We start from the raw sequence: 55666 nt of genomic DNA, 5'->3' as shown, positions 1-55666 counted from the left end.
GTTCTTTTGTATACTTAGCCTGATTGATGAAGATTCCTTCTTCAGTTTGCTTTATTTGAAGTCCAAGGAAGTAGTTTAATTCGCCCATCAAGCTCATTTCAAACTCTTCCTGCATAGCTTTAGCAAATTCTTTACAGAGAGAATCATTAGTAGAACCAAATATTATGTCATCAACATAAATTTGCACAATAAGAATATCTGAATTAAGATTTTTAATAAATAAAGTGGAGTCTACCCGACCAATGAAAAAACCAGATTATTCTAGAAAATTTCATAGTCTTTCATACCACGCTCTTGGTGCTTGTTTGAGTCCATACAAAGCTCTTTTCAATTTGTAGACTTTTTCTGGATATTTCTCATTTTCAAAGCCTGGAGGTTGCTCTACATAAACTTCTTCATTGATGTGTCCATTTAAGAATGCACTCTTAACATCAATTTGATATAACTTGAAGTTCATGTAACTAGCAAAAGCAAGCATCATTCGAATTGACTCTAATCGAGCCACTGGTGCATAAGTTTCATCAAAATTTATGCCTTCTTCTTGATTATAGCCTTGTGCTACTAGCCTTGCTTTGTTACGAATGACTTCTCCATTTTCATCCAGCTTATTTCGGAAGACCCATCTTGTTCCAATTACCGGATGATCCTTTGGTCTATCAACTAGATCTCAAATATCATTCCTAGTGAATTGGTTAAGTTCTTCAGACATGGCTAAAAGCCAAAATTCATCATCACATGCCTCATTGATATTCTTTGGTTCTAATTTAGATATGAAAGCAACATTTACAATATATTTTTCCAACTGCCTTCTAGTTTGGACACCACTCTTTATTTCACCAATAACTTGTTCATGTGGATGATTAGAAACTTTTTTCCAAACCGGTTGAAGAGGAATATTTTCTTGAGAAGTACTCTCTATCAAGGGTTCTTCTTGAAGTATTACTTCTTCTCCTTCGCTTAGAGGTATAACCTGCTCACAATTCTCATCAAATGCAACATGTAAAGATTCTTCAATACAAGATGTTCTTTTATTGAAAATACGATATGCTTTACTTCTAGAAGAATATCCAAGAAATATTGATTCATCTGATTTTGAATCAAACTTATCAAGATTATCTTTGGTATTTAACAAGAAACATTTACTACCAAAAATTTTGAAATATGAGATCTTTGGTATACGATCATAATACAATTCAAAACATGTTTTATGTAAAATTGGTCGAATAAGAACACGGTTTAGAACATAACATGCTGTATTAATTGCTTCAGCCCAAAAGTATTTTGGTAAATTTTTATCTTGAAGCATGGTTCTAGCACATTCTTGCAAAGTTCTATTCTTTCTTTCAACAACTCCATTTTGTGGAGCCGCTCTAGGAAAAGCAAAGTTGTGAGATATACCATGTAAATCACAAAACTTTAGAAAAGATTCATTTTCAAATTCACCACCATGATCACTACGAATTTTAATAATGGATGTAGATTTTTCATTTGTAATTCTTCTACAAAGTTTAGAAAATTCTGAAAAAGCATCATTTTTGCTTTTTAGAAAAATCACCCATGTAAACCGAGAATAATCATCTACTATAACAAAAGCATACTTGCTACCATTCAAACTTTGAATTCTAGATGGTCCAAATAGATCTAAATGTAAAAGTTCAAGAGGACGTTTTGTTGAAACTATATCTTTTGCTTTAAAAGAACTCTTGATTTGTTTACCCCTTTGACAAGCATCACATAAGTGATCCTTTTTATATGGTATTCTAGGTAGGCCTCTTACAAGATCATTCTTGGATAATTTTGAAATAATTTTAAAGTTAACATGTCCAAGTCTCTTGTGCCATAACCATTGAATTTCATTTGAAACAATAAGACATTTTTCATTAAAAGAGGGTAATTCATCTAGATATAGTTCATACACATTGTTTCTTCTTTTATGTTTAAAAATTATCTTTTTAGATTAAAAATCAGAAATTAAGCATAAATCATTTTTAAAAAAAACATGAAAACCTTTATCACATAATTGACTGATAGATATTAAATTATGCATTAAACCATCTACTAAAAGAACATTTTCTATCAAGGGAAATTTTGGATTACCAATATTACCAATACCTATCACTTTTCCCTTGTTATTGTCACCAAAGGTGACGGTTCCTCCATCCTTATTTTGGAGGGTGAAAAATAACTCCGGCCTTCCAGTCATATGTTTGGAACAGCCGCTGTCCAATATCCATTTGCTCCTTATGTTGTGTACCTACAACAAAATCAGAAAACAGAGCATTTGACCCCTTTCTATTTTCGGGTCCATGAGAGTTAGTCTTAGGAACCCATATCCATTTGGATTTTGGTTTCCTTTGATAATAAATATTCTTTCTATAAAAGGATTTAGAATAATCATATCTAGATCCATTTCTATTAGAACTAGAAAGTTTAGTTTTATGAACAAAAGGTTGAGAATAATGTCTTTGATTTTTCACCACATAGTTTGGTCTATTTTGAGTATCAAAGAAGCTATATCCCAATCCGGTTTTATTAACCAAGCATCTTTGAGAACCAAGAAGTTTTTCTAGATTCTCTTGACTATTTGTGAATTTGGTCACTATAGAAAGAAGATCTTTTGACTTTTCTTTAAGACTAAATATTTCATTTTGTAAGAGATTGGTTCTAACTCCAATTTCTTTTATCTCAAGTGCTTGGCAAGAATTTTCCTTCTTGAGATCTTCTATTTCTTGAAGTAACACTTTATTTTGAGAGTCAAGAGTTAAATTTTCAGTTTTTAACTCTTTATTTTTAGAACTAAGACTCTTAAATTTAGCATATAAATCATTAAATGCTTCAAATAACTCATCATAGTCAAATTGACTTACCGAATCTTCTTGTGCTACAAAACACATGTTGGCGACTTCTTCATTTGATTCTTCATTGGAAGAGGAGTCACTATCATCCCAACATGCTTGAAATGCCTTTTTCTTCTTGAATTGGTCCTTGGGCTTGAATTTGAGAAGAGGACAATCTTTCTTGATATGTCCTGCCTTTTTGCAGTTAAAGCACTTTACTTCATTGGGAATGGAAGAATCTGCTTTCTTTACCTTTCTTTGAAATCTTCCCTTTTTGATGAATCTTCTGAATTGCCTTGTGATGAGGGCAATATCTTCATCTTCATCTTCTTCTGAATTTTCTGAGTCAGAAGTAGCCTTAAAAGCAAGAGATTTCTTCTTAGGCTCTTCTTCTTGTCTGTCTTGAAGTTAGACCTCATATGTCATTAGGTTACCAACTAAGTCTTCAAGAGTGAGAGTATTGAGATCATTTGCTTCTTCAATAGCAGTGGTTTTTCTCTCTTATTCAGGAGTTAAACACCTTAGAATCTTTCTGACTAAATCCACTTGTGAATATTCTTTTCCAAAAGATTTCAAAGTGTTAGTTATATCGATCATTCTAATTACCATGTTCGATATAGATTCATTTTGCTTCATTTTGAACAATTCAAATTTCTGAACTAAAGAAGCAATTTTAGATTCCTTTAACTTTGACGTACCTTCGTGAGTTACTAGAAGAGTATGTCAATTTTCATTTGCTGTAGAGCATTAAGAGATGCGATTGAATTCTACCTTGTCAACACCACAATATAATGCATTCATGGCTTTGGCATTCAGTGAAGCAGTCTTCTTTTCATCATCGGTCCATCGGCTGAAATCAGTTGATGGAGTTTGGTACTTTTCTGAAACAACTCTCCAGATATCGAGATCCATGGATTGCAAGAATATTGTCATTCTTACTTTCCAGTATCCATAGTTTGTTCCGTCGAAGAGAGGAGGACGAACAGATGAGCTTCCTTCTTTGTGTTGAGATGTTGTAGTTGCCATGCTAGATGATGGTCAAATCAAAGTAATAGCAAACCTGTGCTCTGATACCAAATGAAAGTGCACTAGGATCGAGGCAACGAGCACTAAAGAGGGGGTGAATAGTGCTTTTAAAAAAATTTCTGCGGAATATAGAATGATTTTGCAAATCGAAAAGCAAACACACAAAGAACACAAGATTTTATCCTGGTTCGGTCTAACCCGACCTACATCCAGTCCCCAAGCAAAACCCGCTTGAGATTTTCCACTATCAAACTTGTAAACTACAAGATCACACAGACCATAACTGGTCCCACTTTCAGTAACAATCCTACTGAAAGCAAACAACTCCTTTACACCAAGGAATCCTTCTTTTTACAGAAAAGAAATAACAACTTACAATACAACCTATGAGCCTTCCTTTTGAATGCAAATGAGATGCAATTGGCTTTTGAGGTTGTTGAAACACTCTACTCACGAATTCACTATCTCTCAAAGTGATTTGAGTGAAAAACTGAAGTGAAAATATCACGTGAGTGAGAAAACAAATACTTGAATGAATAAGAGTGAAAAACAATAAGTAAATGATTCAAATCGATTGAATTCTTGTTGTTTTTGAGTGTACAATGCACTCATATTTATAGTTAAAGTTTTCCATACGTTGAGGGTATGAAAGGGTGTCAAAACAGTCCATTTCGAACGATCAAAACGTTTAAAAAATGAAAAGACACGCCTTTGTGAAGTTTCAGGAAAACGACAAAATTAGTCGACTGAAACATCAGTTAGTCGACTAATAGTTAGTTATTAGTAGACTGACCGTTATCGTCGGTCGACTGATCTGTTAATCGAGCCGTTTGAAAATCTGAACTTTTGAAACTTAGTCGACTTGAGAAAAGTTAGTCGACTGATAATATCATCAGTAGACTGAAAAACCTTTTAGTCGACTGCTGCTAAAATCTTCTAAAAAACAAACATTCTGTTTTGTCGACTGATAAAAAGCATTAGTCGACTGCTGCTAAATTTTCAGAAAACACATGTTCTGTTCAGTCGACTGATAAAACCATTAGTCGACTGCTGCTAATTTTCCAGAAAACAGACATTCTGTCAAGTCGACTGATAAAATCTTCGGTCGACTAATTTGACAAGAATGACTTTTTAGAAAATATGGCGCGAAAGGATTAGTCGACTGATAAGTCTATTGGTCGACTAATAAACATGAAAATTTAAGAAAAGAGTTTTCTAAAAAGATTTTCAAAAGTGTTTCTTTTAGAAAAGTTTTTCTAAAGACTTTTAAGGTGAAATGCAACCTAAATATGCACTCTAAGTAAGGCTCTTACAAGAATCTAAGACTTTTAATGAATTAAACATTTGCACACAAGTCTTCAAAGATTCTTTATCGAATTCTTCAATTTCTTCATAGCCTTAGCTGAAATGCAGTTGATTCCACTTGCTCATCATCAAAACCTTGTACTTGAAGTATCATGTTTGGCTTCATTGTCGTAACAAATCTTTTGTTATTTAACTTCGCAGGAAGCAGAAAAAGGAGGTAGTGTACCATATAAGGATGTGTTTGTTGAAACACATAAACGGAAGACCACGGGAGTCTTCGTATCAGAGAAGGCGAGAACGACAACGGTATGTATTAATTCTATTAATAATCATTGAAATATATATGCAAGTTATCATAATGTTATCATTAATTTTTAATGAATACTTTAAACATTATTTTGTAGGAGGCATATGAGCAACAGATGGTAGAGCGATATGGTGATGACGCTACTCAGCATCCATCATTTGATCCTACAGCATGGGTGACTACAGCAGGTGAACCCAAAAAAGTTCGCGTGTTCGGGTTTGGGAGTAATATGAATACTTCACCAGTTATTGGTTCTTCCAGTTACGACTCACCGACTTCTTGCACCGACATAAGCTCCAAGCAGCCGACTATTCTTTCCGGTGATGATGTACGCCAGATCGTTATTGAATCACTGAATAACTACTTCCAATACACTGTCGCCCCCTTTCTTCGAAATGAGATCAAAGCCGCTGTTCTGGAAAGGGGATCTTCGATTCCAGGTCCCTCTCAGGTATAATCACATATTCAGTTTTTTGTCTGCCTTAGAACACATATGAGCATAATTGAATCACATATATAACTTTTTGCCTGCCTAAGAGCACATATGAGCATGCTATAATAACATATAGAGTTTTTTATTGCCTTAGAGCACATATGAGCATGCTATAATAACATATAGACTTTTTTTATTGCCTTAGAGCACATATGAGCATGCTATAATCACATATAAAGTTTTTTTGCCTGCCTAAGAACAGATATGAGCATGATAGAATCACATATAAAGTTTTTTTGACTGCATTAGAACACATATGAGCATGCTATAATCACATATTCAGTTTTCTGACTGCCTAAGAACACATATGAGCATGTTATAATCACATATTCAGTTTTTTGACTGCCTTAGCACACATATGAGCATGATAGAATCACATATAGAGTTTTTTTATTGCCTTAGAGCACATGAGCATGCTATAATAACATATAGAGTTTTTTTATTGCCTTAGAGCACATATGAGCATGCTATAATAACATATAGACTTTTTTTATTGCCTTAGAGCACATATGAGCATGCTATAATCACATATAAAGTTTTTTTGCCTGCCTAAGAACAGATATGAGCATGATAGAATCACATATAAAGTTTTTTTGACTCCATTAGAACACATATGAGCATGCTATAATCACATATTCAGTTTTTTGACTGCCTAAGAACACATATGAGCATGTTATAATCACATATTCAGTTTTTTGACTGCCTTAGCACACATATGAGCATGATAGAATCACACATAGAGTTTTTTTATTGCCTTAGAGCACATATGAGCATGCTATAATAACATATAGAGTTTTTTTATTGCCTTAGAGCACATATGAGCATGCTATAATCACATATAAAGTTTTTTTGCCTGCCTTAGAGCACATATGAGCATGCTATAATCACATATTCAGTTTTTTAACTGCCTAAGAACACATATGAGCATGTTATAATCACATATTCAGTTTTTTGACTACCTTAAAACACATATGAGCATGCACAAATCACATATAGAATTTTTTTACTGCCTTAGAACATATATCATTTATGATAGAATCACATATAAATTTTTTTGCTTTGCCTGCCTTAGAGCACATATGAGCATGCTATAATCACATATTCATTTTTTTGACTGCCTTAGCACACATACGAGCAAGATCGAATCACATGTATAGTTTTTTGCCTGCCTTAAAGCACATCTGAGCATGGTAGAATCACATATAGAGTTTTTCTAGCTGCCTTAGAACACATATGAATATGCTATAATCACATATTCATTTTTTTGACTGCCTTAGCACACATATGAGCATGATAGAATCATATATATATATATATATATATATATATATATATATATATATATATATATATATATATATATATATATAACTTTTTGTCTGTCTTAGAGCACATATGAGCATGATAGAATCACATATAGAGTTTTTTTATTGCCTTAGATCACACATGAGCACATGATAGAATCACATATAGTGTGTAATTTATTTCATTATATTTTGTTTATCAATACTGACTGTTCTTTTCTTGTGTAGGCTGCTAGCGATAATCAGCGTAGTGGAGCTGAAGGGACAGATAAAGACAATGAACAAGAAGACGCACAAAATCTTGGCGATGATTAGAGAACTGTGTTGAAGAAGTTCTATTTTTTTATGTTTCCTAATTGTAATTTTTGAATTGTAAATAATTAAACTTGTTAATTTTAAGGTGGAACGATTAATTGTTGTAGATTCTTGTTATATGAAATTTTTTGTGTGGTTTGTTTTTTATTTACAGGAAATATAAATTATACAGGAAATATAAATTGTACAGTTCTCGGTATTCAATTTTCAAATAAATTTTTTTAAATTTTTTTCGTGTTTGCGACGAATTAGTGACGGAACCATCCGTCGCTATTCATATTAATCTAGCGACGGCATAGCGACGGAAGTAAATCCGTCGCCAAGCCGTGGTCGCCGTTTAGTACCGGCGGAATATAGCGCTTGTTAGTCCGTCGCAATTAGCGACGGAATAATTCCGTCGCCAGTTAGCGTCGAAATATTCGCGACGTAAGCATACTGTCGCCTCGTTGTCGCTAATCCGTCGCTAACATGTGTAGCGACGGAATGTGGTCGTCGCTAATCTACTGCTTTGTTGTAGTGATCGGCACAGTCATTCAGGAACAAAGTGAGATGGGTCTCATGATCCTCAATTCCATTGTACTTGATAAATTTATGAGGAGTTTCTTCTGGAATGCCATATCCTTGCAGTATAAAGTCTCAGATTATGTAAGACCTTCTGTTACCTTTGACTTAATGAATATGATGATGCACATCAGTGTTGATCCCCAAAATTTGAAAACAAAAAGAGGGTTACTCGAAAAAGAAGTTTGGATTTTGAATATAGATCCAAATTTTAGATGAGAGAGTTATGGAGTCTGCTCTTTAATCTATGTGTCTTTCCTCCTCCACTGAGTAGGGATAAGCTGCACCAGGGACTCAAAATATTCAACATCTGGGCTCTAGCTTGCAAGTAGTCATACCTCAAACACAATTCCTAAGAAAAAAAAAGAACTTGATGGTTTGAGGCACCATCATGGCTCGAAAAGAATACAAAAACACAATAGGTATGCTAATGTTAGGAAAGTCCACACTTATAATAATAAATAAAAGGAATAAATAAAAATAAAAAGAATTGAATCTCACCTCGGGCTTAGGTAGCCCTCTCTTATGACGTAGATGAGTGCAGGGAGACTCCGACAATACTTCGGCTGTGTGTAGGCTCTAAGAGGCTAAGTGAGATAAGGGATCTAGTTCCTAAACTGGGTTGATTGGGTTGGGCTGGACCTACCTAGGCAGAGTTAAGGTATTGATCTCTAGGAAACTAAGGCGGATATTGAGTGCATAAAGGTATCAATGCTCCTAGATCTCAAAATGCCAGATGTTGAACTAGGTAGATCAACTACATATTTCTAGTTTTTTAGATGTATATATATTTTGATTTGGCGTATCCAAGATCTAGAGATCCAAATCTGCCCATGGATGATATGGCAAGATCTGCTGGTTGACGGTTTCTTTTCCATTGGCTGAAGTTTTTTTGGCTTAAGAGCTAAAGTATAGATAGACTAGGAGGGTTATTTGGGATTCTGGAATGATGTTCAAATTAAATAAGCACCCTTTTTGAGGTTTTGAGATGAAGATGAGAAACTTCTGGATGCTTATCTTCATCTTGTGAATGTCCCGTTAATGACAAATTCTACTAACGACACATGGTAAATGTTGACGACAATCCAGGTTCTGGGCCAATGTTAACAACACTTCATGATTGGTAACGACAATTCAAAGATACTAGCGACAATTCTGATGTATCATTAACAACTGAACTAAGACAAGTTTAACATGTTGATTTATTTTTGCGACAACTTTCTATCTAAATGTTAGATTGTGATGCATTTTGATGTGTTAGAAAGACAATATCCTCAATTTTAATCTATATTTTGAGTAAAAACCAAAATTTCATATTTTTAGAGGTCTAAATTGTACTCAAAATGAGCCCTACCTGAAAAAAAGATTTTTACTGATCAAATCACATTATTTTAGTCATAAGTTTTGGCTGAAATATCGAATTGACCCGTTCTTTGACTTGTTTGAAAGTTGAAATCCTCTTGTCTGACTCATCTTTTGGATAGAAACCTTGAAGATGTCATTTTGAAGGCCTAAAATATACTTTAAGTTTGAAAAACTTTGAAGTTAACCGAGAACACTAAGCTTTGGCATATGATTTTGACATGAAAATGACTATCAAAATTGAGGTGTCTATAATCACAAAGCTCATTTTTTAATCATGAAGCTTATTTTCCAATCTCTGTACCAGATCTTCTTATTCATAATTCCAGACTTCCTAGAAACGGGTTCGAAGAGGTGATAATATTTGATGTTGACTGATCCGAACAAGCAAGGTAGAAAGTGCCTCCTTGGATTGACTTTGTTGTTGGTACTGGAGAACTTTGAGCTAGAGCTCAGCATCGACCATTTTTTGTTGAATCTCTTTCAACATCAATTTTAAGACAACATTTTCATTCTCTAAGTCTAGATGAAGTTGTTTGTCATTATCGTATTTATAGGTGACTTGCTTTCCCTTTCTGAAAGTTTCTACCATAAAATGCCTCTAATTGGTCTACCTCTTGTAATTTGCAATGGCATAAATTAACTAAAGCTTGTCTGTTTTTCTTTTTCAATTGACTAAATCTCTTCTTCTTCTTCATCGGTCCCTTCTCATTCAACCTCGTGACCATCCTTATGTTCTTTTTAACTTATAGTTCTTGGTATTTTAAATATCTCTTGGTCATTCAAGTCTTCCACCATGTCTTGGTTTTTGGGATCCTGGTTAGACTTAGAGAATCTAGTGTTCCTCTTGCCCTTACCAGCGGTACCATGTACTACTTTGGATATCAGATCATATCCCTGTGGATCTTGGTCCATGCTTGGGAGAATCAGGACCTCATGAGAGTCTGTACTTTGATTTTTCTTTGAGTTTCGCTTACTCATAGGCTTAGGTTTCTATGCATACAAGAGTCCACACAAAAACACCTTGCACACATATCCAATTTTCGAAAATGATAAGGCTTCCTAGATCTTCTCGAATGATCCATAGATATATAAGGTCACTTCACTAGGTTCTAAATGGGTAAGACTTACTTCTTGCCTAACCTTTCGCTATATACCAGAGCTATGGCTTCAGTATGTGTGAGCGGGTACTCGGCCTCCTTTGACCACCACTGATATCTTGAGTTGATGGCTCTTGTTATGAGTAGGGAGATCCGAAGATTCAAAAAGTAGGATAGGAGAAAAACATACTCAAGTACCTATTCTAACAGATCTAGACTATTTTTTATGCACCAACACTGAAAATCTAAAAAAATAGGAAAAATAACAGAGAAAGGTTGGGAAACCAACTTTCTAATGGTACCAAGATCACCCTAATTTAATGTACAATTGGAGAGATATGGTTCCCAAAAAATAGGGTGTCAAGTGACCACAAATTACAAGCCAGAAATATACTCTGTTTTATGGACCCAGAAATGATGACCTTAGAAAGATTTTTAGTTCTGATTCAAAACAAAACATGTTTAGATAAAGATTCAAATTTTCAACAACTATAAAATGATTGGTTTTTGAAATTGGAATGTTGATATATGATCTAAAAAGTGAGGACATGTCGATAGAAAACAATAGAGAAATCGATTGTTTTCTTGTTTCTCATGCATTTTCGAAGGTCGAAAAGGCATAATCCAAGCTCGCCCCGAAAAGAGAAATGTAGCCATGAACGTCTACCTAACGACTCTTAGTACAGTATGATACGTCTTACAGACATAGAGATATGGCCTTGCCAATAGGGCAAGGTCAAGATAGAAAAATAAATCATAAATGGATTTTGGATCCAGGGTGGACCCAATATCCAAAAATACTAAAAAATAACAAAACTAACCTTATTTTATTGGCCGAAAGTTTTGAAGTCTCTTTCTGATTGGTTTTTACAATTAGGTTGAATCTTATTTGTTGGAGTTACCTAGTTTAGCGGCTAAGCAACTTATTCAATGAATCTAAGATGAGGGTAATTCCTAAGATTCATTGAATGTAGACTTGGATATTGGATTTTGGATAAAGTCAAATGGTCTGGATGATACTTGGATCTGGATAAGGTCAAAAGATTTGAATAATGATTGGATTTAGATCAAGTCCAAAAGTCCAAACGATAATTGAATTTGAATAAGATCCAATAACCATTAAGTTTGGATCTGGATATGGATCAAATCCATCTTGACAACAAAACTTGTTTTGGTCATAACTTTTGATATGGGTTTTTGTTTGTTGTGATTTTTGGCTCGTTAAAAATCTTATGAACTCTATTTTAACTCTTCTTTTCAATGCAAAGCTTGATAAATTTTTTAGCCAAAAATTCAATTGAAATTAATCCAAGCATTTTGACTTAAAACATTGGTATTTGAAGGACACAATCCTTTGGACAAAAATCACAAGAATATAATCAGTCAAAATTGAGGTGTCTACATTGGCAGATGTAGTTGACAACAAAAGACAAGCTTGGCTGTGTTAGAGTCACGTACTTAAGTGCCCCCAACAATGCTTGGGTAAAGAGTCAGATCATGTAAAGGTGATCCTAAGTTGACAGTGAGGTGAGTGGTGTTGAACATGGAAAGTATTGGCAGGTTAGGCACCAAGCATAGAGGTCCATTGGAGAATGTCCAATATGCATTTCCTTTGAGAGAGGAGGAGACCTTGTCTTGTATGAACAACCTCAACGCCAAGGAAGTGATGTATCATACCCGTACTTTTCAAAGCTAGAGTAATACTGTGTCCAGTGATAAGACCTTGTATATAAGCTGTGGAATTCTCTATAACAATTATATCATCAACGTAGACCAAAATGTAGGCAACAAGCTGGCCCCACTCGATGAACCCATAGGATAAAAGGGTGTTGCTAGCTAAGATATTGGCACCAAGCTCTTGGTGTTTGTTTCAACATGTTGAGAGCTTTGTCTAGACAACCCACTTAATTGGAAAATCTAGGCTCCTGAAAGGCCAGAGGTTGTTTCATGTACACCGCCTTATCAATTGATGAGTGGAGGAAAGCATTGTGTATGTAAAGTTGACGAACCTTCAAGTGGTTACTTAAGACAATGGAGAGGATTGTAAGAATAGTTGATGGCTTAACAACTGGGCTGAAGGTCTCAAAGTAGTCTACAACTTCTTCATGGTATCCTTTAGCAATAAGGTGGGCTTTGTAAGTGTGACATCCACTTGATCCAGTAGGTCCATTTACAATCAATTAGGTTTTGGGGTCTCAATAATAGGGACAAGAGTCCAAGTTTTGTTTGGAAGGAGGGCAGCATGCTCTTTTTGCATTGCAGCACACCAGTGAGAGGCTTTTTGGGCTAGTTTAAAGGTTTTGGGTTCGCCATCAGAGGTAAGTTTGGTGAGCAAGGCAGTGGGAAGGGGATATTTGGTGGCACAAAAGATACGGGTTTTTAGTGTGCCGTCCTGGGCACGAGTGACCATGGTGTGGGTCCTTTGCGAGGGAGGAGGAGGAGGAGAGGAGGCGGGTGTAGTAGGTGAAGGTGAGGGTGAGAATGGGCCAAGATCAGAGTCGGACCTGTCAAGAGGCCAATGAGACTTGGGCCTCAGGGCCCCTAGGCCAAAAAATTGGAGTCGCTCGAACTCCTATTATTAATAGGGAGCTCAAAAAATTTCGAGGCGCTGCCCCCGAACTCTTACTATTAATAGGGAGCTTATTTTTAAGGAACCCATTTTTAACAGGGGCTCAAAAAATTTGAAAGCCCTGCCCCCGAACTCATACTATTAATAGGGGGGCCATTTTTTCCCTCTGCCTCAGGCCCCATAAAACACAGGTACGGCCCTGGCCAAGATCAATGACAAGGTTGATTCCTGAGGTTGAGTTTGATTGAGATGGTTGTGGTGTGGGACTCAAATCATCACTAGGAGTGTGATACGGGTTTGGTAGAGGGTGGTTTTCATTTAATGTAGGTAAGGGTGAAGAAGAAGTAGGAATTTGAATGGGAATGGTAACTTGGTTGGGAGTTGGTATGTCTTGTTTAGAGTCATGTGTGAGACATTATTGAAATCGGAATTCACCTTCATTGAAGACCACATGGAGACACTATAACTTTTTTGAGTGGTCAAGTTTGTGTTTGTGATAGGATCCAGGCCCAACCAAACAAAGGAATTTGTATTTTGGTTTTCTTTTGAGAAGGGTTTCTATAGGAGATTTGTGATGAAGGTTAGGTGTTGGTAGTTGGTTAATGAGGTACACGGCTGTGTGGAAGGCATAGGGCCAAAACTTGGTGGGTATGTGAGCATGTGCCATAAGGGATAGGCCGGTTTCAACTATTTGTCAGTGTTTTCTCTGGGCACACGAGATTCTGTGCTCAATACCAAATGTTTTTTTAGTAAACCATCCCCCGACCTTGAACTCGCCTCCACCATTGGTTTGTAGAAATTTTATCATTTTCTCGATAAATTTCTCAATAAGCGACTTGAACTTTTGGAAAATACTTAGAACATCATATTTGTGATTTATCATGAAAATTCATGTAAATTTGAAAGAAAAAAAAAACATTAATGAAATTAATGTAATATTTAAAACCATTGTTACCAGTCACCGGGGCATGACCCCAAACATCAACAAAAATCAACTCAAGAGTTGAATGCATCAAAGAATGATAACTTGTGATGCTTACACATTTGGCATGCATCACACACATGCTGATCCTATTTATTTGAGCAAGGTAACTGATTATTTTGATGATTTGCTGCACTATTCTAAGTGCAGGGTTCCCTAGGAGACTATGCCATTGTTCAAATTTGATGCACGTTGGGCCGTTTATTTTCTAAATAAAAATGTAAATCATATTTATGAGGTTAGATACATGAAAAAAATAAAAATAATAAAATAATAAAAAAGCAAAATTAACGTAGATGGCCTAAGCTTTTGGGCACAACAATGAGATTGGTCGCAAACTAGAAAATATGAAAAAGCTGGCCAATTGTTGTTGTTTTTTTATTGATGGTTTTGATCTTTTCACTTGAAAATTTAGGCACACTCGTCAAAACCACTTTTCTAAATTTCTCCTCTGAAAAATCAGACACCTTTATCGAAAATATTGGCCTCCACGATAGAGCCACTACTATGCACATGGTTTTGACTAAGAAGCCTGATTTTCAGGCGACAAAGGGGAAAAACTATCAAGAAAAAAGTTAATTGGCTAGACGTGTCATATTTTTCTAGGCATTAGTAGTACCTCATGATGACATGAGCATATATAATTGGGTTAATATTTGTTGATATTGAAGGCACATAATTATATGAAACTATTGAGATTAAAATTATGGGTTTAGATTTCTTACAATTAGTGGAAAATGAGTTTTGAATCATGTGAATGCCACACACATAAGCAGTTTTTTTAAGGGCTTCAAAAACTCTCTAAAATTTAGTTACTCAAAAAATCATATTTTTGAATGAAAATAACACAATCCAAAGTTTGATCCTTATCAAACAAACCATCTGAACACACCTAATTGAGTTGATAAAAGCTTAAACCTATGATTTTGAGCTCAATAGTTCTATATAATTATGTGTCTTGACACAATATAATCTTATATATATGGCTTAGTAAGCCAAATGACCCTCTTTGCAGTCCCTTGCAATAAACTTAAACTATGGTTGGCTACCCTAGCTGGAAAGAAACGATTGTTCAGAAAAGTCTAGTGGAAACTAAAAATCTACTTGAATTGCACTGCTTAACTTAATTGACAAGGGAACAAGGAATTCCTGTGGAACTTAATTGACTTTTTTTTTTATCGAATAGAAGATTGAGAGATCTCCCTCTTATTGAAAATAGACTATGTATAGAGTAATGTGCTCTGTCCAGTTAGGCCCATTAAAAAATCACAGTTTTTGATATTTTTTTCACATCTAACACCATAGTTGTGATCTATAGGTTTTGTTTAGTGAGAACTGACTTTTGGATCACCTAATCTAACCTGTATACAGGTTTTTCCAGTGATCCAAAATCAATGGCTATGAAGGCATCCATTTTTCCCAGATCATAAAAATACATTTTTTTGTCGAAAAAACATGATCCAAGAGTTGATTCCCACTAAATTGAGCATGCTAAACACATCTAACGGTTCAGATCTATCATAAAACTCCAAACTATAGGGCCTAGCAGGGCAGAACGGGAAAAGAAGGACTAATATGTTCAGTTCTCTCTCTCTCTCTCTATCTATCTATCTATATATATATATATATATATATATATATATATAGAGAGAGAGAGAGAGAGAGAGAGAGAGAGAGAGAGAGAGAAGGTCGTACCATCAAATACTTAAAAAATATGACTCTAGATCGGATGTTTTTGTGCCGCCTGGAAAAAAATTGCGTTTTTTACAGTTTTTAAGCAGTCTTGACCGCTGCTAAATCGTGTGTTTTCTGAAATTTTTTTGAGCTCGTCCCTTCATTCGTTCGATGATATAGGTTTTCAACATATATATATATATATATATATATATATATATATATATATATATATATATATATATATATATATATATATAATCTTCATTCTCCTTTCTCAAGGTACATGCCACCCGAGAACCCCCCACCCATGTAGCAATGTGAACATACCAAGCATCTCCTTGTTGGGCTTCCCGTCTGGTAGGAAAATCAATCCTAGCACAACTACATACCATAACAAACAAGTCTTTATTCTAATTGAGCTTCTTAAAGTTCTTCACACAAGCAGACCAAACTAACTGCTTAATATATGGCATGTAAGAAAAATGATTAATCATCATGGCTAATACAATTGCCAATATACCACAATTCCCAGAAGGTAACTTGAAAAGTCTATTGCCAGCAAGGAGTTAAACCAGTTTTCCTTAGAAACCTTTTTAAACCACCATTTTATGTCTTTCTCAATACTTAGTCAAGGTACTGCTACTAGACAATCAATAAAAATATGTTGATTTGATTCCAAACTTTTTTTTGACATAAAACACCGATTAACCCAAAATGTTGGATGCGATCCAAGGTAAGTAGTCTATTGTCACAAGTGAGATAGATCACCCATTTGGATCTTGGAAAACAAAGTGATGACCAAATAAAACTCCAACTTTCTTCATCATATATCTACATGATTTTCTCCCAAATGAATTTTTTGGACACTATTTTAGAGATATTCTCACTCCAGATCAGTATATCATCCTCTGAACTGAGCTTTACCCTTTAAAAATGAACCATGATGGTATAGCTCTAAGATTGGCATTTGAATCAGACAACTGCATAGCCTGAGCCATCAAATCAAGTACACACACACTTCATTGATCAGCAAATCCTGCCCCAATGTCTTTCTTCAAAAACTAACAGATTGCACATTACCCACATCCCACCTTACCTGACCTCTAATACTACACCACCAGTCCAAAAGAAACCCTTCCCACCCCCCTTGAGTTAGGGGTGTCAACCGGTCGGGTTTGGTTCGGACTCAAGTGGAACCAGACCTGGCCCTGATTTTTGGGTATGGTATTGGGTTTGGAACCATGTCTAATCAGACCCACCATAAGAGAAACCATACTCGGACCCGATAAAAACTACATGAAACAGACCCAGTAAAATAATATTTTTCTATCATTTTTACATTGAAAAATTGCGGGTCTTAATCGGGTCGGCCCCAGGTCAGGTATAAAATTTCACAAACTATACCCAGCTCCATGTATTAATCGGACCTTCGGGTCTGGACCCGGGTTATAATTAGGTCTTCTTATTTATCATCATACCCCCACCCTATAGGGTTTGGTACGGGTCGGGTCCCGACCCGTTGACACCCCTACCTTGAGCCATAAGAAAGAAAAGGAAAAGTCCAGAAATTAAAATATTTAACCGGGACAAATTCAGCCCATAAAGATGAGGAGCTGCTTAAAGTCCATCCCAAGTATGCCATATTGGGCCATTGGCCTTGTTTAACTCAGACTGCAGACTTCTAATTCCCACTCTCCCTTCAGTGTAAATTCGACAAGTTTGAACCAATTCACCAAATGGATGCTGTTTCCAACATCTACCCCATTCAAGAGAAAATTAGCAATCAGATTTTCAAGTTTCCTAATGATCGGATTAGGAATCTTATGATAACAGCCAATGCAGTGGGATTTTAGCTAAAATATGTCTGATAAGGTATCACCGACCAGTATATGATGGAAATCTGGTTTTCCAAACAGCTATTCTGCCCAAAATCCGGGTAATTATACAATGAAAGTATTCAGTGAAAAGGTGCTCAGTATATAGAGGTATACCCGAGTAGGGAATAGGAAGCAATCCCCTAGATCATCCCAACGGTAAGCATAAATGTCTAGCAACCGACTCATAGACTCATGGGAATAAAAGTGGGCTTAGTTGGATTAATTGCACATATCTGCATAATTCTCAAACTCTTGTAAAATTGCTTTCAGATTGGACATTGATTCATCTTTGCTTTTCAAAACATGATTGCATCAGCATAAAGCAGTGAAGATATTTTCACATCACATTGAAGAAACTTCGAAATTAGCACTTTATAATGGGAAGCATGCAAAAGCTCTCTAGATAGCATGTCCAAGAGCAGCAGAAACAAGTATGCCGACAAATGATCGCCTTGCCTCACACTTGTCATACTTCAAAAAGGGCAAGCCAGGATCAGGTGCCATCACATGGCACACCTTGAGTGAGCCCCTGCACCTGGCTGCCCTCCATCTACTTTTGGGCCCAACTGACAAACTGTCAGCCAAAGATGGAGGGCATCAGGTGCAGCGGCACACTTCAAAGTGTGCCATGTGATGGCACATGATCCTGGCTCAAAAAGGGCAGCCAGGTGAGACACTACCTGTCATAGAGAATGAAATAGTTGACACACATAACATTACCTTCTCTACCCCTAAATTGAGTAAGGCATTGTGAAAGAATAACCATTCTAGCTTTTGTGATATCCAACTTAAGACATGTAGGAGTGTGCCACTTTGTTATTGAATCCAACACTTCCAGAGCCACTAAAATACTTTCATAAATAGAACTATCTTGCAAAAAAAGCGCCTTGATTTTTGGAAAAGATAAGGGCCAAACTAGGTCTCATCCTTAATAATTTTTGAGAAAACATCTGACAACTTTTTTAAATGGAAAATGATCGTACTGGACGGGTAACTTGATTCGATTTCCTAAAAACCTTATAATTTTTCGATATTCTCTTGATGTCTAAAATCATAAATATCCAGCATCGTTAGAACACTTTTACTCTTTGCAACTATGAATTTAGGCATTTTTGCGATAAAATTGTATCGTTCATCAAATATGTCCAACAACCACTTAAATCCAGAATCACAGAGTTTTTTATGCGAATTTAGACCTCACAAACTCGCATAAATTTATTTGCAAAACCTTGGTGAAACTAAAACCACAAAAATCACAAATATCTTACTCTTTCACATATATTTCATATTTCACATAAATATATTTGTGATATCACTAATTTTGCAAATAGCTTACTTTTATTGAACGCTATCGCATGAAGTTATTTGTGAATCTCTAGATATTGTACTTATATATTTGTAAAATTATGACAAATATGATTTTTTTTTACAATTTTTTTGAAACATATATAAACCCACTATGGATTTTCTCATATAACAAATCAAATAATAGTGAATGTAAGCAAATGGACATTCAAATAATTTAAAAAAAAATAAACATGTAAACAATGAAGTTATATACAAATCATTCAGTAGTGCTTTCAGTTTGGACATTCAAATTCTTTAAACATTCAACATTGGTTTCAGTTTTACATTCAAACCATTTAAACATTCAACAATGGTTTTAATTTTACATTCAAATCATTTAAACATGCAAACAATGACATTATATACAAATGAATGACAAACAAACAACTTTATATAAAAATTCATTCATATAAATATTCAAAAGACATTATACATAAATCAATGACAAACAAACAACTTTATAGAAAAATTCAAATGACATTATATACAAATAAATGAGTAAGTCAATGAATTACAATGTTGATATTTGAATATATACAAAAAAATAAAAAATAATTAAATAAATTTCTATGGTTGAGGATGTTGTGATTGCCGTGATAATAGCTCCTCGATGACCTTATTTGCGTTCTCCAGAAGGCTAGCTTGAGTACGTATCATATCATCTTGAGTACGTACCATATTCTTTAGCATGCGAATTTCTTCAAGTGCAAGAGCCAACTCTCCCTTTGTTCCACTTACGGTCTTTCTCTGATTCTCTCCAACTTTCTTCTCTCCTTGAAAGACTCTCTTTGTTGTTGAAGAACATGCAACATGCTAGATGGTTACAAAATCATCATTGGTGGCATGTTCCATCGATAATAAGTCGATGTCTTCATTGCCCTCACAGCAGTCTTGAAGTTCAAAGATGAATACCGTGGGGTAATCTTTTGTCCGATAATTCATGACATGCGATAAAAATTTGTTAACTGCGTAAGGGTGACTAGTTGGTTTCTGAATAAATCAAAACTATCGAACGACTCAACTGGCCATTTGACGCTCAACTCCATTCATGTTATGCATTTACATGTCCTTCCTGATGATGTCCTTCGCCACCACAACCACATCGACATTCTCCCTTTCCTCCTATACGCCTTTATAGGGGTACCTATTTACCTACATTGTCTTTTATGGTTAGGCCAACAAACATGTATTTTTTTTTAAATATATACAAAATATTAACAATAATACTTACGTTTTCCCGAGTCAATCTGTGAAGCGCTGCATCACAGTCGTCACGTGAAATATAACCCATCAATCTTCGATCATAGCTCTCTTTGTTGCATGAATGACTCCATATTGCGGCATGTAGAAATTCATGGGCAACATCACACATTTGGGGCCTTTTAATGAATATGTACTCTCATATTCAAACCTGCATAACAATGATTAATAAAGATGAATACATAGTATGTATCAAAACATAGTATGAAATTATAAGAATAACAATAAATCAAAAGTTTAGATACAATGAAAGAATAAATACCTCTAACACCAACATCCTGAAAAGGTTTTTTCTTCCGCTTCTCGTGCTACTCAAACTTGTATACATATGTGCAAGTGCGGCTGCTCCCCATGCGTATTGATAGACGCAATCTATGTCTTCCAACAGTTTGATGTACAATGCATGTACTAACTTTCCACCAGTGTCGATGAATAAAAATGAGTTAAAGAAGTATAACAAAAATACTCTCACCATCTTGTCCACCCTACTACCGCCATTTCCTCCAATACACGATAGTTTTGCCTTCATCCTTCTCACCTTATTGGGGTCATAATTGCTCCTAAGTCATGAAAACTTGATTTTATCTGCTTCAAATGCATTATCATCTGCTTGCAAATAAATATCACATAACAACTTAAAAATTTTCCACTACTATTCACTAACTAGCTCCCCATGACACTTCAGTTCGGTTATTTGTGTCACATCCTCCAATGTGATTGTCATCTCAAGATCTTCGAATTGGAATGTGTTGGTTGCCGAATTTCAAAATTGCACAACTACCTCTAAGAGATGACTGACGTACTATGGTGTGATCTCAAAGAATTAGTAAAAATGCATTTGATCCAACAAGTCCTTTGCTTCCTCTGTTAGTGTTAAAAACCATTGGTGTGCTTGTTTTCAGCAGAACTGGTGCATGCAGGATATTAGCTCTTCTGAATTTGGTTGATAATCATGCAATCTAAATTAATTTTACTCAAATAAGTCAATTTCAATGAATTTTTATATTTTACACACATACATGACAAACTAATCAATTGCATTCATGTATAGTAGCAATATATATATATATATATATATATATATATTTAATCAATGAAATCATTCAATTGAAATAAATTTTTACGTATCCACGAGCACTAAACCTTCTTTCCCGCTGCGACCTCTTTGCCGGAGCATGCACTTTCTCCTCAACATGGAGAGCAACATCGGACTCCTGAGCGATGTTCACATCCGACCTGGCCACATGACCCTCACTTCTACTTTCTGAGAAGAGTCTAAATTAACCTCAGCCCCTTGGTAAGGTACTTTCTTCACTGGCTCACCACTGTCGCTATAGGTGGCCGCATTTCTAGCATTTTTTTTTCGGCTATTGAGGCTAGCAACAACCTCATAGCCAGCCAATGGGTCACCCTCTCCTTCCTTAGATGCTTTCGGGATAGAAGACAAGATTGTGCCTACAAACTGCTTAACTTTTTCTGCGCATTCTACCTTAGATACATGCCACTTTCTGTACGATAATTCAGGGTTTTTTTCCAGCTCATTGCTTGAACACAACTATATGTGATTATTGATGGTACATTTTTTGCAAAAAACGTCGACCACCCATATTTTTGGCAATGGTTGTGGCTCCCTTTCTACCCATTTATACACATTAAGTCATGCTTCCAAATTTTCAGGATGACCCAGTTCATAGTTCTTCGTTGGTTTTTGTTATTGTGCTTGAGAAATTTCAGATGATATGAATGTGGTCGCCTTCGACATAGTCTTCTTCTTATTGGCCATATTGTATTAATAAACATATTAAAATTTTCCTACAATAATAATACAAAGAATAATGAACAAGCATTGCAAAAAAACCAACAACATATTTCTGTTTCAAAAAATATTAAAAAAAGAAAAGTGGATATTATTTCATTTAGTTGTTAAACAAAATGTAACAATGTTTGATTCATCCGTTAAACAAAATGTAACAATATTTGATTCAACCGTTAAACAAAAGAGCACACTGTGCTTACCAAAAAAATACACCATTGATGGTTCAACTATGAAATGCCTCTGATGAATAGTTGCCAAAACTATTTGACGAAAATAGTTGTCGGAAGGAAAGCAGGTTGAAGATCACTGGTTGGGGACAAAAAACAAAAAAAACCTAGATTATGCAAACATAATCAAGTTGGGGACCACAGTGGGTTTACATGTGATTCAAGAAAATACTTGGCAATAGAAAAGCAATATCACATATGTGTCATGCTTTCGTAAATAGTTATGTAAGATATTTGTGATATAAGATGATTCACAAATTACATTATGTTTGAACGTGTAGTATATGCGAATAAGTAAGATATTTGTGAATTTAGTGAGGTTTCGCAAAATAGATCAATGTTATAAATTTATGCGATATTGTGTCATATATGCGAATAAGTAAGATATTTGTGAATTTGGTGGTAAGTGCAATTTCACACATAAATTTATGCGATTTTGGAAATTATATGTGAAAAGTAAGCTATTTGCAAAATTAGTGGTAGGTGGAGTTTCACAAATATATTTATGTGAAATATGAAATATGAAATATATGCAAAAAAATAGGATATTTGTGATTTTGGTGGTTTTAGTTTCATCAAGATTTTGCAAATAAATTTATGTGAGTTCGCGAGGTCTAAATTCGCATAAAAAAAACCTACGCTTCTAGATTTATGTGGGTGTTGGACATATTTGATGGGCAGTATAATTTTATCTCAAAAATACCTAAATTCGCAGCTGGGAAGGGTAAAAGTGTCCTAACTATGTCGAACATTTATGATTTTGGACATCGAACGAATATAAAAAATTATGTTTTTTAGGGAATCGCGTCAAACTACCAATAAAGTACGGTCATTTTCCGTTTCTTAAATCTCATCATACCGTTGAACCAATACTACAATACTCATTAAAGACAATATTATTATGGTGTTGTCATCCTCTAACAATTGCGTGATAGTATACCATGTTTGAATCCTCATCTCTCAACTGGTTTACTTGAGACTTTTAATGCCAATATATCATCAACTAGTGCCTTTTTTTTTATAGGCAAGCTAGTTGCATAAAAACCATATTTTGCCCTAAGTCATGCACAACAGTTAGGGTTGCCAATACCCGGACATGACCCATACCAAAACCCTATAGGGTCTGGGTATGGTGATAAATAAGAAGACCCGATTAAGACCTGAGTTAAAGGTCCAATTAATACATGCAGCCAGGTATAGTTTGTGAAATTTTATACCAGACTCAAGCCCGACCCGAGTTCCGATTAAGACCTACAAATTTTCAATGTGAAAATGATAAAAAGTATTATTTTACCGGTCATGGCCAGGGTCCGGTCCATGTAGTTCTTATCAAGTCCATGTATGGTTTCTCTTATGGTGGGTCTGATTAGACATGGGTTCAGACCCGATACCATATTCAAAAATTGGGGCCAGGTCTGGTTCTACCTCTGTGCAAATCAAACTCGACCCATTAACACCCCTAATACCAGTACCTGGTATTGGTACGAAAGTGGTTTCAAAAACACCAAAAAACTCATCCCTAAGAATATAGGAGACCAATTTCTTATATAATTGAAACTAGTACCAAACTTGGATTAATCTATAAATGGATATGAAATTGGTCTCTAAGAATATATGAAACCAGTTTCTTATATAAGTGAAACTAGTACCAAACTTGGTTTCATTTATGGTGATAACAATAATTATATCCCACTCAAACAAATAAAGATATGGGATAACATGTTGTCACCGACCTCTTACACCTTTCTTATATGTATGGATCTAGCTTAGTTTCATTGAAGCCATCAGGCTTCTCTCACTTTCATTGAGCTGCCAAAAGAGGTTTTTTTTTTTTGTTTAATCTAAATATGATTTTGGTACCTTTTATATTAATTTCATGATTGAGATTTGAGAAGACATGAAAGAGAACATTCTCATATTTGCATATACTTTTCATAAATTCTTGCAAGAGGCAGCCCTTACATCATTAGCTTGAGATTGTTCTACATTTTTCTTTATTTAGTTATTGTTTTAAAATATATTAATTTCAATATTTTGCTTTTACATATTGCTCGAGACATTGGCCCATTGCTAAAACTATACATAGTAAAATTAGGTAATATTTTGATTTTTAGTGCTGCTTTTCTTGGCATTTGGTTTGACACAATATATATATATATATATGATGGTATTAATGAGATGTAATTTTCAGAAACTTGTACCATCATCAAACAAACTACGTACCAAAATCTTGTATCAAATGTCCATTAAAAACTAGTACCAAAATTTTTAGATACATGTTTCAATAAAAGTATAGCAAAAGCTTTTGAGGGCCTTGGGTACCCAAAACAGTACCGGTACCTGTCTCTATCAACCATAAGACAGACCCCCTACCATATATACAACATACCATTGGGTTTTGAACTTGCAACGCCCCAACTCAAGGTGACGTTCACTGAGCTCCTACCAAACAAGCGTAGCCCCCGTTATTAATGTTTTCTCTAAGAGTTTTCTCTCTATATCATCAACACATCCCTCTTCTATCCCCTTCTGGATTTCTTCAAGTTGATGTCTTAATAAAGTGACCTCCTATACATTCCTAAATATCTGTTTATTCTAAGTTTGCCAGTTAAAATGCATCTCCTTAAGTTTTCTTTAAACGATCAACGTAGGACACCCCACCGCTCTGCATATCATTATAACACGACAGTAAAACCATACTCGGATCCTATAAGGATTACATGAACCAGGCCCAATTCATGCCCGGTAAACTAATATATAATTATATATACTCTTTTTTACATTGAGAAAACAAGGGTCGTAATGGGAACTCAGGCCAGACCCGAGTCTAGTATGAAATTTTAAAAGCCATACCTCCATGTACGGGAGGATCTGGATTCTGATTGGACCTCCTTATTTATCACCAATCTATAGGGTTTGGTACAGATCGGATTCAGGTCAAATCCAACCCATTTACACCCTTAATTTGTACCATAAAAGAACAGTTTTCTTATTGCTTTACTTGGAGTTGGTGTTCTCTCATCAAGTGCGTTGCTCGAAGGAGCTCATACCTTGTCTAGTTTATGGAATTTCCTTCATATTTCACAGAACTGTTGGCTTCTCTCCCCAGACGAGTGCCTAAGAAAACCATTCAATCCTCACAAGAATCAACAAAATTTCTCAAGAAAAGAGAAAGATATCAAAATTCTTGAAACTAAATGAGAAAAAACAATTGAATTACTTGTTTGCAACTTTAGCTATAAAAATACAGAAATGACCATACTGTCCTTGCAAAATGGTGCATTTTCCGAAATACCTAGCAGTTTGACAAAATCTCATGCATATTTAAAATTTTGATTCTTATTTTTTTTTAGAAAATTTTTACCCCTCTACAAATGCAGACTTTCACAACTCTTACTTGCTAATGTCTCTGAAATGTATGAACCTCCTTATTAAAAAAAAATGGTACAATCACGAGGACATTTGCAAATTCAGTACAACTTTTACAACTATGAGTTGTAAATGTTATACTATATTTGCGAATGTTCCCCTGCCTGTGCTGTTTTGTTTTACGAAGACATTCACAAATATGCAAGGACATTCACAAATGTGAGTATTTAGTTAAAGGAGGTTCACATGTAGGTCCCCAAAATATGTGAACCTCCTAAATACTTTTACATTTGCAAAAGTGCTTTAAAATGCAAAAAGGGTAGGTCCCCTTTCCATTAAAACCTTTAGCAGTGCTTTAAAACAATGCTAAAAGCCCTGTGAAGACACCCATCATTGTTTCAATTGAGTTTAGCACGCTAAAGGCCGAATGTCCTAACATTCACACGCAAATGTCCTCACACATTTGCGAACGTCGTCCATAAAAAAAAGACTCAGGCAGGGGTCATTCACAAATACAGACATTCACAGTTAATAGTTGTGAAGGTTATATTGTAGTTGCGAATATCCTCCGGTCTAATGCCATATTTTTTTTACGAGCACATTTTTGAGACATTCAGAAGAGTTGCCAATCGTGTTGTAGTTGCATAGAGGTAAAAATGTCCTAAAATTTTGAGAATCAGAATTTTGAATATGCAGAAGATTTTTTGAAATTGCTACAATTTTGCAAGGATAGTAATACGATCATTTTACGATAAAAATAAGCCTACAAAAATATCTTACTTTTCTTATAAAAGGAATTTTATGTTTGACAAGCGGTTGAATAACGTGGAATCAAGGACGTAATACAAGTTTTTGTTTGACATTGAAAAGTAAACTTTCCTATTAAAGAAGAAAGCCTTTGCGCCATACCAAATAAGAGGCTGGTTGGCAGCATAGTGACAAATCTTGCAAGATTTATGAAAATCTATTAAAAATATTGCGAGGAAAGTTAAAAACTAATTTCTCACTATATTTTCAATTTCTCGTAAATTTTTCATCAAAAACATAAATATCACATTTTAAAAATGATATTTATGTTTTTATCAGCTGTTTATCATGAAAAAACCTGTGTTTTTTAAAATACTTTAATGTATATTTCCTTATAAAAAATAATTTTATATTTTTAATTTATTTTTATTGACAAGATTTTGCCCAAAAAAAAATCAAATTTTCGTGAGTTTTTGGGTGCCGATTTTTTTCCGTTTTTAACTTTTGTCACTATGGCTGGGGAGCACAGCACACCAAAGTAGAGAGGATGGAAACGTGTCAAAAATAGTGAAAAGGTCTTTCATGTGCTTCATCTTTACCTAGTTGCTAAAGCGCTATGGAGAAACAACCATAAATTAAATTAGTGGTACTTGTACAACAATCACAACTTTTAGACTGTTTTTACTGGCCATAAACAAGATAAATTTTGTTACAAGAAAAAAATTACGGTAATTGATGGATGCAGGAAACGTTTTTAAAAGATATTTTCGAGAATGTGATGTATCAGATCAGACTCTTCAGTTTTCCCCCATTTAAGCATGCACGGCTAATCAAGCTTGAGCTTTTAATCTCGTGCAACTGGACGAGACAAAAAATCCATCTCTAAAGCAGGACAACTGAAAAACCTCATTCACTGACATAATCGCTTGGGGGAAGGGGGGTTTGCATGTAAGAGTAGCCAAATGAAGGGGACTAAAAAAAGAGCTACCTCAAGCAACGCACACTCACATTCGACTCTCATGATATTTTCAGATTGAATTTCCATCCCTTCAAGATTCAACTGCAAAAGAATCAACAGATTTAATCACACTTCAAAATTCATCAATCATGCTACACTGATCGAGAGTCGATTTTCCTTGTTTCCCCCCAAAGGGCAAGAGTATTTATTCTATAATGCAATTGGAGAATAAAACACTGTACAACATTGGCTGTCGGAAATGAAGAACCACCACTTTCCCAAAAAAGAAAATAAACCGGAAGTACAAAACATGATACCTGTGAAGGCTGAAGATCACCCCCTTGCTCTGCTGAGAGTGGTGCCGTTACCAGCTCTTCCACCCATCCAACGAGAAATCTTTAACAGCATAGGACAACCTACAACTGTCAGCTGAATAGCGATGCTACCACCTGGTTGATGGTGCTGTGCCACACACCGTGCATGAATTCCAAAAACTCCAAAATTACAATTTTAATTGATGAATCACACTTTGATAGGTTCATACTTCTCTCCCACTGCACCACCCTTCTGTTTCTGGAATTGAATATAGCGCAGAGTGCTAGCAAAGAAAGCATCAGCAGATCGATCTGGGGCTGTGTTGTCACTTTGCATCTCATTCGTTATCAATTCAATCAAACCCTGGATCACTGTGCTCGTGATTTGGGGATTCCCCTTCTCAAAGAAATACAGATACCTGACATTATCCATTTCCAGATGATAATGAGAAATGAAAATCTAACAATGAGAAATCCCTAACATGCATCAAGGACAAAGATTAAAAGGAAAAAAAAGGATATCCTTGGAAAGAAAAGAATTATACTTGTTCAGAATCTCAACAAACAGTGTGACTGGCCCACTGCTTCCACGTTTCACACTTGCCATCTGCTGAGCAGCATTTGCAATCCTTATTGCACGCTTCAAACATAGCAGAACCCTGAAAACAAAAAGCAGTTAGTTTTGGCATGATATATATATATATATATATATATATTTACCTATATCGCTGGTATTTTGAAAATATAGCGATATTATTGGGTTTTCAAGGTCAGCCGATATTTTCCCAAGATTTTCAAAATATCGCCAAAACCTAAAATATCAAGATATTATATTCTCAAATTTTTCCAAAAAAATCTTTTTTATATATTTTAGGTATCTTTTTTGTTTCTTTTATATTTTAAAAACTTTTCTACTTGTTTCTTTATATTTTTGCAAGAAAAATACTATAAAACCTATTATTTCTTATTTTTTTTACTATTCATTTTTTTCTCAAGAAAAATCACTTTTTTAAAATATCTCTGAGAAATTACCTTGAACGATACAAGTGACTATGATATATATATCATAAAAATATTAGTACATATTACTTATGATATATTAGTAATACAATACATAAACAAAACATCTTATATACGCAGCAGGGAGGGAGGGAGGGAGGTGAATCCTGCACAGGGTTTAATAGTTTTCTGTTAATACGCTTCCAGTCCCAGTCTAAGATGGGTAATGTTTCAAGTTTATCTGAGATCACAGGGTCCATACCACCACCAGTCTAAGTAAATGTGAACTTTTTTCAGTCCAACCAATATTGCACACCACAAGACTAAAAGCAACTCCTATTGAACCCCATGTGGCTCACCTGCAGGGGTTGGATCTCGCAAAGACTCAATCGGATCAACCTTGACATAGCCTGAAATAACAAATATCTTACCACCTAGCCTTAGCCTTATTTGCATATACACTATTGTTTATCACATATTAGAAATTTTCACAATAAATTACTTATAAATTTTATCTTATTCACAGGAATTTGACTGTTCATGTTAAGGCCTCCACAAATCCTTTTACAAGATACAAAAGTTCTAGGTTTTGTAGGACAGGACATACTAGGAGAAGCTATAAACCTGCCAATGTCAGGTTTTACGCAAACCAAACAGTTCAAGAAAAAGGACTTATTACTGTTATTAAATTATAAAAGATTAATAAAATTGTTTGATACAATGATATGGACACTTGTTTTCGAAAAAAGACCAACCCATCTAACCCACTAAAAATTTTGTAAACCTTTTACTTTCTTACATAAATAGCTTAAATATTTGAGAACATCATTGCATCCGATAATATGATTAGTAAGATTATTTGTCTCAAAAATCCTTATGCACTAATTTAAAATTCTGGCATTATAACTATACTTTATATGTGATGTTGAAGTCTTCATTTTAATTCATTTTGGGTAAACTAGTAGCATATTATCCTTTTTGTTCAAGTTGCGGTTTTCACGGAATCACCTATTACGCTTGATAGCAAACATCTCACTTTGAAAAGGAAATTGTAACACATCCTAGGGAAAATATCCTACAGTCCAGGATTCACAGGCACTTCTACTTACATTAGCTTATCCTCTACCCTCCTCTGGTGAACATCCCTTCTAGGCTATGGGTTTGTAGCCTTAAATTAGTTGATATTTATAAATATACCAACATTAGTAGGCCGCCAGATGTCCATTTATTATGTATTTCCACTAATAGCCTATCCTAATAAATAGGGGGAAATGGATAGGTGATCAAGACCAATCGATAAGCCATTTTGGAAGTGTATGTACGTTCTAAAATATTTTCCTGTGCTTTTAGATATTTACCTCATTGTGCAAGAAAAGAACATGGGATTATACTTTGACATCACAATAGTCTATGTTTACAAAGTACAAACAAGACAAACGTGGGTTGGATAGATCCAATCTGAAATTCCAACAAGAAATAGACTAAAAAAGTTTTAAAACTGTTACATATTCAAAAAGAACATTATGTATAAAGTAGAATCTAATTCACTTCACCCAAATTTATTAGCACAGGCTTTTGTTGTGATAAAAACAGGCTGGATCCAGCTTCATTCACAACCCACTAATTTGGAAAAATGGTCCCAGTTCTGAATTTGAATCTAATTAATGTACGAATAAAGATCTGAATCCAGATCCAATCAGAAGTCTTTGTAAGACTAGAACTGGTAAAACAGGTTGTCCTATTGTTTTATACACGCGAAGGCAAACAGGTCATTATGATGTGATTCAAGCCTGGATCAAGTTTACTCATCTGTTCTGGATCTGGGGAAGATAAGACCTAACCATATTATGTACATGATCCAACCAGATTCATAGGTAGACTACTGATATCTTATAAGATGAGTTATATCCTATTCAAACAACGTTGGATCTTTGACAGACTTTCATCCCAAGCTCATGGTGGCAAGATGCAAAACAAATCATCTAAGGGCGGATAGATGTTGGTACAGTTGAAAACTGATAGAAAAGACCAACAATAAGCAATAGCCAGAGAAGGAACAGAAGATAAGCTAAAAGTTTGGACTTGTGGCAAGTATGCATATTAATCCTGGTGTAGCATATTTTCCACATATCCTAATCTAATAATAACAAATATTACCCAATACTTTTCAATTTCCAACAGATGAAGCTTTTAAAGATTCCATTTTTCCTTTTACATTTTTGTCTTTCTTCTAAACCAATACTGATTTGGCAAAGCAAAATCGGCTAACACGCTTGTGAAATTTCAATGTAGACTGATACAGTGGAGTAAAATTAAGCTGAGCACTCCAAAATAAAAGTCCATGCAATAAATTAAGAGATGTCATGGAGACAAATCATCTTAAGCAATTCATATTTTATCCCTTTCAGAAAAACTACATAATTTGACATTTTCATGGTCTAGTTTCTTTCAAGAAAGTGCGAACTGGTATTTTTGCATAAAAGAATAGGTCTAGACAGTTGCTTTGTTGTTTAACAATTTCAAGTATTAAAACCTTTTCTAAAATGAAAAGGTATGAAAATTAAACCAGTTCTGTTTATACAAAATTATTAAAGTGATTAAGGCCTTCTTATCAGAGGAAAATGTTTTATGTAAAGAATGAGGATAGTAAGGTCACAAGTGGAAATGGTAAATAACTTATTCTAGAAAACTTCAAAAAATTGACATGAATTTCCACTGCAGCCTTAATTATATTAAGGTCTCATCTATTTCAAAGGAAACAAACAACCTTTGAGGTCAGTATTTGTATTGTGTATGTTCAAGAAAGAAATCCTTATGACCCCACATTCAAAAAAAGAACTAGCATTTTTTATAAGGTGATCAATCACATCCTGGGAGAGTGCATCCTAAGGTGCAACAGACCACCTCTCTCTCTCTCTCTCTCTCTCTCTCTCTCTCTCTCTCTCCATATATACAAGCACGCGCGTGAACACACAGAGAAACACACGTTCAAGTGAAAAAAACAAACCTTTCTCCATCCTTGACACCATCCTGGTCATCAACCCAGAAGAGATGTGAACAGGCATAAACTGCACGACATTGATCGGGCTTCTTTAACAGTTTAGCTGAATACTGCACCAAAGACGCAAACATTAATACCTGCCAGTCAGCTGAAAAGCCAGAAGATTTCTCAAAACCACAGAAGTTATGAGCATTACACCAGTCGCTTTGTGAGTTAGAGTATCCCTATTCTCCACTCCAAATACATTCATTCTCTGAAGAGTCCCTATAATTAGATGTATTGCTGTCACCTGAGCCTTGGAATCCTGTTTAAAAAAGAAGAAAAATGGTCATCAAATCAAGCCACAGAACAGAACCATGTTATGGGGGCAAGTCTTCAGATTGCCTTCAAATAATGCAATTTAACGATAATTTAATGTCTGAAAAGACTCATCAATTTAAGATTACCGCAACTTCTTCTTCATACAAAATAAATGCTAGGGTGAAAAATTCATAAGCAACAGGTTCAAGATCACAATCATTTGCAGCCTGTTACAGTGAAATCAAGTCACCGCGTAAATAAATGAAGCTTTTAACAAAAGGTATAGAAAAATTAGTAGAAATGATGATTTTGCATACTTCTGCACATTGCAAGTATAGCCTTAAGGCCAGTTCTGGACATGGCACTAATGACAGAGCCTCTATAATCTGCAAACAATAAAGATTAAGTGAGCAAACTATGAATGAGAAACAATCCACATCAAAGAATGGCTTCAAGAATAAAGGGATGCAACCTTGTATTTTCCCATGAACAATGTCGTAGAGGATACACAATGATAGCAAAAGCCAAAGCTTGGAATCACTCCACAATCAAAATCTAGATAGCTTATGAACAAAGGAGACTCACTTGCAGGCTAAACATCATTTTCAAAATTATAACTATAAAAGGTGTATAATTAGCTATGCAAGAAAATTATAGATGTCATTGACATAAAGAGAAGTGCATGTATAATACATGCATTTTTTCTTGGTTCTTCATATGTTAATATAATTTGGGCTTTCAGCCATGACAGCATGTGACAATATATGATTAACAGATAGGACATCAATGTTCAGGAACCTTTCGAGCTCATAATTGTTAAGTTGTATGTACATGTACATACAACTTAACAGTAATAACACAAGATCTCAGGGATTTATGATATTTCCCATGCTGACATGAATACACACACACATATCTCTATCTATCTATCTATCTATCTATATATATATATATATATATAGTTAACATGACCTGACAGAGTCAACAACTTGACCAGCTGAGCCACAACTCAATCACACCCTAGTCGAGGCTAGAGCATGACTATGGAAACCCTTTTCTTGTACAAGTGAATGAGTTTTCAGCATTACTCCAACAATTCCCCAATCTCCTTTCTCTTCTCCTCTATTATCATCCCATTTTCTTGCTTATCTCATCCACCAAAGCCTTCAAAACAAAGAATCAAGTATTGGACACATAGTACCTGATTCAGTAACTGAAAAATTTTCTTTGGTGTCACATCCCCTTCTTCACTTGCTCCCTGTCCTTCCTGACCTTGTAATGCTCTGACCAACTGCAGAAAAATCATGTAGAGTCAGTGAATCCACATAAACAGCAGAGAATTTAAAAAGACGCCCAAGGAATCTTAAAGAAGATCCAAATGTGTATTCAGGTAGGATTCAGAATTACATGATTGGACTTTTTGCAGATTATATCAGTATTTATTGTTGGATCCATTTTCATATTCTATTTAAGATCCTTGTTTAAAACCCATAATACCATATAAAAATCGGTTTTGGATTCAACTCTACATTGAAGCTAGTTTGGACCTGACCTCAGATTTGGAAACCTGTTACAATTTGAATTCTTATCCAAGTCTACCATGACCCACCCCATACCAGCTGAAGCGGTTGGGGAATAGAAGGAGATTGTTCTTTCGTTTTTTTATAACTTTTTCAGATCACCAATTTGGTTGTTTACTTGTTCCTATGAATTAGGCAATAAGATTGATACAATTCATGCTATGCCAGTTTCTAGAAGTAGGAAAGGCATGGTGTCTACTGTAGGATCTTTTACATCTTATGACAAGGAATGGACAACTACTTGGGCTCTTAGACACATGAGCGTGCACACACACACACACACACACACACCGAATAAAGCTTAAAGCTAATCCAAATTGTGATGCAGCCACACATGCAATGTCAAGGATACACATTAAGAATTAAGATGACATACAAATTATATAATCAGCCATACATTTACATGTTAAAGCAGAAAACTGTGAGACCATTTTTCCCAACATGACTCTATGTGTTTGTGTGTATTAATTACTGAACCAGATGAAATTTTATCCAATCCCAAACACACAGATATATATAAATCGAATGTATGGACAGAGGGAGGAAGAAAGAATTTTGTGCAACAATTCAAGCAACAGATGCAAACATACATGACTCAATAAAACACTCATGGAAACAAGTCGAATTCTGCCACCGATACCATAGCTATTGAATCTCATTAGAAAATCGAAAAAGATTAGTTTATTTGATCCCATTTCTATATATATACACATACACTATGGTTAACCTAAAAACTCATAGGTGCAAGTCCTTTGTACTCAATCTTATGTCATAGATGCATTCAATGGATTAATTTCCTAGCAATTGGTCACTGGCTCATGTTTTTCGATGAAAAAATATGTTTTCTAAAGAGTAGTTTACAAAATCAACCTAATTTATGTAATGAGATACAAAAAGCACAAGTAGATGCCTCTTATGGGCTTACAAACACAAGAGTGTATACAATCAAAGACCACTTATGGGTCAATACAAGAACACAAGCACAATGCCACTAAAGGGAAAGAAACAACATAAAAATATAGGATTCATTGAGCATAAAATGCTTAAACTAAGCACAATACAAGAGGGGGCTGATGTAGAGCAGGTCCGGAACGTCCCAGGTGTCACAGAGTCACAGACCCAACAGCAGCATGAAGAATGCTCCGGGTCCCAGACCGGACCCGAGACCCGGATCCAACTGAAGCCTTTAAATACCCATCCTAGGGTTGCGTGCAGGGGGATGGAATTCGGAAAAGAAAAGCTTTCTCTGCCATTTTGTTTCAGTCGCACGTTCTTCCTGTTGCTTTATTTCTTTAGCATTATCAGTCATTTGTGTAATCCCTGTTAGTCTTTGTTTTTATTTCAATGTTATCATTCTCAACTTGTGAAACGTCATCAGACGTTTAATATATTGTGGCTCAAGGAAGTTGATCCGGGCATTCCTTTCTTCAAGCGTGACCATTGGGTATCATATATTGCACAACCCTGCGTTGGGGAAGGCCATCCCACATCAGTCCATTAACGGGCAGTCGACCTCCGCACTGCACCAACAGATCTCCATCAGCACCCATTACGAGAAGGTTAGCCTCGGTTCCCCCACTGCATCAGGGGCAAAAGCCCCTTTATATAGGCATTTACAAGGCTCATAGAGATAGAGCCGATGAGGAGATCCCAACGACTCTTTGGGCATTTTCCAATAATGCCCTAAAAAATACAAAAATAACAAAAATAAAAATACGAAAAGACTGTTGTGCCCCTAAGATACAACCTATTACATGATAGTGAAAATACCAAAATACCCTTAATGGGTATTACCTATTACAATCAATATATATATATATATATATATATATATATATATATATATATATATATATATATATATATATATATATATATATATATATATATATATATATATATATATATACAACTTAACACTCCCCCTCAAACTTACAGTGTGATCACCAAATGTTTGTTAAGTAAGAAGTGAAATCGGGGAGAAGGAAGCGCTTTGTGAAGAAATCGGCTAGCTGAAACTTTGATACTATATATGGCAGGATGGTATTCTTTTTAAGATATTCCTCACGAACATAGTGACAATCCATCTCGATATGCTTGATTCGTTCATCAAATATACGATGAACGATAATATAGATTGCATTTTTATTGTCACAACACAACATAACCTTGAGGGTGACTGCATATAGACCTCCATGTCATCTAACAATACTCAACTTCAGTGGATAATAGAGATACTTCCTATTGTTTCTTGCATTTTCAGGATATCAACAAGTCACCTATAAACACACAAAAACCTGATATTGAGCATCTATTATTGGGGTTTTCTCCCCAGTGAAAAGGAAGAAGATAACATAAGTCCTTTAGAAACAGAAGTTTGTAAATATCTAATAATCTGCATAACATCACTCATGTGCAAAGTTGTAGGAAAATGTTGAAACTAGCTCATTGTATGCACTGTATGAGAAATGTCAGGTAGAGTAATTGTTAAATAAGGGCATCAATCATTTGACGATAAGAAGTGGGGTCTTCTAAGGGTGTGCCATCATCTATCTTCATTTTTTCATTAATTACTTCAGGAGTGTCCTATTTTTCATCTGAAATTTCATACCTGTCAATAATCTTATTGGCAAACTTAGATTGAGTTAGAAATAACCACGTGTAGAATATGCTACCTTAATTCCTAAAAAATATTTCAGAGAAAACTTAGATCTGTCATTTCAAAATTTTGTTTTAAAATACTTTTAATATAATTAACTTCCTGTCTGTCTCCTCTAATAATGATCATCTCATCAACATAGAGTAAAAGAATAACATCGATATCAAATTTCTTAACAAAATAGTAGTGTCAGTATAACAATATTTAAAGTTAAGTTTAACCATAACTGAACTAAACCTATCATACCAAGCCTTAGGGGCATGTTTCAAGCCATATAAAGCCTTTAAATAAAAAACATTTTCCTTTGGAATTTCATATCCTGGTGGCGGATCCATGTATATTTCTTTCAACTCTTCATTTGAAAACAAATTTTTGCAATCCATCTGATAGATGTGCTAATTTTTAATGGCAGATATAGCTATGGAATTCTATATCATATTTTGGGAATACCCTTTGCCCACTAACCCAGCCTTATATTGTTCTAGGGAGTCATCACTCTTTGTTTTATCCTTGTAAACTCATATACAACCTATAGACTTTTCTCTTTTGGTAGATCTTCTATTTGCCACGTGTTAGATTTCTCTAAAGCTTCAAGCTCAATGTTCATGGCTTCTATCCATTCAGGATAAATTTTGGCTTGTTTATATGTATTGGGTTTGAAATCTAATTTTTTTAGTTAGTCATGCTTTATATTGAGGGAAAAATGATTCATAGGATATAAATCTATCGGGGGGTCTAGATTCCCTAATGGATCTCCTATGTGTACTAGATACCTATGACTAAAGGTTAGAATATCTTTCTAAGGCACTAGGCTGACTATTGTTGTCTCTTCTTCTATATTAAAGAACTGGAGGTTCACTTCTATCTATATCATGGTTCTCATCACCGGGAGTATTGAGGAGATGTTCTTCATTCAGAATATCAATACTCAAAGAATCTTCCTTAAGAAGCAACTCAAACAAAAAAGAATAATTATTAGCTTTTTTAGGCACATTTTGATCCAATGAACATTTTTTGGAAACTTTCTTTTTCCAAAAAGGTCACATTTATAGAGATATATAGAGCTTATCATTTTTGAGATCATAACATCTAAACCCCTTTTGGGTTTCACCATACCCAAGAAAAACACAAGGAATAGCTCAAGGAAATCATTTATCATTTTTGTTGATAAGAACAAACCATTGGGATCCAAAGGTTTTCAATCTAGAGTAATCAGGGAAAATTTTGTAAAGCTTTTCAAGCGCTGTAATGTTTTGAAGTTTGACGGAAGGAATTATATTTATAAGATAAACGGTAAGTGTAGCTTCGGCCCAAAATTCCTTTGAAACATTTTTTGAAATGAGTAAAGTTCTAGTAGCTTTTATAATATGCCTATGTTTTCTCTTTGCCAAACCATTTTGTTGAGTATAAGCACAAGATCTTTGGTGTACAATTTCATTTAGTTCCAAATACTTTTTGAAATTATTTGACATAAATTCTTCCCCTAAATCGAAGCAAAAAATAGCTATATTAGACTGAAATAAAATTTTGACTAAGTTATGAAAATATTTAAAACTTTCAAATACTTCTTTTTTGTGCATAAGAAAATAAATTCATGTGTATCCAGAATAATCATCACCCTTAGATATAATAGGTGTCAGTCTTCATACATTTGAATGTATTAATTCAAGTGGTTTAGTAGCAAAGAAAGTTCATTCTTGAAAGGGAATGACCACTTTTCCAAAAATGCAATTAGTGCAATCAAGTTTTTCATTAAAAAAAATCTCAAATGAGGTATATTGGATAATTTAGATATGCTAGGATGACCTAGCCTTTGATGCTACAAAACAATATTTAAATCTTGTACATCGTAACAAAAAGTGTTTTGGATAACCAACCAATTCATGTAGTAGAGATCTTCTCTATGACCTGCACCAATCTGCATTCAGGACTGGAGATCCTGCACCAAACATTGGTCCGATGAAAAGGAGATTCTAAAGCCATGATCGGCTATTTGAGAAACATAAAGAAGTTTTAAATTGAGTTTTGAAATAAATCTAATTTTAGGTATAGAAAAAGTTGAAGAGTTTAAAATCACCAACTCCTTTTATGTCAAGATGATGCATAGCAGGATCGACCCAGATCCATACAGCCTGACCCAGGCAGGGGACCGAACCTGCACGATGGGATCAAGGATCGGACCCAAGTATTGGATCCGACCCAGATCACGGTACCAAGACGCAGGGCTGATGTACCCCTGCGTACCTACTCCAGACGAGCACAGGCCCGTGCGTCCCAGATCCAGCAGCAAAGAGGAGTCATCTCGGGTCCAGGGTCGAACTCGAGACCCGGATCCAGTTGCACACTTTAAATACCCTATTCTAGGGTTGCGTGCGGGAGAACATTGGATTTTTGAGCTTCCTTTCCCCTGTCTCATTCAGCTACAGTCTTCTTTCTTTATTTTGTTTTCTTCTTTCATTCTAGTCGCAAGTTTTCATTTTGCTATTTACTTGTCTTCATTCATGATAGCCCTTATTAGTTTCATAATAGACTGTTGATCGGATCGATTGATCCGATCCCTTGTTCAACATTTCCATTGAGTTACCTGTTGTTGCACGACTAATCATGCCTTGGAAGATTAACATTCAATGTCAACCCCTAACGTGATTGTGTCGATTCCCTCGCTGCATCACAAGAGAATAACTATTAACAATAAAAACATTAGATTTATTTGAATTACTTCTACATTCGGTTCTACATTCGGAGAGCAATGAATTATTGGGGGTCATATAGAAGGATGCATCAGAATCCAAAAGCCAATAAATCTTACTTATAGGAGAAGAAGAAAAGATCGTGGCACCCGAGATGAAAGAAGATGATCCCTTGAGAAGCGGTTGTAGGGCCTCCACTAGTTGGGATAATAACATGGTTCTAATGGATTTTGAATCTCTATTGGTTCCACTTTTAAGCTCATATGATGCATCTACACTCGCCGCTCTTCGCTCATCCTTTCCTTTGAATTTGGGGCAATAAGGCTTAATATGCCCCGATTCTCCAAAGTTATGACATAATTTTTTTTCTCCCTTCATCACAATGTTGCCTCCCGAAATTAGATTTCGTGAAATGAGGAGGCCAACCCATAGTCTTTGGATTCCTTAGGTTCGAACATTGTCGGTCTCTTCCATACATACTTCGGCCAATACTTCATGTATAGGTGGAAGCTCATCTTTCTTACGATAAGTGATCGTGACCCTCACTTGTTCAAACTCGAGTCTAAGGCCCTTCATAAATTAAAAAAATTGCTCTTCGAAGATTTGATTCCTCCTTAGTTGAGCATCATTGGGTGTGTCCCAAATGGGCTCCAACTTTGCCATTTGATCCCAAAGTCTTTTGAGAGTTTCATAGTACTCTCTAACACTTTTGTCACCTTGTTTATAATTATGAATCTTATCCCGTAGTTCTCATTTGTGGGCGACATCCCTTTGGGTATATGTTTGTTTGATGAAGGTTCACACCTCATCCACTATTTCAAACTCTAAAATATTTTCACATGGTTCCTCAGACATGCTCCCCATGGAGATAGCAATTTAGCATGTCCTACTTCCCATGCCTTATAGGTTTTTTTATAGTCTAAGAAAGCTTTTTCTCTATCATTCTATTTAAGTTTCTTCTTTAGATTCATCATTTTATCTCACAACAACCTTGGTAAGAATAGGTTGAGGTTCCAGAGTAGAACCATCAACAAAATGCCACAACTGCTTTCCCACTAGAATTCTTCTTAATGCGGTGACCCACATGTTGTAGTTGGTCCTATCAAATTTGATGGAAACAATTGTTACAACTTTCTTGTCAGTCATGGAAGCAAAAAGAAAAGAGAGAATTAGATAAAAGAAGAGGGAGATAGCAAGAAAGAGTTGAACAAGGCTGATGGCACACTTCCCAAAGAAATGAACCAACGCTCCCCCGATCTCACGGACCACCACGTGATCTTCAAGTACAAGTTACAATCCAAAAGCACCAAGTATCTGATACCATGTAATGAGATACAAAAAAGCACAAGTAATGCCTCTTATGGGCTTACACACAAGAGTGTATACAATCAAAAACCACTTATGGGTCAATACAAGAACACAAGCACAATGCCACTAAAGGGCAAGAAACAACATAAAAATATAGGATTTTTTGAGCATAAAATGCTTAAGCTAAGGACAATCCAAGAGGGGGCAAAAGCCCCTTTATATAGGCATTTACAATGCTCATAGAGTTGTTGGAGTGATCCCAACGGCTAGAAATAAAGCAGTTGGGGAGATCCCAATGACTCTTTGGGCATTTTCCAATAATGCCCTCAAACAAAAAATAAAATACAAAACAGAAAAAAACAAAAATAAAAATATGAAAAGACTGTTGTGCCCCTAAAGGGCACAGCCTATTACATGACAATGAAAAGACCAAAATATCCCTAATGGGTATTACCTATTACAATCAATATAATATATACATATTTATATGTATATATATAAATAAATATATATATATATATATGTACATACATATATATATAACTATATATATACTTATATGTACAACTTAACAATTTACCAGTTATTTACAAAAAATCCACCTAATGTTTTGGTTATTACATTTAGTGTGTGTGTACCCACACACACGTGAACTATGGTGAACTAAAAACTCATAGGTGCAAGTTCTTTATACCCAATCTTCCGTCATAGATGCATTCACATGGTCATGGATCATGTTGTTCCATGAAAAAATATGTTTTCTAAAGGGTAGTTTGCAAAAAGCCAACAGACTTATCAGCTATTACATTTAGCTACAGACTTTTATAAGCTATATTTAAATGATACACCTGACCTTAAAATCAGTCAGTTGACCTTTATTTATTGAATAAAGAGACTAAAATGCCCTTATTGTTAATTTTTTTAACAACAGACCACCTCAGGCATGTATTTGAAACACATTTAAATAAAGTAGGCCAAATAGAACCTTCAAGGAGTATTCTCTAAATGCAACTATTGAAACACATTTAAATAAAGTAGGCCAAGTAGAACCTTCAAAGAGTATTCTCTAAATGCAACTATTGTTCACAAGCTTGTCTGATGTATGCTTGTGTGCAAAGCTAGGTGGCCTGCGTCTGAGAGATCATGGTTAAAATCTTTTTTCATTCCACTGCCAATTGGACCGTGAGTGTCATCCCTGTATCTTATTGTCTTGTATTCTTTGGTTAAACATGAACGAATTCTTTCTTTTTTTTCAAAAAAAAAATGATAACTCAGATGCTGGGAAGCTTTTAATAAACAGTAAGTTAGGTGGCATTATGTAAATTACTCTTTTTTAAATCTTGAAATTTTGGTGTGTTGTAAGAAGTTGATTTTTAAAGCAATTAAAAAAACTACTTACACATAAGAATTGGATGATCCAAAAGTCGATCCCCACTAAACAAACCATGTAAATCACATCTGTAGGGTTAGATCAACCAACAAAAGGATCTCTCTCTCTCTCTCTCTCTCTCTCTCTCTCTCTCTCTCTCTCTCTCTCTATATATATATATATATATATATATATATATATATATATAGAGAGAGAGAGAGAGAGAGTCACTAGAATATATTTACTGGAAATATGTTATACTAGAGTGTGAACTAGGTATTTCCGACTTTTTTTTTTTGCAAATCCAACCCTGCAGATGCGTTCAGCATGGTCCATTTTCTAGGAATCGACTGTCGGTTCGTGTAATTTTGATGGAAAAATACAATTTTTGGATGCTTGAATATTTATGAAAATTCTAAGCCATCGATTTCGAGCTTTAAAAGATCCTGCTTATGCATTGTAATTGGCCAATCCGAGAGCCGGTCCTCATGAAACCAAGCATGTAGATCGCATCCGCAAGGTGAGATTCAGTGAGATTTAAGAAAAAAAACCATAAAAATCTCGGTTCAAACTCCAGTAAAATATTTCCAGTAAACATATTCTAATGACTATAAAAATAAATATATAAATATATGTGGAGAGAGAGGATGCAAGTACCCCTTGGATGCTAACAGGTATGTGCACAAGCCAACATTCAGCATGAATTACAGTGGAGGAGTATGTATTTTGCCATAAGACTTCCAATACTGCTTGTTAATCTCAGCTTTCTGCAAGTAATATAGCTATTGATTGCTTTCTAAGGCTGGAAGAATCATTAGAAAATGGCAAGGTCAGTAAGTGGTTAGGCAGAAAGTCTATAGGCATTTCTGAAAGTCATAGCTAAAGATGAGTTAGTGGCACCTGCAAGCAAAAAATTGGCAAGGATTTTCTGGAATTTTGAAACCAACACTGCTTTGTTAGGACATCAGCAACTATTCATAACTACAAGGTGGTTTGATGAACTATGTGCCTTGGCTAGATACACAATAATTGAACAGATTTGGCTCAATATCTCCTGATTATGTTTGCATACATGTCAAAGAGTGATTTTCTCACACTGTCAAAGATTTTATTTTTATGTACCATGATTATCAGAATTAGTTTTGGGATGAAGGCGTAGTTGTTGTTGTTGTTGTATGATTATCAGAATTATATGGCGTGCTACACTGAATGAGTGTTCAAAGTACACATGCATTGTTATCTGCCTAACTCCAGCTTGCCTATAAAAAAGAGGGAAAAAACGGGAAAAAGGCTCACCTTGAGAGCTGAAAATACAAGGGGTGGAATGGTGAAAGGAAGTCGTTTTGGACCACCTTGAAGGCTATGTTTCTTCACAATAGTTATGATCTGGAAATCATCATGCAATGAAATGGTTATAGTTATCAACCTATGCATGCAAAAAAAAAACACCTAACACAACAAGAAAAATAAGGATAAAAGGAAATGAAGAGCATCAACACTTGACAACTTGCCAAGAAAAAAGAATACAGAAATGTGACATCATGAACATCATGGTTCCACTTTTCCCTTTACAATCAATACTAGTCTAGCAGGTTTCCTCATCATTGAGCAGCATAACAATCCCTTAGAATTTTGGATAATGTAATGGGTTTCCAGAGAAATATCAGAAAGTCATCAAGATGAGCATAAGTGTCACAATGTTTCATTAAAAGAAAATTACTATCATAGCTTTCTTTAGAAAAAATAAGTTGATAAATAAGTGTGTAATAAAAACTGCACAAACAAGGGAAGAAGACATAAATATCCTTATAAATGGCTGTGAATTTTTTTCACATTAAAATGAATTAAGTACTTTGCAAGGATGATAAAACAGACCATATGACATGGCCATTTTCCACATGGGCCAGTATGCTTGAATGATACACAAGGGATAAAATGAATATTAACATGCCTTACAGCCAACAAACCCTGACATACATGTAACTATTGAAAGTAGAGAAGCATTTACTAAAGTACTGTCTAGATTGAGTTACCTTCATCATCTCCTCATGCTCATCATTCCCTAACATGTGTATCAGGCGGGCTACAGAATTTTGCTCCTCCTTGAAATCTTCCTCGTCAAGCTGGTTACAGAAAGGAGGAACTATCATAAGTTCTATTATATATAATGGAAATTAATACAAGTAAAATCACATTAAATGTAGACACGAGTCTTTTTCCATCAAGGTGCTAACAATTGGAAGACACTGAGTATGCACCTCATCACCAGGAGTACCGTCAATATCTTGTATGAGACCCTTTATTAATTCAAACAGGGCCTCAACCTGAAATGAACAAAATTACCATGTAAAAAGATAACCTTTTCAAAAAAATAAGTGTCTTAAAAGAGAACAGAATCATACTTTGTCTGAGTTTGATATCCGTGTATTATTTTTCATGATGCTCTGAATGATAACCACAGCCATGACTTTATTCGTCCCATAGTCAAGATGATCCATGACACGTGGATAATTAGAGAGCTTCAGTGCAGTGACAATATTGTTGTATTTCTCCAAAGGAGCACTCAAAAGTGCAACAACTTGCTTTGTTGCTCTGCTATCATCAATCTTCCCTTTGCCAGAAAGTTTTTTAACACAGGCTCCCTATAGAAAAATGTTTATATTTATGTGCCAAAGTTGAGAAAACATTCACTTAATATACAAGTAAATCCATATCCGCATTCCATACCAGTACTTGATCAACAAAGTCAAGCCGATCAGGATGGACCCGTAGAGTAAATGTAAGAAGTGACACATACAAAGTTATAGCTCCAACAATAGGCATATCTGGTTGTGCTTCTATGACCTGCCATTTGAAATATTAGAATATTTGTAATGAAAACACTTGAAATTTTTGAATTTAATAAAACATGAATTAGTTAACAAATTCCTCATTAAAGTATGTTATAAGTAAGGATCTACAGCAGAAATGGAAGCTCAGCAACATGCAAACAAATAAGTTTAGCAGCTTCACTATCACTGAGAGAATATCTTCATCATTGAAGAATATATAAGTCACACTCCAACCTTCAGACCCTGACTGCCAAACCTCACTAGCACGTGAAAATCCCGCATGTTAAGATCATGGAGTGAACCTACATAGATTTCCACACATTATGTGTTTATTTACTCATGTGTTAATCATGTTGAGACACCCTGATCATTCTTCAAAATCCAAAACCTTATAGATGATAAATATCAATCATTCTGATAGAACTACATTATAAGAAATAGAACTAAATTCCAAGAATTGTGAGAAACTGATATTGCCAGAAATGCCATAATCCATATTGACATAATGAAACCCCTATAATCATATTGGCAGATTACAATTAACCAAAGCAACATTTACTGAATATAAAAAAGAGTCGTAAGTGTACCTTCCCAATAGCACCACTTAATTTTGCAAATGCCTCAACTTGCAAAAATTCAGGTAAAACCTGTGAAAAAAAATCACCATGTGAACGTGGCAAAGATTTCAGACAAATTATAAAGCACATATGAGCAACTCACTTCTGAGCTTGCAGCTGCATAGTTTGATAGTCTCTCCATTAATTGGGATAACACTGTTTTGATGTCAACAGTTGGCTGAAAACAAGCGCAACGAATTAACACTTAACAAAATTCTTATTGTAGCTCAGAAGAATAACTTTCAAGAAGATGCAATGTTCAAATTAACAACCACAAGAATTGCTTCTTAGGCTTTTAACCTTATAAAAAATTAACCATAAGAGGAGAATACAACGTCACAGTCATGGTCAAAATTTGAAAACCGACAGCAAATTTAGGGCTATTTGATGAACATGACAGGCCCTGGGAATAGTATATGTGATTAAACAATAAACATAACCAAATTGTGAACCAATAAAGATGCAATGTCTGTTGTATAAACAAAATTTTATTGTGAAACAGAAGTACAATCAGGTAAGAAAGAGTCTGCAGTTATGCACACCTCAGAATAGAGTCGTGTTTCATACACATAAACACACGAGGTGACTATTTCAAGCCACACAACTCAAACATACACGCAATGCATCAGCACTAATGAACTGCTCCATGGTTCCAGAATACAATAAGAAAGTACATTCACCCACCAGAAAAGATAACAGTAATATATAAAAGTTGTTCAAGAGTTTAGATATGCTAAATCCATGAAGCAACTCCTAGTCACGCAGTTTCTCAAACAATTCATATTTCATACGGGGAAACACTTCTTCTGTACAAAGAGGACAATAAGATCACAATAAAGGCAACAGAGTAATGAAGTGAAACATAAAGAAGCATGAAAGTCAGATGAAGTGGTTTTTCAGTGGCAAATGAGAGAGTACACCAAATTCCATCAGTAATATGCAATTGAGAAAAAAAATGCAAGTTGACAATTGGATACAACAAAACAGGTCCAATTCAGATATTAACCAAGAGAGTTTAGCTGTGGTGAACTCCTCAATCAGAATACACCAACAATAAAAAATTTAGAACAATAATTGTTACATTTTCTTCACTAAAGCCTCATTGAGAGATAAATTTAAAAGCAAATTCGGAGCATACTTCTCAACTGAATGAGCATTTAACCACAGAAAAAGATAATCATGACCATGATAAAGTTGATCTCATAATTTTGGCACTAGGTTTTCACCATCAATAAGTTAAAAGATATGTAAAATGACACTACCTGAAGCTGCGGGCAGGCACTCAGTAATGTCTCCAGAGTTTGCAGGTGGTATTCATCTGGGAAAACTTGGATTATACAATCCATTAGGTAATATTGTGCAATCTCATCTTTACAATTGACAACCTGTCACAAGAATATGCATTATATTATGATAGGGGAACGCAAAAGAGAAAATCATCATATTACAATGAATGTAGCCATCCAAAGATAAGAAAAGAAACAAGTATTTCAACCTGCTCAAGGACTCTTGGCAGCACTGTTTCCTTGTACATATCAAGGTCGACACCCTCTAACTGACTGAGGATGTGCAAATTTTTCCCAACCTAGCAACAAAAGCAGTACCCAGAAAAACAGTGATTTTTAGATCAAAATTTCAATTTGTCATTATGATGCCATTAGGCAGTTCCAAGTTACTTATATTACAAGGTCCCGAAGCTCACTCCTTTCTTTCTCCCGTTTCTCTTTTTCCCTGGCAGGTCCCTGGAGACATAAAGCCAAATTTGAAGCCTCAACTCAGCAACAGCTAACAATATCAGTGTTTCAAAATGACTAAGACACCTGCATGAGCAGAAATAAAATTGTGACACAACCATGCCTACATGGTTCAGGTTTTATTTTCGCTAGAGGGCGGGTTCTGCATTTGTCCAGGGATGGTTGGAAACCACAACAGGCATTCTTATCATCTCTATACAAACCTGATGTTGCATGCGCACCCAAAGTTTATTCATCTCAATGAAATTTTGTAGCACAAACTCCACAGCATCTATAACAGTGTCAGCACCCCTTCATATAAAACAAAGAAAGTTCCAAGGAATTAAAGACTGGAAAATGACAACTTCACCAAGACATTGAATATCTTAGCAACATGACAGATCTAAAGCGTATTTGCCACATATTCTAATCCAAGTGAAAACAAAGTAAAAGTAACAGAAAATGCAACTCAATTGTACAACCGACCAGAAGAATATTAATCAGAAAACATACGTATCTGTCGAAGACATTCTTCTATAATTGATAATTTTGCAAGGTAGGCTTTAATTGAGCTGAGTTTTTTTGCCCATGATACTTAAGAAATCTAATAATTGATGTGATCTAACTATAGAAATTCCTTTATTAGCTGATAATTTTGTAAGGTGGCTCTAATTATCCTTATGATATACATGATATGTAATAATAATTGTTGAAATAGGATTACACCAATTACTTACATAACAGCCTTACGTATATAAGTAACATGTAGGCTTTCTTGTGGTGTCACACAGAGAAAGAATTTGGGTTAAGATTCACCATACTATGTTAGCCTATTTCCATTTGTTTTGCCAGAGGAGTAACCAGCAGTTAGTTTATGCACATTGGTCAGACCGTCAAAAGCTGACATGTCCTCAAAGGAATTATAACTGAAAAAGATAAGGATCAAAATCTTTGGCATAAAGAGTTGTATATAAAATCCCTTAAGAACATAAAAAAAATCTAGTGTGGTGAGAACCCTACCCAAAATACTATATGACCGACGTTTTCCAGCCATATAGTCAGTGCCCCAATTTACTTTTATTCCTCCATGTCAAACCACCAAGTCGTAACCAGATATTATATCTAAATAAATACCAATTTCTCCTTGCCATCTAGAATAAGACGCCAATCCACCAGATAGGTCCTCAAAAGAAGTTTGGCAATTGCAGGTAATTCTTGAATCTGGCTTTTCAAGATTGCCACTTTACTTTTTCCGGTAAGAAAATGAGGTTCAAAGCCAAGCATCCACAAGCTCAACCCAGACCTTGATCCAACATTTCATTTTTGGCTTTAACCAAAAGCACTACCTTTTGAAAAGAAAGGCATGATTCAATATTCCACCTCTTCTAACACCCAATCTTCCCCTATCAGGAGATATGTGACTAAGTTTCAATTAGCTGAATTAGTTTTTTTCTTCAGTTCGCCTTCTTCCAACCAAAGAGTTCTCAGTCTTATATTGGGAATATCACAGCATTCAAACTCCCCCGTTTGCAGCCAACAAGTCTCTACTTCAAGGCCCCAGCAAGGATGAGAACAGGTTTAATACAGCATTACAGTTTATATCATAATTCATCCATATTCAAAATCTGACTTCTACAATATTCAATTCAAATTCAGATCTGAAACTGAGCTAAAATTGAACTAGCTGGAGTTGTAGCCATATCTCATTTTTTATATGATCATACTGGATCTAGCACAAGAACATATTCTAGAATTGAAAAGCAGAATAAGAACTAGTTCTGAACTTGGTACAAGCATGTTAATGCAGTTACAAGCCTATAAACCAAATGGACCTGCCCCAAGTCCAATTCATTGGTAAAACTACCTTTCTATCAAGCATTTAAAGCAATTTTAAACCTCACTCCACATGGTGCTTAGCCCAAGTCCAACTAATTACCAGCATTACCTTCCCTACTCTTCTATATTCTCATGCATAGCACAGGTTTTGTACTAACATATGTATACATGCAGTGTGTGCACTTCAGTTACCAAGTCTAGTATTGGCTACATGTACACAAGGTAAATTCATGGGACATTATAAGTTTGTTGATAAATCTCAAGAAAATAAGTCATTTAAAAAGATGAAAATAAAAATAAAAAGCTGGAAAATAGGAAAATAAGTGGTCAAAACCTTAAATTTGATGGGGAAAACAATTGGCACCCTAATCTAAAAGAAATTTATCAAACTTAACTCCACTTCGCCTTCTCTTCAGCATTATCTACTCCTTCCTTTTATATTTTTTTTTCTTTTTCTTCGTCCCCTCTTCTCATTCTAAGTCACACGGACTCGGCTAGGGAGGCGCCGCACCCGAGTCGACACGCCCCGACACGGGTGCGGCTTCGGACACTGGCCGGACTCGGTCAACGCCGAGTCAGACTCGGTCAACGAGTCGAGGCCGTCCTTGTTTTGGACTCGGTCAATGTTGTCTGAGTCCAAAAATGTTCAATTTTAGGGCAAAAAACAAAAAAAAATGATCTTTTGATATATTTTTTAAATATATATATATAGCACGACTCTCAAACATAAGCCCCAGGAAAAAAAATCCGGGGGGCGCTGCCCCCCCCCCAGGAGCGGCCCCCCCTGGACCCCCCTTTCTGCAAGGGCAAAAGTACAATTTGCAAAGTTTGTAAAAACACTCATGCTGGTGCCAAACTTTAGAAGACAATATCCATATATATGCACACACTGGATATATTATTATATATATTTTAAAATATATATATATATATAGTCGTGTCCCCGTGTCCAAATTTTTTGAAATTGCACCGCACCCTTGTCGCACCCGCACCCATGTGGCATAGTTCTCATTTTTTTTGTGTTTCTTTATATTTCTTCATTCTTTCCTTCATTTTTTTCTCCCTTTGTTCCTTCTTACCTGCTTTCTCCTCCCTTTCCCTTGCTTTTCTTTCACTTCTTTTTTCCTTCCTTTGTTCACTTTTGCAGTCAACATAATTGACTCAAACTGTTTTATATTAGTGACTTTTTGGCAAAAATACCTCTAAGAGACTTCTATAAAGAGATCTAAACATATTCAAAGTGATGAAAGCATTTCTCTCTCTTCTTTCAAAAAAAAGAAAGCGCTTCTCTCAACTTGAATAAAAGAAGTTTCTATTAGTTTTTTGGGGTACTTTTCAAAATCTTCTATCCCAACAATTGTAGATAAGTTGTTAGGGATATGTAGATTCTTAATACACAAAAGTAATCAATGTTTTCATTTTTTAACCCTTATTTTTCCAATCTTGAATCTAGCCAAAACTATAAATTTTTGTCAACATTTTCGAAAAACTGCTATTTTTGGTTTAAAGTAGGTTACACTTTTAAAAAATATTACGATATTTTCATTTTAAAATTCTATTTAATTTACAAAGACAATATCATGATATTGTTAATATCATGTTGATATATTCACTCTATATATGCACACACAGATACAAAATATAGTCACAAATATTGGTGATATTTTCAAAATATCGTGATATTATTATCATCGTAAAATTGCAAAACGATTTTACAAGCAAAATCTTGTGATATTTTGAAAATATTGGATATTTATCACAATAATATCAAGAAAATCTCAGAAGCTTATATCCACGTTTTATGTTCATGTTTTATTGATTCTTTGCTCAACGTATATTTTTTCTTATTTATATTTATATTCATCTTTTACGGATTCTTTGCTTGACATGTATTTTTTCTTATTTTTTCCAACTTTTTATAATTATTTTATTTTCCAAGATTTTTCCAATATTTATCGAAAAAACTATAGTATCCCGAGAATTTTCCTCACTGAGATATAGCCACGACTGATATTTGTGACTACAGTATAGATACACAGATGGAGACATCCATGTGTGTGCATGTGTATTTACAAATAATCATGACCAAGATAAGATTCTTCAAATACATAAAACCACATAAGAAATACTTAATTTCAGCCTACTATTTATCTACAAAATTCCATCTGAGTTTCTAAAAATATAACAAACAATATTAAGTTGCATCATTGAACAATACATCATCTCAGAAAACAAACAAAGGAGATAAATATGCATTTATCTTGCAATGAGCTTACCCTTCATACTCAGATCCAATGTCAGGTAATTTATCTCTACTGATTAGAGAAAGATAACTTCGTAGAAAAAGGCCGCGTATAGGATGCTGAACTCCACGGCACATTTCCACAAGGTCTTTCAGCACATCTTTAGCAGGAGCCTCCTTTGATTTGATGTACACTGATCCTACTGTGCAAAGTAGATACCTAACAAATGAAAAATACAATTCTTATACGAAAGCAAAGGAAGTTAAATCTTTAATTATGCACATTATTTTGTTTGACCTTTACTAAATCCATGTTATTTTGACAACAAAAGGAAGCTTTAGTTAAAAACATGAGATAAGGACAGTGACTACTTGCCATCTTTACCAAGGAAATCATGTTCAATGAACATGCACATTATAGATGACCTTATAGAACATTTTGTGTTTACAAAAGTGAGACAAAGAATGCATACCATTTTCACATGACACAAAATGCTGTGAGAGTGCTTATAGGTTGGTTGGCTATATAAAGGCTCATTCCATGTGGACTATAAAGTGATCCTATATCTTAGCAGCAAGTCCCAATATCCAATCTAGTTAACAGTACAAATAAACTCTTTAAACATGGATACCTCACACGGATACTCCATTTCAACTACCATCCTGTCCCCTCATATACAAGTCATAATAGGAAGCTTATAAAAATTGGCCATTCCCCATACTTGTAGCCATGTCCATGTGACATAGGGATCAAGTTTTAATAGTGGGGGATGATCACCCTTTACAGAAAAATGAAATAGAACCTGTAAGTGATGATACAAAACTATGCAGTACATACGCATGCAGATGATTTGAAATACTCTTTCCAAGAATATGGATGGAATTGAAGATGTTTTTTACTTGATACTTATGGAGGTCGACTAAGAAAAAAAAGTCTTCTTGAGGAAAGATAGGTACAAGAAAGGTAGTTGATCATGTGTGAATAGAATATGTTCAATAGTTGCCCAAAATTATCAACGTCCAAGACATTGCTATTACAAGCTCAACTGAACCTCACAAGCCCAACTAGGCCTCGAGTGGCCCATGTTTAGGACTTATTGGGGCCTAAAACATAGCCTATAGCTAGCCCAGTAAACCTATCACTTAATCCAAACTTGGTAAGGATTTCACTCAGACCATGACAAGCCCATTTGACATGCAGGACCAAATTGAGGTCTAGTTGGTCCTATGACCCAGGCCTCACCTACTACTTGGGGAAAAATTGCTACTAAGGCCTAGCTTAGCTTGTTGATGCAAATGCAAACATCAGGCATAAACCCAGTTCAAAATGACCATTTGACATGCAGGACCAAATTGAGGTCTAGTTGGTCCTATGACCCAGGCCTCACCTACTACTTGGGGAAAAATTGCTACTAAGGCCTAGCTTAGCTTGTTGATGCAAATGCAAACATCAGGCATAATCCCAGTTCAAAATGACCAGCTGCTTTGTCTGTTCGGTAGGCCTGCCCACTAGATCCTTTAATTTTATCATTACCAAACATGAACCTAGTCACATCATCAGTAAGCCTGCCACTAAATAGCCATGTTTTAAGTACAATTTTAATATCTTCTGGCAAAACAAACAGTTAAACTAAGACAAACGGATCCATGATGACTACATCTTAAAACTTAATAAGAATGGATCCATGATGACTACATCTTAAAACTTAATTATCTTCCTTTTTGCAATTTCTTTTAAACATGAAATACATGGATTCTAATTGTTCACGTCAGGATTAGTCCCCCATCCCCACAAGAAAATTTGAAAAATGATGTTTCCTCAACAAACAATATGTCACCAACATCCAAGTGCATTGTGCGCAAGCAATCTCCTAGAAGCTGTTCATGCGCCAGAAAGTTTACAAAACCTAAAAGGAAAGGATGTCATATAGAAATATGCTATCAAAGACAAGATTATGAGACACTTGGCTAGTACCCACCTACATTTCCTGGCAATATGATGATACTTTATCCATAAATAACAACAACTGGGATGCAATAGATGTTATCTTCGATACATAAATCCTAAACTCCCTCAGCCAAAATCAACAGGGAACAAAAGGGCATTATTGTTTAACATTTATTTTGTTTGCCACAAAAAGTTTGTGCAATTTCCACCACCTAATCAAGCCCTCAATTCAAAATCCGTATCAATCGAACCCACCATGCACCCAAAACCCTGAATTTCCAAAACACAACAATTCAACAAGTTCCGACGTGCCTAAAAACAATCAAAATGTGCCAATTCAGTAGAAATTCACCATTCCAAAACTTACAATCGAGGCAAGATGTTCCCTGCATGCTGCACGAGCTCGTAGAGGTCGACGATCGAGCACCCCCGCTTAATTTCCTCCTTGAAGAACATCTCCAATTTCCGCAACTCGTCAAACGCTCTCATATCTTTGAAAACAAAGAAACTCCACCGAATTCAACCCACGAAACAAGAAAAATACGAATGCACGATTCAAAATTCGGATCAGAAACGAAAGGGGCGCGGAAATTTACAGAGTTCGTAATATTTGTGCGGCGAAAGGCGCGACGTCCGGAGCTCGGAAAGCATCTGGGCGGAGTATTTGAGTGCATCCCGGAGGTTGTTCGAGTCCTAGGGTTAGGGTTAGGGTTAGGACTCGCATCAAAAAATAGAGAGAGAGAGAGAAGAGAAGGAGATTACGAGGGCGCGATGCATGTAGAAGGCGTTCTGCTGAAGGCTGGCAATCCCCTCGGCGAGACATTTCTCCTGGTCATCTGAGACGTCCGATTGCATTCTCACCGGAATTCGACCGCCGGAATTTCGCGATCTGAACGTCTTCCAATCTCTCCCTCTCTCTTTCTCTCTCTCCTTTCCCTTTTTCCCTTTTATGTTGTCACCGGTCGTCGGTCGAGAGAGAGAGAGAGAGAGAGAGGTTGTTATTTGCTTAAAGCTTGTAATGGAAAAACTAACTATATGAGCACGAGGCGTACTATCATGATCCTAACACTTTTTTTGTTTACCTCAAACAGCCCCAGGCGTAGAGACCTAGCCGGGCTGGCTCAGCCTTACTTACGGTCGCTGTCCTGTCAGCCTAAAACTCCAAGAGCTTACTCCAGGCTAGTACCTCAAGCTTCGGCTTACACAGGGGTGACGCCCATGAGTTTTGAACCTAGACTGCCCGTCAAACAGTCTAGGTTCAATCCCACAACACCAAACTCCTTGGGTCTGATCCCAACACTTAAATCATCACCAAATGGACTGGGTTCTCTTTGGGCTAGGCAACCCAAAAACCCTATAGGCTGAGTTCCAGTCACGCCATGCTAGCCCATTACCCACCATACTTATGATTGAACTGTTGGGTCGACCGGGGAATTTTTCCATTGTTGGTCTAGAGTCGCCGGCGGCTCTGTGCCATCACCTGATCCGGCGAAGCCCCTGCAAAAACAAAACATACAGAATGCAGGAGCATACATGAGGCGGCCATTGCCGGAGGGCGGAGGACGTTGCCGAAGAAGGGCTCTCTTCAACTCAGCCGGTCTGCGGCCACCACAAGCGCATGCCTCCGAATGCTATCGGTGAGTCGACCTCTTCCCTCCTTTATTGTTTTCTCACAGAAAACAGTGTATTTTCCCACTGTTTTGGGTTGCTTATGAAACCTCTTTAAATAATCACCGAATGAAAACGGTTTAAGCAACTGTTTCCCTTTTATTCAGTAATGAGTTTAACGGAAGGATCATCTTTATGGGGAGCATTACCCACATCGTGGGTAACCACCACCAACGTGGTGGTTTATCCCAACATTCTCCCACTTGTTCCGACGATAAACCCTTTTTAACCAGAAAACCTTATGGGAATAACTTGATGAATAGAATGACTTTTATAATCTATTCTAAAGGTCCTTAGTTGAATCTCTAATCCTTATGATGTTAACAACCACCATAATGAGAATCAAAAAACTGAAAGTGATCACTTTATTTATATGCATATGTCAAAAAGAGTTTAACAATCGCATCCTCATTACATGTTCGGAATATAATCCCGGTGCTAGCCCTTTAGTAAGAGGATCAACGATCATCTCTTTTGTACCAATATTGACAATATGCACTAAATGATTCTTCGTCCTTTCTTTAACAATAAAATACTTTAATTTCATATGCTTGCATGACGTAGTACTTTTGTTGTTGTTCGAAAAGGACACTGCAGCTTCATTACACCTTCAGTGGCTTCCCAATGGAATCGACCACCTTTAACTGTGATATGAAGTTCTTTAACCACATAGCCTGCGATGTAGTCTCGTACAATGCTATGAATTCTGCCTCCATGGTGTGAGCAGCAGTGGTCGTCTGCTTTCCACTCCTCTAAGATATCGCTCCCCCAGCAAATAAGAAGACATACCCAGTAGTAGACTTTCTACTATCAAGGCATCCTCCTAAATCCGCATCTGAGTAGTCAATGACCTCGAGGTGATCAACTTTATGATACGTTAACATATAGTCTTTTGTTCCTTGCAAGTACTGCAAGACTTTCTTGGCAGCCTTCCAATGGGGTAAACCTGGGTTAGACTGAAATCTGTCAAGTATCCCTACTGCAAAAGAAATATCTGGTCGAGAACATGTCTGCACGTACTGCAAGTTGCCAACAACTGATGCATATGGATAAGCACACATCAGTGCTTTGTCAATATCGCTTTGTGGACAATCCTTTAGGCTCAGCTTGTCACATTTTGATATGGGTGTAG

The 55666-nt window shown here is 35.6% G+C and overlaps 1 protein-coding gene across 2 annotated transcripts; it reads right to left on the bottom strand.

Moving 5' to 3' along the window:
- Positions 1-27529: 27529 nt before the first annotated feature.
- On the bottom strand, positions 27530-53868 carry LOC149815073 (vacuolar protein sorting-associated protein 35B-like). Of its 2 annotated transcripts, XM_089988902.1 has the most exons (22): positions 53629-53868; positions 53463-53559; positions 53234-53357; positions 50953-51138; positions 47065-47152; positions 46793-46849; positions 46603-46692; positions 46370-46492; positions 45211-45285; positions 45078-45137; positions 44387-44503; positions 44062-44301; positions 43918-43983; positions 43693-43782; positions 42956-43045; positions 33255-33344; positions 32371-32439; positions 32200-32280; positions 31950-32057; positions 31760-31863; positions 28299-28412; positions 27530-28172 (listed from the first exon to the last, which is right to left on the bottom strand). In XM_089988902.1, exons 1-22 carry the CDS (start codon positions 53719-53721, stop codon positions 27962-27964), a joined length of 2373 nt encoding a protein of 790 aa, XP_089845028.1. In that variant the 5' UTR covers positions 53722-53868; the 3' UTR covers positions 27530-27961. The 2 variants fall into 2 exon arrangements, with proteins under 2 accessions (XP_089845028.1, XP_089845029.1); XM_089988903.1 differs by lacking the exons at positions 47065-47152; positions 50953-51138; positions 53234-53357; positions 53463-53559; positions 53629-53868 and having other exon boundaries at positions 46810-46827.
- Positions 53869-55666: the final 1798 nt, after the last annotated feature.

The sequence above is a fragment of the Nuphar pumila genome, chromosome 15, assembly GCF_984573655.1.
Source record: "Nuphar pumila chromosome 15, dmNupPumi1.hap1.1, whole genome shotgun sequence".
Taxonomy (NCBI): Eukaryota; Viridiplantae; Streptophyta; class Magnoliopsida; order Nymphaeales; family Nymphaeaceae; genus Nuphar; species Nuphar pumila.
The sequence above is the reverse complement of the archived record's forward strand: the minus strand, read 5'-3'. Positions and strand labels throughout refer to the sequence as shown.

What these genes read in the sequence shown, in the direction of transcription:
- LOC149815073 (XM_089988902.1), bottom strand. Translation starts at nt 53,721, where the DNA reads ATGCAATCGGACGTCTCAGATGACCAGGAGAAATGTCTCGCCGAGGGG. An exon ending in GTGCCTGCCCGCAGCTTCAG is followed by an intron (nt 45,286 to 46,369) that starts GTAGTGTCATTT and finishes GCTTGTTTTCAG; the next exon opens with CCAACTGTTGACATCAAAAC. An exon ending in AGCATGAGGAGATGATGAAG is followed by an intron (nt 43,046 to 43,692) that starts GTAACTCAATCT and finishes GATGATTTCCAG; the next exon opens with ATCATAACTATTGTGAAGAA.